This window comes from Lytechinus pictus, chromosome 2, assembly GCF_037042905.1.
Source record: "Lytechinus pictus isolate F3 Inbred chromosome 2, Lp3.0, whole genome shotgun sequence".
Taxonomy (NCBI): domain Eukaryota; kingdom Metazoa; phylum Echinodermata; class Echinoidea; order Temnopleuroida; family Toxopneustidae; genus Lytechinus; species Lytechinus pictus.
In genome coordinates, this window is record NC_087246.1 from 26,292,310 (window position 1) to 26,347,350 (window position 55,041).

At 35.6% G+C, this 55,041-nt stretch overlaps 1 protein-coding gene across 1 annotated transcript; it reads left to right on the forward strand.

The window, feature by feature from the left end:
* Positions 1 to 13,551: 13,551 nt before the first annotated feature.
* Positions 13,552 to 46,630, forward strand: LOC129282217 (pleckstrin homology domain-containing family G member 4B-like). Its single transcript, XM_064095583.1, has 8 exons — positions 13,552 to 13,596; positions 24,387 to 24,843; positions 29,500 to 29,655; positions 30,075 to 30,198; positions 36,135 to 36,234; positions 39,225 to 39,341; positions 43,927 to 44,043; positions 44,599 to 46,630. Exons 1-8 carry the CDS (start codon positions 13,552 to 13,554, stop codon positions 44,914 to 44,916), a joined length of 1,434 nt encoding a protein of 477 aa, XP_063951653.1. The 3' UTR covers positions 44,917 to 46,630.
* The last annotated feature ends 8,411 nt before the right edge of the window (positions 46,631 to 55,041 follow it).

The following is a 55,041-nucleotide window of genomic DNA, read 5'->3' on the forward strand; positions in this document are numbered from 1 at the left end:
CCTTACAGATGTGTGATTGGTCTCAACTGACAATTGCACCTCTGGTTGACTTGAAATTGATGCAACTAATTGTATGCAACAAGTATATATACTTTCTTGCATTTGGTATAATCACTAATTTAAGAATTGATGTCTTCCCTCTGTTTTCTCTAGGAGTCCCCACCATCCTACGATGAGAAGAACATGCCATCCATTGAAGATGTCCTCACAGAGTTGTACTACCCGTTTGAAGACATAGCACCTTACATGACAGCGCAGATCTGTGACATCATCAATCGAAGGTTCAAAGGTGATGGGTCAAGGTTCATGCTGGACTTCCTGTTACCATGCAGAGAACTTTTGTTGCATCTCAAGGAAGAAAGCTGGGTAAGATTGCTGATCAATCTAACTTGAACAAGATTTAATATCCCTTGGTTTAAAAATAATAATGCTGTGTCAGCTGTGAGGTACTCAATCATTTCAGTGGATCTGCATTTTTATTCATCATTTTTGTCTGACAAGTTGTCAGATCTGACATCTCTCTGTTTTGATTGGCTGAGAAGCACTGTCTGATGAAACAAGACTTGTCGGATAAATTGTCCGACTAGTCAGTCCTTTCATGAATCACTCCCGTGGATTTGTTGTCTTAAATGTTTCGGCCAATAATTTGTGGACTCTATTGCCATAGAAGGCCTAGATGTTGTCACTAATTAATTTTCAAGTATAACTTCCTATAAGAGCATGTTTCATTGCAAAGACCTACTGAATTTTGGCAAAGCCTTATATAATCCTTGGATAATGGATTAAATAAAGTAAGGTTTAATGATGACATCATTCTACTTCGTTTGCAATGCAAGTTTTACTAACAAGGTCTCTAGAAATAGACAAATTTTCTCCTACCAACAAACCCCACCCAATGGTGGGCCGTGAAATTGCTAACTTTTCAGTTGCATCATCATTGCAGTAGGTGTAAGAACAGATTGGTGACCTGTTAAATTGCACTTATTTGGTGTTTTCATGGATGGTGATGGGTGAATGTATAAAGCATTTATATAACTTTCTTTAAAAGTGCAGAAAATAATTACACATCAGTTACTGTGACACATAATGAGGCGCTGGTTTACTCCTTTTTAAAAGAAGTTTCATTCTCAAATATTTAGAATATCTTTTCTCAGACGTCTCTCTTCTGATTAGTCTTGGTTCAATGCTTCAGATGGACCCTAATCAATAGATACCCCATCTAATTATTAGGTTCTTGGGAATCGGTGAGAATGACATCCATTGAGTGTTCTTTATGGATTCTATGATGGGTGATCGGAGGATACTTAAAATCAACCATCCTTGACTTTAAAAGCTGGCCGCTGGCTTTTTTTGTGGTTTTCATTTGAGAAGCGAAACAGACATCAGACCTACATCACTTCTTTATCAATTTAGTTAGAAAAAAAGTCTTTTCATTACATGAGAAACTTAATGGTCGCGCTTAAAACAAGTTTATAGGACTTTTCATCGATTTGAGCAATAGTTAGCTGAAAGATTTTACATCAATGAATTTTTATTCATATTATTTTCAACCCATTCTATGCCTGAGAAGTGGTTTTATATGAAAGAGAAAAAACTCAGATATTCTAAATTTAATTTAGCACATGTGTGACTCGAATGAAGTGTATTCACATAAAATGTACAAAATCATTATATAAGACACACTTCATTTCATATATCCTCAATATATCTCTCTCTAAGGGCATACACATTCATATAATCTTGTAATTAATTGAAATAGTGGCAGGCACTTCTGGGGGATTTACCAAAAGTTAAAGTAGGGTTCAAAGTATGGAGTGCACTCCTAATTCTCTTTTAATGATGGATGCAGGAAATTTCTCTCAATTTCAAGGTCCAGTTGATCTTGTGATTAAAGATTATAAAGAAATTTTCTCACTGATGATGATAATCATAAATTGTTACGCTCTTTAAGCATCTACATATTTTTTTCAATCATAAGTGACTTTATTCTGAAGCTCTTTAAGAACTTGACAAGTTTGTCATCCTTCTCAATTGTTTGATGAGAACTGTCAATCTGACTTAAACGCAATCATGCATTTAGTGGTTTTATTTCAACATATTTTAATAATGATTTTTTTTAGGATGTATAGTATCCGGTCATTACCCCTTTTCCCTCCCTCTGCAATCAAGCCCTCAACTCATTTCAGGCTTTCTCATATGTTTCCCAGGGTAGTTGTTATTCCGAGAAGTTCATGCATTGGTCAAGTGGAGCAGCAGAGTCAAATACTAGGAATATGAGTTTGTCAGGGAATAATTATTGTAAAAACAGTTTTCCGTACTTTATTGGTTTCTGGCATTAATCCTAAGGAAAAGGAAAAGACCCATTATTTATAAAACAGTTTGGTTTACTAAATAAGTGCTCTTTTTTATAGTGCATATCACTATACATTATGTGCTCTTTGAAGGAACAGTAGAGTGATGAAAAAAAGTCTTTTTAATGTTTTTGAGTTACAGAGATAAATATCTCTGGAGTATGTATCGGTCTCCTCCATTGGTTATATCAAGGTGTAGTAACTCTTTGATCCTATGATGAGCAAAAAGATAGGAAAGAGAAAGATATGGGGAGAAAAGAGTGTATTGTGGTATACTGAGCCATCGGCAAGGACGGGAGAAAATAGAATTCAAACGGCTTCTCTTGAACAATTGCAATTTATCAGTTTTCTTTTGCCTAACAGTTACATTCAGTTTCTAGGTGGAAGAAACCTTTTAAAAACACTCTGATTCTTACTTTTGAATAGGTTTTTGTTTGATCTTGTTTTAGAAGGAGGGATGATAATGGGATGTATAAATACAGGTTTCTTTTCAACTTTACAATCAGTCAAGGATTGTGGAGTTTGTATACCGTGTCCCCTTGGCAGTGTTGATCCATATTACTGATTGAAATCTAAAGGGTGTTAACTCCTGTGAAGTGCTATTATCAAACACCTTCCTGGTTCTTTACAAATGTCCCTTTACTATGTTTATTCTTATCACCTACTGCTTCCTATTAAGGGTGTTAACCTAGTGTTAGTTAAGTGCTCATTTGATAACATTTTGGCATATTGTTGCCTTTATTGTTAGTTTTATATTTTACCAGACTGAAATGAAACTTATACCTTATCAGACCAGCAGCAAATGGCGCAAAGGACGCAAGCTCATATATATGTTCCATAATATATTAATGTCAAATTATTTCAATTTTCAGGAAACTAGCCACAATTTGTTTTTATACTATAATTTAGACTATCATTGGGGTTGAAATAGAATATAAGCCAGCTCAGTGATGTAGATTTATCCTGCATGAATTTTTAGGTGGTGCCTGCCAATCAATATCCAAAATATATGAAGAATTGAACTGGTAAAGTGTTCTTTGGAGTTGTTCGGCATTTCAATCATTATCATAAGTTGTTTTCTAACAATTCTCTTGATTTCTTTGCAATTTTGTGTTGAATAATTATGTTATATTCTTAATAAATACTTGATTATAAAAAAAGTATTAAAGAAAGGTGAATAATGCATCCCAATTTATTTGATGACCCAGTCTAAAGAAGGTTCACTCTGTCATGCTACAATCCCTAATATAAGAAGTTAATTCAGTGATAAACCATTTAGTTCCATACTGCAAATGGTGCATTACTAATGCTAAGTACTTAAGTCAACATCTAATTCAACTTATTCAAGATTTTCCCTCATTAGGTGGTTTCAAACCGCCTCGATCACAAGAATCCCCGTTAAATTACGAGAACTTTTTTAGGCTGAAAAATACCCATTAATTATTCCTGCATTCACACCGCCCTGAAACATACCCTTCGGAATAAGTTCCTGAAGTTACGAGCATGCGCAGTATGGTCTGATAAGCAGCAAGGCGCGAAATTCAAAATCACTAGCCCAGCAGCAACCCATGCACGGCGCCGCACCCAACGACACGCTGGGCTAAAAGTTCCCGTAATTTGCTTTCAGACCGCCAAAATACCCACGACCCTGGAAAAATCCCCGCGAAAGTTCTCGTAATTTCGCCAAGTACCTACTATTTATCGGGTATTTTCTTTCGGGGATATTACGCGTAGTTTGCTTTCAGACCGCCAAAATACCTGGTATTTTCTGATCGGGGTAAATTTCCCGATCAGAGAATACCTGGAAGTGGCGAACTTCGAGGCGGTCTGAAACCACCTATTGATACCTCCCTTTTTCCAGTTTGTAAAACAGATTGAATTGAAAGTTGGCAGAAAAGAGGAATTTCCATTGAAGAGAGGCTAAGGCGAAAAAAAAAATTTACCGGTATCTAGCTGTCATTGCCAGATGCCCCTCCCCCACCCCTAATCTTTTCCTCTTAAAGATCTTGGATCAGATTGGCCCGGAATCTTGGGGCCACACTCCATTCCAGGTTAAAAACAAAATTACCTAGAATAATCTGACGTGACACAGTGATGGCCAGATCTGACCCAGAATTGGTTACATCGGACCATCGTCATTTCTGGCCATTTTTAACAAGGGGGAAAAATGGAATGTGGCTACAACGATAGATTTCTGAACAAAGTGCTGATGATTCTGAAACAAGACTTGTTTTTATTTCAAGTATCCCTATTAAATGATCCAGTAAATGTATATTACAGAGTGCCTCTCCATTTATCTTGAATTAGAATAGATTTAATTCTGTCTTCTTAGTTTCATAGAAAATCAAATAATTAAGCAATGATGATGGTCTTTCCCCGTTGAATGTTTAATGTGAAATACTATGGGCTTGCATTTAAATAGCACACATTGCCTTTATCTCTGATTATCCAGTTGAAAGAGGGAAAACATCACGTCATTTCCATGGTCCTAGTAAACATTTTCTTAGATTAATATGAACTAGCTTTACAATAATACAGCTGAAATGATAATTAATGACCTGAGCACAATCCATACAATATGCAGAATTAATTAAATCTACTATTGGGTTCCATTTTTGTGCTATATTTAGGAAAGAAATTATTAAATGACTTTCAGGTCAGTGAATGTACCGTACTTTATTCCTTAGTTCATCTTTCATGCAAGAAAAATCTCTAGGTTCGTATAATTTCATCAGTGAGTGTATGCAATTAGGAGATGTATTGGACATGGAATCTAATTAGTGCTGTCTATCTAATAATTTAAATTGATTTCTGTCCACATCGTGGTTCTTATATATATTGGTCAAGGTCACGTAAACATCTGTTCCAAAAGTCATGAAAAATGTGGAGATGAGTAGAATTAGAAAGAACGGAGGTGGGGTTTATGGTCATAGGGTTGATTGTAAAACAGAGGAATATACACGACTGCGGAAGCTTTTGAAATACAATAATAAAACATATATTATCTTTTTGTATAGAGTATTGATCAAATTTCTTCTATACATATATTGTCTGAATATTCATAAAATGTAGATTGTTATTTCAAGGAAACACTGTCTATCTACATTGAGTCATCATGCTCACGGCCTTGTTAAGGGGATTGTAGTCACACATCTCATCTTTTTAAATTGATCCAGATCAGGCAATAAATTCTTACCTTAAAGGGGAATCCAGCCTTGGCCATAAAATGTTGCGTTGGGAAGGAGAAAAATAAATTAAACAGAATGGTGAAAGTTTGAAAGAAATCGGTCAAGCAATAAGAAAGTTATAGCTGCTTTAAAATTGAGATCACTAATACTATGTAGATTTCAAATTGGCAACTGGGTAAGTAAATTATGACAAGGGGCAAGGACAACTTTTCCATAGGCCATGTACTTTATTATCAGGGATTTGTGGTTTTCTCCTAAGTACCCATTCCCCTGGGGCAGTAATCTAAATATAACCCAGGAAGTATATTGTTTTATGTCCTCATGAAAGAAAAATATAATTTGAAATAAAGCTTTTGGGAAAAATGACATATTAGCCATAATATGTATTGGAGTACATGGAAGAGTAGTCCTTGCTTTACATCACTATGACATCCCATATGCGGCCAATTTGAAGTCTCCATGGGTATAGAGATTACCAATATTTACAACTTTTAAAAATTCATAACTTTCTTGTTGTTTGTCCAATATTGTTGAAACTTTCACCTATTAACTTGTCTGAATTTTCTTTTCCTTATAAAAACAAGTTTTTATTTGGGTTGGATTCCCCTTTAAGAAAGAACAAAATGAACATTAAATTGAAATATAAAATAGTACATGAAACTTAATCTCCCATTCAAATGGTGGAAGTGCAGCTAAAACTGCAATTCATTGGTAAGGATACGTAGATGCACTTTTAGCCCCCAAATTAATAGTACCATGTTAAAAGAAACACTGTTCAACTATTATCAAAAGATGAATATTTGATAAAGAAGTTAAATATGCATGAATGGTGAAACCACCACAGGCTATGTTGACATCATATGGTCAGTTGGTCATCGTTTTTGTTGATTTCAGTTACAAAGATGACCATGACAGAAATACCGCTTATTTATTGTCTGACCTGCAGCCCATATTGAAGCGGGATCAAAGAAATATTTATCGACATATAATTTCCCATCGCTGATGATAAACAAACTCATCATTTCTTTTATCTTACCGATATCTGTGTACCAGTATTTGTTACTCCTTAACCTTGTTTATGCTCTCTAAGCTGTTTTTCGACCTCTGATTTAAAGTATCCCAATAATTATTGTGATTTTAAAATGCAGTTTATTATCAAATTTAGCAAAATCAATGTTGATTAACTTCACAATTGACAGTGTGCACTTTCAGTCCAACTCAATCACCAAAATACCAGTAAATTTACGAGATCTTGTGTAGGACTCAGAATCCCTGATGATTGTTTTCCCTGAGAAAGTTCTTGTAATTTGAAGAAATACTTACCAATATGCTATGCATGAATTAGTGTGTATTTTTAATTTATTTTTCTGAGGGGGGGGGGTGGTAAACAATTGATTTGCTCCTACACAGGCAAAACTACTTGATGTTTTCAGATGCGGGGTAGATCAGATAGATTTCCTTGATCAGAAAATGAGAGGTTGTGTGTTTTTTTTTTTTGGTGGGTCCAAAAGCATGGACAGCATAAAATTTGTCGGGTCTGAGTCCTCATCGATAGTTATGTCATTCTATGTTACCTTTTGTATACAACGCCATGTTTTTTCAATGCGTGCATATTTTAATTGTTTTATTTTGAGCCTCTTTTCAACAGCATTCCTTAACTTTTTGAAGATGTCCTCTGACTCTGAAGATTTTATTCGCTGAATTATCAATTAGCCTCAAGGAAGTGTCCGCCGTTTGAGGTCGTCATTAACTTCATTATAAAGCTCCACAGCATGAGATCAATGGCCCCCAGTTTGATACATGATTCATATTGTACCTGCCAATTAACTTCTACTGATTTATTTAAACACCGAAGTATTGAAAGAATACCGTTATTGTATATCTACTGGATGTGTCGAATAGCCTTGCCTCTCTGTCATGTATTATGATAGCGTGAACTTGTCAGTGTTTGTTTATGATATTGGCTTGTATTCCCAAGGCTCGAGACTAAAATAGATTAATGCTATAGAACCAGGAAGGATGATCCAGAGCAGAAAACACAGTTTGCTGTTTACTTTCTAAATCGCTCCATGCTGATTTATTGATGAGAGCCTACCTATCTTTAGTGAATGAAAAATAAATACTTGTGATTGGAACTTGACTTTTGCTATCGGATCATACCTGGTATTGTCTGCTGACATCAAAGTAAGTATTTTTACATATGATTTTTTTTGATAGTTTAACTGATATCGAACAAATGTTACTATACTTTTTGCATTTTGCAAGTTTGATAATTTTGTCACAATTTTACCATTCATTTGGTAGATTGATTGTAGTTTCATGTAAAACCAAAAAGGTATTTCTGGTGCTTTGAATTCACCAAAAACCAAGTTAGGCATTAAGAAACTCTTGTGGAGGTGCCGCGGCTGAGTGGTGCCTCACTAGACACTTGAAAGTTTGGGGTTCGATCCCCGGCCACAGCACTTATGCCCGCGAGCAAGGCATTTAATAAACAGTGCTCTTTTACCTTACATTCAAGTAAATGGAAATGCTTTATGTATTTTAAACTGTGCATGCACTTGTGTTTTTTTTTATTAAAGAGAAATAATTTACAGAATTGAAATATGAATTTCATCTCTTTGTATGTGGGAGTTGTGACATTTTAAATTTTCCATGTCAAAGTCTTTTTAAAGCTCTATGTCAGTTGGAGCTGGGTTAGTGACAAAAAAAGAGAAGAAAAAAAATCCATTTTTTATCTGTAAGTTTGAAAATTGGAATTATGAATCATGATATGTGTTGATATTTAATAGTGCAGTGTACTCATTCAGAGTGACTAATTGCTGTTGTGCTGACTGTGTTTGAGCTGTCACTGACAATCCTTTATAATGTAAGGTGATTTGAGCCTGGGTGAAAGAACGGTCTGCCAAAGCAAAGATTTGTCATTCTTAAACTTCTCAATGAACCTTTGAATCATTAGAAAAAAGCAATTTCATTCGATTTAGAGGAAATATGTAGAGTACCTTTAATCAGCATCATTTTCACAACCGAAGTAATCTGTATTCAAAGAGGACAAGAGATATTAATTGGACTATTGTTATAATAAAATGGGTTTTAGCTTGATTCGATTGCCTAGATGATTTATCTGAAGTAAAATTATTTTCAACATTATCATGAAAGCTAAAATCTTCTGGGTAAGTGCTTATGTCAGGTAGGAGTCTGTTCTCATCCATCAAAATAAGAAAGGCTTCGGGCACTGGGCGGAAATGGCTCCTCAGCATGAGAGTGTTCAATACGAGAAATTATGTTCTACAATGTGATTTGATTCAATTTGTCTAGATTTACACCACCCATCACATTCATTTTAGCAGGATGGGTGCTGTTATTACAAAACTAATTTGTTTGATTCGATCAATTGTTAAAGTATAAAATAGATGCACAACTGGAATTTGGTGGTCTCTGTGTGTTGACCAACAAAAGTCTGGTTAGAAAAAAAAAATTAAGGATAAAATTAGGAACTTTAAAACTGATTTGATCACCAAAAATACTTGTAAATTTATTAGAATTAGTTCAGGCATCAAATTACCTGATATTTTTTTTCAGCATTCATAGTTTCCTATCCGAACCAGACTCTTTTGGGGTATGTTCTCAAACATGTAAGCTTGAGCAATATGAGCTGAGAAGCAGATGAGGTGTGTGATTAAAAATTCTTAGCTCCGCAAAATAGCTGAAGCCTCAAGCTTGAGCTACGACTCCTCCGATTCTGCTCCTAGCGTACCCGCTGGATGGGAAAATTCTTGTAATTTACTTGCACACTGCCAGAATACACACGTCATGACCTTGGAAAATCCCATTGAAAGTTCTTGTAATTTTGACAAATACCTACGATTTAGCAGGTATTTTCTTTTGGGGATATCTCAAGTAATTTGCGTTCACAGACTAGCAAAAGATACCTAGTATTTTGGGATCACGGTAGATCTGAGTAAATTTTCCAATCAGAGAATATTTGTATTCTCAGTTTTTTAGTTAGTGTGAAAGCACCAAGTGTAACAAATTTGAAATTCTGGGTAGTTTTGACTCCCAACTCCCTGGTTTTATTTTAGTGAGGCCTGGATTGAAGACTAGTAAGATTACACATGGAGATGGAGGATAGGATGAGGAAGGTGAGATGAAGAAGGAATAATTGATGATGAGCATACACTCCTAGAGTTGCTCTCATGAATGCTAAATGAGAAAACACCTTACCTTAAAGCCACATCACCTAGATGATACTGAAGCTATCTCAAGGATCACACTTTCAGGTTTAACTCGGTCATCAAGAAAGTGCATCTAAGTTCAAGAAGGGGATGAGTATTCTCAGTAAATACAATAAATGCATTTGGTAATTATCATATTTATGAAGATTGGATGCATGAGTAATGATGACCTTGAAATTAATTCATGCTTATCACTTGCTTGCTCAGAACATTTGTAGTTTAATGAAAAAACTTACTCCAAATTTAGGCTACTTTTGGGCCTATATTATTTGGTACTTGTAATGCCCTGCACTATTAAAGTGGAATTCACACCCGTCCAACCATGAAAAATACCTGGTATTTTCTGATTAGTAATTCAACCCAGATCAGAAAATACCAGGTATCTTGTAATGATGAATGCAAAGTGCTGGTAATATCCCCGAAAGAACATACCTGCACATTTGTAGAAAATTACCTTAATTTTCTTTGAGATTTTCCGAGGTGACAGGATCTTACAGAGTGAAAACAAAGTAGGACTTATTTTATGATGTGATCCAAGGAGAAATGCACATCCTTACAATATGAATTCATTCGCATTGCTGGATTAGAACTGCAAGAACTTTTTCTGCTCAGACAGGTGTGAATGCACAAAATAAGTCATTGGATTTGTTGATGTGTAAACAGGTTCTCATAATTCATGGATATTTTTATGACTGGATAGGGTGTGAAGGCTCCTATTGATAAATAATGAAAAGAAAAGAAAAGAATAAAAAACAGTGAAAAGGTGGATATTTTTATCAGCCAGGTAACTTTGGTTCTTACCTGGTCAGCTGTAGTTGAGTCATGTCTGTGTGTTCATGCCAGTCATGTACTAGCTCTCAGCTGTTACCCGAAGCACACCAGGCCATAGCGCTGAACGTTCAGTCAGAGAGCATGACTTTACAAGATACCCTATCGCTACCGTACATGCCTCATTGATTCATATGATATCGATCTCTCTTATAATGCATTCTCATTTACCATGATGCATAAGATTCTCGACTCTGAAAACATGAATGTCTCCTTAGGCGGTGCTGCACCATCCCGAGTTTGCTCAATCTCGAGATTTTAGCCCGATCAGCCCTCTTCGCGATTAATCTCGAGATTCAAGAAACCCCGTCTGCACCATCCCACGAGGAGCTATATCTGCTCGAGCGAGGCAACAAGCCCGATATTCCGGGCATGCGCACTTTCGGATCTTGGAGTTTCAACGGCCCGCGCTTTTGAATAACTTCCCGCGATATGCAAGCAATGAACTCCTTTCACTAGTACTTTCGCGGAATTCAACCGGTGTTATGCAACAATCCTTTCAGCTCAGCGAGTGAAGAAGTGATGTATTCTTCGTGAAATATGATGGCGGAGTAGGAGGCAACGACAGAGAGAGAGAGAGGGAGAAGGAGGAAAGAAATGCTATTTGCTCACATTTTGAGAAGGAATAAGACAACACTGCTGTCAGTGTTGTTATTTAATATGACCATCGTCGATGCGATGAGCGCCTCCCCCTTCGGTCTGGTCTCTCCCGGGGTCTCTCCCAAAATCCATTCACTGGTACTTGGTGGGGACACCATCGTTGCTTATGAACGCTATTCGCATGTATAAAGTTGACTTTCGCACGTGTTTATGTTTTGACCAAGGCGGAAGTGGAACAACGCGAATTGCATTATGGACTGACGTCATGAATAAATTACCCCGAGTCCAATCTCGAGTGCGTCTGCACCGACGAATTAGCGGGATAATTCGTAAAATAGCGCGCTATTTTGCAAATAAACCCGAGTTGACTTGGGATTGCAATCTCGAGATTAATCCTACGAACTAGCGCGATAATTGCGTCTGCACCGCCAACTATCTCGAGATTTTTCAGATCGGGATAATTTGCCGGATCAGAAATAGCGCGCTAATTTGAAACTTCGGGATGGTGCAGACGGCCCTCTTGTGGTAACAAGCTTGTTGAAAAAAATGGAATGGCTTACAGGTTTAAATCCAATTCAGTCCGATTCAGTTTAATTAATTCAATCACTCATTTTAAATCAGATCAATACGCAGATCATACATGAAAAAAAATCATATGTAAGGTTTATATGATAAGGAAGCTCCTAAAAGTAGATAGGCCTTCTTGATAAATGAACCACCAAATATTTATGGCCTAATACATGAATCACATAAAATTAATAGCATAGGCCCATATTCCTAGAATACAACAATAAGAAGAACAAAATTTGCTAAGCACATTTTTTCTAAGAAATTCAAGCTTGTTAGACTGATGGATCATGTGAATGATTTTTTTGAAAAACATTAGATAATATAAATTAAGCAACTTCACCTATCCAATTCAATTTACTTGTTATCTTTACATTGCATAATAATGCCTTAGGGGAACAACCCTTGGGGGGGCATCCCTAGGATGACCCCCTGGGTCACTCGTCCCTTCCGTTACCTTCCAGCCTCCAGATCTCTCCACTATCTAGTCCATGACTCAACGTAAAATATCACTGTGACGGACAGCGCCATCGGTTGGTGGCCGATTAAGTCATCACCTGTCACTAAAGGGCTGTCTTTGCCAAAATATCAACTGAAGAGTAATTTTGTTTATGATGGTGGTTTTGCTGGGGCGGGGTAACCATTACAACCCCTTCACGGCTTTCACTTTCTATAAAATTGTCATGTTATATTGACATTTGCAATCATGCAATCCCAGTAAATTTGAAGTAAATTTTGAATTTAGGAAAAACTACATGATCCAGATTATTTGTCTCCATATAAGTGAGGTATAATTAATCTCCAAAACATTTTTATTTTTCTTAGATCATTAATACATAAGACTAAGAGGGACATTTGAAAATTGAAATCAATAATCAAGAAGCTAAATTGTGGATTTTAAGTTTATCAACAGATGAACGTTGATGCCTCATTGCTGTCAAAAGATGATACTTTGTTCCCTATCATTCAATACAGAAAGAAATACACAATACAAGGATAAGAGATAATGATAACCTTAAATAGGTACATTGACCATGTGACCAATAAAATATGATTAATATTTATAAGGAAATATTTACAGTGAATAGTTTAAAAATTTCTTACAGCTGTTACAGTCAATTGCAAATAAACAATGATATTCTTGGCATTAAAATACTTTTGTTAGATTATTATATAGGTGTCATATTAATAGGCCTTTATCAGTACCCAATAAAGTAGTGGTTGTGAGGGGGGTGGGAGAAAACTGAAGGGCTGAAAGAGTACAGTTGAGAATATTGTGTGTGTTTTTTTAAAGAGAATGATATTGAGCTCTCGGTTTAGAAGACAAGTGTGATCTTTTGACGAGTAGGCCCCCTTTATTGAGAAGAGACTACCCCTTCTCATTACTGGGTTGATATATTACCTGTCGTTATTCTGCCAAAGCCACCAAGGTGGGCTTGAGACAATGGCGTCATTGACTTCAAACAATCATGGAAGTTATGACGAAACCTTTGATAGAACAGATCTTCATCAAAGTCAAGGTCGTCCATCTAACAGCTGCAGGATGTAAACGCTTAGAATCCTATCTTTACTCCTATCAGGGGAGCATTCATGAAACACATAGTCAGTGATTTTCACTGATGATTGTTAAAAGCTACTGAAATCCTTGCATCTGATTGGCTCAGAGCAAATTTGTCAGTGAAAATCACCAACAAGATGTTTCATGAAAGACTTCCCTGATCAGTCTTCAGAACATAAAAACAATCATTCTAATTGAGACTTCAATGTGAACTTAAGGGACGAATCATGACAACTGGCAAATTACAATCTGGTAAATCAGAATCAGATATGGTGATTAGTAACTGATTACCATGGTATCCATAGTGTAATTTTCTTCGAAATGGGGTGAAACATTGACTTTTCTTTGAACAATTACAAATTAGAAGCATTTCATTTGATGAATTTGTCATTTGTTTAGAAGGGGTGGCCTGTATAATGAGTAACGATGTCTGCTGCAGGCAAGGAGTGCCTGTACTCTTGAGTACTCTCATGAACTTTTAATACAGTGACTAAGGGATACCAAATACTATTCATCATTTTTGCTGACAACATGTGCGGCTATGGATTTTAGAATTTGTTGAGGCGTTGCTATGCAGCATTGAACCTTGGGAATGGCCGAGTGTTCGGTCTCTAACTTTTGGATATGCTGCCATTCTGGATATTATTACTTGGAATACCTGTTGCTTTTCAAAAATTCTATATGTTAGGCAAGCCTTATAATCGTGTCTGAATGCTGGCTGAAGATGATTTTGTTGTGACAGAGGTTTGTTTTGAAACTGTGATTTTAGAGACTGTATTTGTTTGAAGTCATTGATTACTCTGCATTTGAAGGACCCTTGTGAGACTGAAGACAAGATGACAACAATATACCTTGTATTTACTTTCAAGAAGCTTTCCACAAGGAAACGTTTATTCTCATGAGTGTTCGGAACGGTCACTGATCAGTAGGACAATGAATGGTTAGTATGACAATCGGCTTGACTCTGCTGGTCAAGATGGATACCTATTAGTAACAGTGAAACATTCTGAAATAAGGTTTCCATTGTTTGTGAGTTTTCTTCTTATTTCACACATCAATGTAGGGAGGATAATGGAAGCTTCTTTAACAGTAGTAGCATTCTGACGAAAGTTTACAATTGAATAATGTTTCAAAGCACTTGAGATGTGTTATTTACACAGCGGTCGAATGGCATAGATAGTTTGTAGGTTACATTTTCAAATTAAAAATATTGACAGAAAGTGTTTGTGTATGTAGGAAAACATGTATGAAATAACATTGTACAAGTGCATGTATTGAACAATTGTCATTTTCACCATTGTTCCTCCCCCCCTTTCACAGTGAACCATGCACTTTTAACAAAACCAAAAATTAAAGGGCAAAATATGAATGAAAAAATGTACAAGTGCATGTATTGATCAATAGTCATTTTCACCAATGTTGCCGCCCCCCCCATTCATAGTGGACCATGCACTTTTAACAAAACCAAAAATTAAAGGGCAAAACATGAATGAAAAAAATTGTACAAGTGCATGTATTGATCAGTAGTCATTTTCACCAATGTTGCCCCCCCCCCCATTCACAGTGGACCATGCACTTTTAACAAAACCAAAAATTAAAGGGCAAAACATGAATGAAAAAACATTGTGCATGTATTGAACAATAGTCATTTTCACCAATGTTGCCGCCCCCCCCCCATTCACAGTGGACCATGCACTTTCAACAAAAACAAAAATTAAAGGGCAAGATGTAAACAAACATGCTCATAAATCTCATGTTATAGTTCAGTCTGGAATCTGTCAAGCGATATATCAAGAAGCAATGCAAATAGGAAGTCCTTTTCAAAACATGCCCAGTTCCATTTATTCATGTCAATGCAGTCATCCAACTCGATTGTACATGGATTCGGTTCATCCATCTTGATTTAGAGATTGCCCGTAGCCATATTCACTCCCGACTTAGCTCGTCAATTCAACTCAAATCTCAAAATATTTTTCCAACCTCCTGACGTGGTAAGATGGATGCTAATTTGCACCTAACAGGAAAGTACAACTGGTTCCAAAGGTTATCGGCAAAGACAGATAGTCTTACATCCCCACTTTAACATTCACACTCAAAATGTTTATCAAATGTGGGTTAGTGTAAATTTGGAGGTGGACCTTACCTAGAAGAAGGTCAGCATTCATATTTGAAGACCTGGACAGATGCTAAACTTGATCGTTTGCAATGCTGTATTAAAAATCCCTTTCCTATGCTCATTGTGCTATAAAGCAGAATTACACCTATTCTTGACTTCACGTTCAAGGGGTTTTAAACAGGTATCGGGTCCTCTAATGCAGTGTCTACAATAGTAAGATTTTTTGGGGAAAATGCCACAGTTTGAAGTGTAGGCATAGAGAAATGAAATTTCCTTGCTGTCTCTGTATGAAGTTTTCTACATGTATTTGCATGGCTGAAATAAAGTACATATTAAGAATAAAGGCAAATAAGTTCTGTATTCTATGTAAAGAGAGGTCCACTTAGAAAATTACCAATACTGCCCTGTAATTATTATTTTTCTACATTTAGTTCTATCACCTGAGGGCTGAAGGAATTATTCAACCTTATTCTGTTACCCTAATCTTTCTGATATAATCCATTATCCTAATATTACAGAGGATTATAAATTTGGTGTTGTGACTCAGGATCCTAACCTTCGATGCAGACCAAGGATTAGATTGTTAATCTATCCTCACTTCTTGGTCAAGTGCATTGTCGGAGGTGATTGGCCGTATGCCCTATTGTCCACCAATCACCTCTCACCGCCTCGTCGTCGTCATGGTGAATGCATGACAATGACGGAGTAGGCGCCATCTTAAATCAACCCAATTTCATCCCAAAAGTCTCAAATTTTCTGTCATTCCTTCAGGCATGTTGGTTTTAATAATGCATTTTTAGTTGGATTGAGCTAGTTTATAATCCAGACTCATATGTTGCTGTTAAGCATTAAAATTTTTTTTTTTTTGAATTTGCAAAACATTAATTAATCTTTGGCAAGTTATGTAAATACATGTATATATTCTGTTAATGAACAGTGATTGTTGTATGTCCATTGTAGTGTAATAAAAAAAATGGGTCCAAATGGTAAAGACTACTTTGTTTGCCTGAGGTTATGTTTGTTCATGTCAGGTAATTATGTTTTCATGTTCTCCTTGTAGTCCTAGCTATGTGACATTCTACCGCGTTCACACGGAGGAAAAATAAAAAGGTTTACCAATATGGGATATTATGTTTATATTAACAGGAGGAGGCAGGGGTACTATCATGTTTCATTTCCTTGATAATTTATATTCCTATGTCACCAGTTATGTCATATATTTTGAAATATAATATGCTTTTGATGAAATCGCAATATAAACATTGAATAGTAAATCTTTATCTTAAAATCCCATGCAGGGATGTTTTGGAAGAAATAGACCAAAGTACCAAGAATTATAAAACAGAGTTAATTAATTGCTGTCAAAAAAGATTAATATGTTTATCATCATTTTGAAATTAATGAAAGGTATCTTTTACTTTTACTTCGGGGGGGGGGGGGGGATTGATTATCCTAGGGCAGTCCATGGTTCTCCTTTTACCCTTGGTCTTCTCTGAGATGATGGATTAAGACATGCTATCATTTTACAATGCAGTCATGTCTCAAGAATGTTTGATCTCAACAGGGAATGTTCTTATTCCAAGTGAATGTTATCATGGAGTGAAGTTCTCCATCAATGACCTAGTCTGGATTCACAGAACCATTTCAAATTTCACGACGTTTTCCTTTTCATAAAAGACATAGTTTGTTTTTAATTGATTTCAATTATGATCTACTATCATTTAGATTTCATATGTCATCGATAAGGTTCAAGGGATCAACTCAAATTTTTTTATTATCATTGGAAGCAGGAGGAAGATTTGGGTTATTTTTCAACATTTCATGAATGAATTAAGGGAAATATGTTTTTTAAATATAAAAATATTGCCAAACAGCTGATGAATTTCAGCCTGTTCATATTCAAAGTTTTGTAGATGATTACTTACAGAGTATCGCCTTCCAGTGACTGAAAAAAGAGAATGTAGATGCAACCTCATTTCAATTGAGCACAGTTTCATAAATAGGTCATGTCTTGTTTTTATGTTGGTGTGTTAGCCACTCCCAGTCTCCTTGCATTCAGACATGTTTAGATTGATGTGTTCTGGTGTCATGTTTTTTATTTGGGGGGTTGGTCCTTTCTACACCCTCTACCCTGAATGCAACCTTGTATAATTTCTTGAATAGACTAGTAAGCCTCATCTCATCAGGTAATGTTTTTAGACTCCAAGATTCTCATCCTCACCCCCCCCCCTTCAACCGGTGGAGGGTGTACAAATATTACCCCTCTCATAGCAATGCTCCCTCCATCCTCGATGTGTATCCACAAACAGAGAAACTGTTTTCATTTCTCGAGCAAATTTACCTTGCACTTTCACGTGAAGCCAATGTTGCCACAAATATAGTGTCAGGAATTAATGTACATTTTTATCCAAATTCATATTTTTTCTTCAGATTTTGATTACCTTATGCCTACTTCTCGTAGGTGTGGAGAGCAATATGCCTGTGCCCTGACCTGCATTTTTTATCCATATAGGCCCTATAGGCCTATATTGAAAGATTTGACAGATGTCTTGCTTGATTCCTGATAGAAACCTCATAGCATGGAGTGATGAACCTCTCAACCTTGATTGTGGATTGTTGTTTTCATTACATTGAAACCTATTAAGGGCAAGTTTTGATGAAATCATCACATCACACAAACTCATCATTAATAGATAAAGATATAAACCACCTGCTCTGATAGGTATGGAGTGCCTCTGTTCTCTCAACACATATGCATGTACTGCCCTCTATAGGGGCAAGATTTATATTGTACCAAGGACTTTTTAGAGAGAGATACTGCCGAAGTTTGATTTGTGTACAAATATATCCTAGTGTATGGCTGATTAATCTGACTGCAGTGGTGAAGTATGTCGCTTTCTGTAACCATTTCAAAATTTCTGTAAACTGAAGCTTCCTTCATCACTTAATATTTTACTTTATTTCAGAACATTGTTCACATTGATGGCGTGTTCCAATTTAACAGAATATAGAAATATGGTATAACTGGTTTTTGGTGGAGGCCTTAAGTTAGTCTACATTTTCAGAATTATGAGATCTTTTATTGGGATTTCTTGATGTCACAGAGATTTACAGGATGAAAGCAATTAGCAAACTTTTGAGGTGAGGAAAAAGAAGGGGGGGGGCATCCTTTTTTCTGTAGGATTGAGAAAGCTCTGTTGCAGGCACATAATGACTTCGGTTTTGATAGGTGTAAATGCGTGAATTGAAATATTGGGTAGAAATTAGCACTTTGAGGCCTTTGAGGTTTTGTTGTTTGGAATATTTTTCTGTTTAGGTAGGTTTGAATATACCTATATAGAAGTAAAAGTAGACAAAAGGTCAGTGCATTCAAGAACACAGCTGTTATGAAGCCAGATAAACGTGAAAGAGAATCGTGAAAGGGAAACATGGAAGAAAATCCAGTATAAACAGTGCAACTATCCAGGGAGGTATGTAATGCCCATCTGTGTGTATTTATTTGGTCTACATCTTTGGTATTAGGAAGTCCATTAGACAAGATCTCAGTCATTCAGGAAGATTACATCCAGTGACACTAGAGCAACTCTCACTGCTACCCAACTTTTCCCCTTCTTATTTAGACAACTTCTGCCAACTTCAGAGTTCTTCATATCCTATTTTTATTGTATCCAATTATGCCACTACTACTTATAATTCTTCTTTTATTAAAAAAAATGGCTTCTACTTTAACTGTTACTTCTATGTCTAATTTTACTATTATTACTTCTTCTACATCTACTGCTACTTTTTTCCAGTTTACTTCCTCTATTTCTACTTAAACTTCTACTTCTACTTTTACTTCTACTTCGACTTTGTACATTCTATTGTCTATTTTCTACTTTTTATTTTCTACTTGATCTACTTCTTTCAATATTTCTTCTAATTCCTCCTCTACTTAAAAGATGCTACTTTGTCTTCTACTTTTACATTTAATTATACATATTTACTTTTATGACTACTTATACATCTACCACTCTCCAGTATACTTGTACTACTTCTACTGCTACCCATTCTACTTCTACCTTTACTTCTATTCTTCTAGTTCTACTTCCAGTTAGTTCTATGTAGTTCTTGTTCTAGTTCTAATTCTACTCCTTCTAATTCTGCTACTATTACCTATTCTTCTACATCTACTACTACTTTCCTGTATTCTTTTACTTTTACGCCTACTTTTACTCCCTTTCCACTCACAGTCCCACTCCCATTTCTACTCCCACTCCTCTCATCCCTACTTCCATCCCCACTTCCACACACTCTCGCTCTCATTATTGTTTATGCTCCCACATCCACACCCACTCTCACTCTCGCTCTCATTCTTGTTTCCGCACCCACTTCCACTCTCACTCTCGCTCTCATTCTTGTTTCCTCCCCCACACCCACTTCCACTCTCACTCTCGCTCTCATTCTTGTTTCCGCCCCTAAACCCACTTCCACTCTCGCTCTCATTCTTGTTTCCGCCCCACACCCACTTCCACTCTCACTCTCGCTCATTCTTGTTTCCACCCCCAAACCCACTTCCACTCTCACTCTCTTTCTTGTTTCTGCCCCCACACCCACTTCCACTCTCACTCTCGCTCTCATTGTTTCCGCACCCACTCTCACTCTCATTCTTGTTTCCGCCCCCACACCCACTTCCACTCTCACTCTCGTTTCTATTCCCACACCCACTCTCACTCTCGCTCTCATTCTTGTTTCTGCTCCTCCCACACCCACTTCCAATTTCCACTCCTACTTCCACTTTTGATATTTTTCTCGCACTCCTTTTCCCTTACACTCTTGCTTTTGTTCCCACTCCCACACCCATTTCCACTCTCACTCCCACTCTCTCGGGTCCATGTTTTTACTCACACTTCTTCTACTGTCCGTTTCTACCTCTACTACTTCTACGCATGCCCCTTATCTCTAACAACTTATCTTTATTTGTTGTTTTTCCAAGTTGTATCTACTAAATATTTCTTCTTATATTTCTGCATTTGATCTTTACATTTCATGACTGCTCTCGGTTTGGAGTCTATTGTGCTCTTGGTTGTGAATGACTGATCCTGCCTGCTGATGTTTCTTTTCCTAATATTTGTTTTTGCTATCAAGCCATTCAGTTTGTGCTGTGAATAAAAGGCAGTCACTTTTAGTGTTTATCTTTAAAACATTCTTATGATTCTCTGATTGGGTTGAATGTATTTTGATTTATTCAGAAGCACATACTGAGAGTCTAACTAGGCATGTCATTCATCTCACGTCTCAAGGACCTCTGGAGAATGGGTTTTTATTTCGGGGAGAATGAAATTGAATAGGAGATTTCTCAGGCATGGAAATATAGGCTAAAGCTCAACTCAGAAGAATGGCACCATTACGCCATAATTTCTCACCAAAATCTCTCTCTTTCTTTCTTTTTTATCCTCCATGTTTTGTTAAGGTTGTCATCCTGGGAAAGATAGTGCATATGCACGCCTGACTATCCCACTATCCCATAAATGTGCATGCGCCACATTATATTTATATGTGGCTTTCAAAGTGTATGAAAACAGTTGTCAAAATATTGATGTTTCAATGTGAAAGGTGCCTTTTCTCCTGAATTGTGAAAGTAATGTTTCATTTAGATACCTTATTTGCAGACAAAATATATTGACAGAATACATTGATGGTTCCAGTGACAGGTCCAAGGCATCAAGGGGGGGGGGGCAATTTCTCCTTTCCATATTTAATTTATGAATCATCAAGTGGGCCTGGGCCCCACCCCAGGATTTGTGACCAGTTAATTCTTAAAAAATATGAATTTTCAGAATAGTTGATTACTAACTCAGTCTCAAAGAATACAAAAGACCTCCAGGATATTAAGTGATGATATACCAGCCATTGGCCTCACGGATGCCATATGTTTCAATATGACAGAGGATTAGAGTGAGAGAAAGACATTATGGAAGAAGTCGCAGAAGTAACCTGCTTGCATAGTATGATTTTCCAATCTTCTGACTCTGCCTCATTTATCTTATAGCTGGAGCAAGTAGGTCCATAGTTGGAGAGAGGCAAAATTCAAGAAGCTGTATGAAAGAATATATTTTTGTCTCAACTGCTTTACTTGCTTTTTGTTCAGGTCCAATAGGACTCAGGAACATTGCCAATAATGACAATTATTCAACTAAGTGTCAGGAGAAACAGGTCAAAAGAACTTTTTGTCCCATATCCTTCATTTGATGGGTAAAATAAAGACACCCCACAAGGTTTTGTTTTGATGAATATTGACACTCTGGCTTTCTTCCAATGTCTCTGTAGGCAGCATGACATGACAATAGTTACCCCATTCAAGAATAAACTATCTATTCCAATATTGTTAAATGCAGTATGAGCCAGAAGGATATTGTAATGATTCATTAAATAATATGATAACAATTCCAATATTATCATTCAGTAATATGAGCCAAAAGGATATATTTGAAATGGTTACACAAATTGAATGAGGTCATAATGTTTTAGAGGAATAAGACTTTATGTTGACTCTAATGGCTTTTTATTTGTTTTGGGAGTGATATATCATACATGTGATACAAGTGCTATGTCCTTTATCCTTGATCTTTTGTAACCTATATGTTTTTTTTTCAAATTGAAGAAATTAGAAAATATAAGTCAGTGGTATTAGAAAGTAATAAATCAGTGGTAGCCTCCATATTTTAGTTTCAAAGAAAAACTTAACCCAAAATTGCAAGTTGTTTTGAAGGGGAAAAAAATCAGCAAAGTGATTTAGATACATGTAGGTGAAGTTTATATAAGACTGGACAAAAATACAAAAATTAAGAATTATGTAAAGCTGTTAGCTGTTAAGAAAGTTGAAATCACTCGTGGGAATTCAAATTGGCCTCATGTCATTTAATTGTGATGCAGGAACTTCTTTGTTTGTTCAAATACACAGAAGTACTGAAATGTAATAATTTTTTTTATGTTATGAGAATAATATTTTTTCTCCCTTATTTAAAATTTGACTGATGAATAACTTGAATAATTCTCTCCTGGAGATCTACTGTATAATATATTCGTAGTAGTGTCACTTTTAATGTGATTACCCTGCCAATAGGGCAAATTTTCTGCTTGTGAGACAATGGCGAATTTCTGATAATTAGTTATTTAAATTCATGAAATGTTTAGCTGTCCCTATCCCTACCCATTTGTTACAATGTACTCACCAAATTAGTGATCAGATATGTTTTTCTTCAAATAGAAAGTCCTTGTCCAATTTCCATCAATCTTTTAATCTTTCACCATTTTTGTTTTCCTATATTTTGTTGTCAAATTCATGCAAATAATTTTATTACCAAGTTTGTGAATTCTCTTGCAGTCATGAAATACATATTGCTTTCCATGGATACTTCACTTTATATCTTACTTGTAATCAATCCTGTACATTGAGGTATGGTAAGATACCGGATGTTCCATCTATGTTACATATATCGTTTAGATTGTACCAGACACGGTTATTAGTCACGACAGTCTATACCCCCTTCCCCATCACATGAAGTTGTGTCATTTTTAAACACCTCTTTCCCTCTAAGGGGAAACTTTTCCAAGGTCATGCATGCACTAGTCATAAAATACATTTTTTGCACAGTGTAGGGGCACTTTGAAAGAGCCCCTGATTAGATGCGTTGCACCATAGAGCTATTTCTGTAATAGCTCTATGGTTGCACCATACAACCCCCCCCCTCCTTTGTCACTTTCTTTACTTACAGAGCTTACTTCCTTCTTGCACAAAAGTATTTCTTTGGTGCCTGTAACATTAATAACACTCTATCATAAGTATCATGTTTTCAATTAAAACTCCCAAAGTAGAAATTGACTGCTAATTTAAGGATATAAGTTCCATGTTTCAATTTACAAAGTACTTAATGAAATAATATAGTAGTCCCTTGGAAATTTCAAAAGCTTTTGATGACAGTGACATGTAAGGATGTATGTTCGCCTTGTTCAGGTTTACTTTTAAAGTTTTTTTCACTGTTACAGTTCTTTTGGAACTCAATTGTCATTTTAAGACTACACTCCATCATAGCAGCTGATACTACCAAGTGTGAAATTTGGAACAGGTTACGACAAAAGGGGAGACAAAGAAGAGACACATGAAACTAGTGATTCACCATAAATTAATGTTTAAGAAATGCACATTAATGTGTTCCTGCCTCCATACGATTAGAAAGTTGTTGAATCATATTAGAATGTGACGATAGTGTTGTCTTCATCGTATTCTTCCAGGACCTAATTGAGGGATTCGTCGCTTCCTGTCGTCTTTATGTTAAGACTATAGATTCCCCTGGATCTTGTATAGCCTCGTGGATAATCTTCAATATGTGGGATGCATCTCTGATTGGAGATATTAAACTGCTTTCTTTTCTTCATCAAACCTAAGACTCTGAATGACCCTCAGTATAGATGCTAGATTTCTTTCAAAGGAAATCATTCTAGGATGTAGGAAGGAACTGAAGATGTTGTTCAACGATTAGGAATCATTCTTTCACAATTCTGTGGAATCATGTTCTCAATAGTTTGCTGAAGATGTTGTGAATTGGAGTTTATGATTGTCTTGTGAACTCATGAGCATACTTGTTTGTTTTTGGATAGATTCATGTTTACTATCTACTTTTAAAGTGAGTTTGCATTGGTTTCATTGTATCGTAATAAATGATTGTAATACAAGAGATCAATTTGAGCAACTTACTGCTTTGTTTTTGTTCAATAACTATTTTGCACTTATGTATATATTTTACTCTTTTTTTAAATACTTTTTTTATTATAGTACTTGTTCAAGGAAGCAAAGGATGCATTGCAATATTCCAAATTATAAAGAATCTGCATGCATTCATATGCATAGAAATGTATCTTCTCTAAAACTGAAGGGTTTTTTTCTTTCTATTTATTATTTTCCAGCTGCAGCTGAAGCACAAACCAAGGGAACCAAGCTGGCCTATTACCCATTCTAATCAGATCCTAGTCCACCTATCACAGCTGGACTGGGACCAGTTCCACGTTGGGGACTTCTACGTCTATGTCCGCTACCTTGGTCCTAAAAAAGTAACTCTAGTCCTAGTAGCATGCCCTGAGACAGAAGGGACGCTGACAGAGGTTCCGATCCCGATGGAGATGTTCAGGGAATTCTTCTCCTACCACGCTCCACAGAGGTTGCTTCTAGGAGAACTTAAGACCAAAGACACAGAGGATGTTACGGGATTAAAGACTATTGTTGTTGCCACGGATACAGGTATCATGAGGCATCTTTGGCCGGATGTTTTGAAGCCACAGTTTGAGCTGAAAAGACGGTCATCATGGAGGAAGAAGAAAAGGAAAGGAGAGGGCGGTGTGACATCAGGGGCAATAACAGATACAGGTAAATGTTGCTATGGATACGAATGATTTATGTATCTCAGTCAAGAAGGGATTACTATGTTAAGATGAGTAATGTTTGGATCACAGAAGCAAATGATTCAGGTCATGTCTTGAGACCTTAGGAAAGAGATTTTATACACGTAATAGATAGTATTTCATGAAATTTTGTCTTTCAATCACTTTGGAGTGTGGATTTGTGTAGGGTTTGTAATGCTGAGAAACTGAGCTTTTGAGGTCAGTTTTCTTCTATATTACTTGTGACTGAATACTTATTAATACATTGATGTGAAAAGTTTCTTTGAGTATGTGTGTCTTGGCATACATTGTAGGAAGGTACTCTTCAGGGGAGTGTTTCATGAAAGGATTTTTTTTCTGACAAGTCCTGTTTTATCTGGCAATTACCATAGTAACAGTAGCTCACAGCCAATCAGAATCAGGGAAATTTGTCGGATCTGACAACTTGTCAGACAAAAATGTTGATGAAACGCTCCCCGGATATGATAAAATGCCAGGTTTCATTGATTAAAGTTTCAAAATGAAATACTTCAAAGAATGTACTTTCTCGGTTTCATGTGCGATGATTACACAATGATAGCCTATATCATTCATTTACAAAAAAGTGCTCCCTATAATTCCAACCAAAAGTATTTTGAGAATTGAGATCCTTATTTTTTGTAAATACATTTACTTTTGATATTACTATATCATGCATTTATTACGTAGTTTCATTAGTAACACCAAAGCCCTGTATCATAAATGATACAAATGATATGATACTTGTAAATAATTGGAATAATCAATAAGTCTATGGTAAGCCATGCATGCTTAGCCATGCTTGGGTGGTTGTAAAAATCATGTCTTATGTGAAGTCACATGAGTATTCAAAGTTTGACGTCAATTTGTCAATCAAGAGTTCGAGTTGTACACCTTTGTAGATAGCATGTGACATGAAAAAAAAATGTTTGAACTTTCAATCATTGAACATTGATATTATGTAAAAGTAGTAAAGTTGATCATGGGATTGGGATAGTAGTAAATGTGATTAATTATGTTTCCCCCTAAAAACAGTGGGACATGATGGTTAATCTAATTAGGAACATTGTAGATGACCAAATTTAATTTAGGATATCATCCAGATTTGTTAATATTGACCTTTTCAAACCTTTATTAATCTTGAGTTTGCTGCGTGCAATCATTATGAATGAAGAACTTGTTGGATTATGGGTCAATCTTATTCTCTTCACACCCAAACCTCAAAACACGCATCCTGGACTCGAGATGGAAACCTCAGAAGCTAGAAAGGAAAGAAGAAATCCTCATGGCTTTAGATCGAGTCCGAATCCGTTCTCCTATTTCATTCCGGATTCACCAAGATGTCCCCCTTTGATCAGAACTCGGCGTGATACTTTCCTCGGTCAAGTTGACTTCTTGACTCCCGGTTGCTGATCTTAGCCATGGGTAACCGACCAGGACGGCCGCTCGGTATAACCTTGTTGCTTTCTTTTTCAATTTCTCTCCTGATGTCTGCTTGGAGCCATCCTAATGAATAAAGACTACCTCCTAGTAAGAACAAATTTTGTGGAGGGAGGAGGGGAAAAAAGTGAGGGTTTTCTGGTTCCCATGGATCGAAGGTGACTTACGTGGCATTAGATCTCGTTGTATATGCCCTCAGGGTTGCAATGACTCGGGTAAACTGGAATCGTATTCAACGCATTGTGGTGGATATTATGGATTTTAAACGAGGAAGGAGACATCGGAGCTGGGATGGCAGTAAGTTTAATCTAGCAGTGATGTTGTTATTGATTCCATTCATAAGTGTGGCTTGATCTGTAATGAATTTAAAACCTAATCATGTCATTATGGTGTTTTGTTTTTATTTCAAGAATGACTATTGTATTGATGAAATTGTGGAGTTAACTAAATTTTTAGATGTGAAATTCGAAAGTTGATTTAATACAGTAGCCATCGTTGGAGAGGTCATGCGTAAGTGTAAGGTGTCATAAAAATAGGTCAGTAGGAACATTGAAAATGATACTAGTGAAATGGAAATTGTCGACAGCTTGCAGCACCATGATTTATCAGTGCCATTTATTTCATTTGGTCTACACCCACTACTAGATAACAAACACTCCGTCAAAAGTGATGTTCTTGTCAATAATGTTTGATTCATGGGTGTGTGATTAAGAAAAATAAAAGACATTATTCGTCTTGATCCAATGTCTTCACCATATAGGCCTCGACCTGTGTGGATCAGGCAATCATTGACATGAATGTTTATCAAGTTTCAGGTTGTAAAGATTATAATCATTGTCTTGATATATGCTTTAACTATATTTTAATTGTGAAAAATCATTTAATTGGAGATCAGTGAATAGATATTCTTTGATTTACAATTAAATTATTTTTCACAATTAGTGGAGAGAATAATGAAATGATTTAACATTTTAAATGATTGGCCACAAGCAGTGCATCCCCTAACCCGAAGTACAAGTACACGTATCAAGCACCAACAACAATCTCTATGGTTACTACAGTAAACAATATCAATTTGTCTGTCAAAGCTAATAGAAAGTAGGAGCTAGGAACATACCTACATGAGTTAATGATCTTTATTTGCATCATTCTAAAATTGTATAGAATTCACGTTAAACAAGATTTATTATTCCACCTCAGCATGTGGGTAGGAGTCATGAGAGTGACCCTTACTCACTCAACAAATTATATTTCTACAAATGTATTCTGAAAGTTATCTAGACACATGGATTAAGGTGATAAAATATTCATGATGAAAATAGGCCTACTTTAAAAAATATAAACCCTGCAAGAAACGGTTGTAATGATATGCAGGATCACAAGCATTGCTTTTGGGGGAAGTTCTTTGTAGATTTTAAGGACTACTTCCCATTCATAAACCAACAATGTGACTTTTAATTTTGGACAATTGAGATGATGACATAAGATGATATTCTTCAGTAAAGGGACTTCAAAAGTTGCAATTGCCATTTGTTATTGTTTTGTTGTAACAAAATAGTGAGCCATGAAACAGGATTTACTGATGGTTATTTTTCTAGATTATTGAATGAACGTGATAGGTCTTGAGTAGTTGATTAAATATTCTATTTTCTTTTTATGTACAATTAGTTTTAAGTAGCCTTACATTTATCTGTCAATATTGTGGAAAATAATGCTTCTTGTTCTGTAGAAATTACATGAAACTAATAGATTTCATCAGGATAACCTATGGTGTGAGGGAGGCATTCTGAGGCTAATTTGGCTAAAACCAGTTGACCTGTTTAGAGTGGCCATGTTATTCTACCTCCTTGGAGGATTACTACCAACAAACCTAGTTACCATGGCGATATAGGGTCAAGACAGGTGCGAGAGGGAGCGTACGTGTGGGGCTTCACAGCATTCTAGTTTGACTAACATGACATGAGGTTAAAATGACGTCAACTTGGTATTCGCAACTCGACATTCTATGCCTAATATCCAATGGTGAATTCCTTGTTAAAGATGTTAAAAAATAAGAGGATCATTCTGTGACATTGAACTTTTAAAGATACCTCAAAGCTGTTTGTACTCTACTCCACCCAAGGCATACCCTCCAGGGGGGCAAATATAAATTATGAACGATTTCATCCCTGTAGTCCTACTGTGATGGGATTGGTGTTTCAGTAGTTCTAATCTTTTCTGAAGGAGCAAATATCAGAGTGAAACTGTTTTGTTTTGGAAATCATTGATGAGAATTGCAAAGAGAACGTAGATCTTGGTCATTGTGATGGCTTAAAGGAATTGTGAATTATCTACAGGTACAAGTAAAACTAGAATATTGTTCACATTTTGTATAGACCATCTTTACTCAGTGGTTGAAACTTGGTCTGTTTTCTGCCAATTGGATTGAATTTCTTGTTTTTTTGCGAAATGATTTAGATGTTGAGGGATTGGATGTTGCATAGCATAAAGGAATAATACTTTTATATTCTATTTTCCTACATGTTGTCTTCTATTCGTTGTTCAGGGATGCAACTTTTGAGGTTGAATATGGGACTTGGGCCCATTGCATAAAAGTTACTATTATCGTTACTTTGCTCAACAACCAATCAAAATTGAGGATTTCTTGGAAGTTACCATTGAATGGAATAGTTCATGATCATGATATATGTAGCTTGGAGGTTTCTTCCTAACTCCATTATTATAGGAATTTTTCATACAACAGGTTCCCTGGTTGTTATTTCGGGGGCTATAAGTATGAGAAGGATTTTTTTGAAGCAAAAATGTCTCATTCTAGTTGAATTACAGGTACCGTGGTCTATTCTTACCAGCATCCCTGGACATTGCCTTTTCTTTTTACATAAGGTTAAATTGAATTCCTCAAGAATGGCTGATTCTTGTTTTCTTCATCAGGTACAGATAAAGAGATCAAGATGCCTTTCAGAATGGCATGCTACTCAAGAACCATCAGTACATCTAAGAAGAAACCTCTCCATTATTTATCTCCTTCCCCTTCTCCTCCTATCCTCCTCTTCTCCCTCTCCTAGCCTCTTCTCCATCTCTTCATCCCCTCCTCCCTCTTCCTTCTCCTTTTCCATATTCCATGCTCATGAGAGTATTTTGGTAGATTCATTAGGAATACTTCAATTCTTTTTATCTTCATCAGGTACAGATCAAGAGACCAAGATGCCTACCAGAATGGCGTCTTTCTCAAGAACCAGCAGTGAATCCAAGAAGAAACCTCTTCCACCATTCCGTGCTCCTCAGAGTACCCTAGAAGTCAATTTTGAAGTCCTCCATTCCGAAGCTATCAACCTCACAGGTAAGATGTACTTCCATCATCTTACTCTTGTTTACTAACACTGAACATTGAATCTTGGAAAGCTTATCTGCCAGCTTGAACATCATTATGAAAATACGAGATTGGGAGACATTTTCTGGTGCTTTCCAGTATAAGAAAATTACAAGAAATGTTAGTCAATATATATAGAGAGATATTGGAAATTGTACTTTCAAATTACTCACTTGCTTGATAGAAATTTGTTCTTTGAGTCATCTGGATCTATATTTTTGAAAATGTTTAAAATACAAGGCATGTTCGAGCGCTCACTCTTTACTTGTAGATGAAATATGGAATCTTCAATTATTAAAATCTTTAAAAGATTAGCTAGAATTAGAATGTAGGGAATACCTAGTTACTTTCTTTGATAAGTCTTTTCTTGATAACCGTGATGTTTGTAGGTTCAAGAGACCAAGGTGGTAGGGCAGTCCTGGAGATAAAAGCCAACAATCATGTCTGGTGTAATCCTGATGTCACTCTAGATGACATTGTCAAACTCCTCGCCTATGTCTACTCAATACCGAGGTAAGGACTATGGTCAAACCGTATATTCTCTGGTCTTAACTCAGGGCTTGTCTAACTCCATACCCTAGTTTAATTCTAGTCTAACTCTGGTCTAACTCTGGTCTAACTAACATATTCTAGTCTAAATCAGATCTAATCTCAATGTTGGTCTGAACGATACTGTTACCTGTATCCATTCAAGTCCACTGTTTATAAGGACTGCTAGTCATTATGTCCATTATTCGTCATGGTGTAATATTTTTTGGAGTGGATTTTATCTAATAAAAGATTATCTGACTGATTATTGAAGGTAATGAAATGGAGTCTTCAAGGTCTTATTAGACCTTAATGAAGATGAGTGCATCTTGTGTTGTTTCAGAATCTCTGTGAGAATGTACTTCAAAATTACCATGACGGTGCATTGATCATTGGTCTCTACCATATTGTCCTTTGATGTTGATAGTAGACCTTACTTCAAACCTTACTTCATTCTAGCCACTTGTGGACAGTTATCCGCAATAGTCCACACCACTGGCGCTGTTCTTGGATGATGAAGACTGCTTCGTTCTGTGTGATGTCTCCTTCAGAAATGTCCTTATTGACTGTTCTTAACCATGTTAGAAGTGGTCTCCCTCCCTTCCTTTTTTTTCTTTCTTGGGTTTCTAAGTGAGGGCCAATAGTTCCTAGAATTGGCAGTATTTATTTGTTAAAATTCTTGATGGCATTATACTTGGATTCCTTCTACAAAAACCTGGTCAGAATTTGAGAAATCCGTATTTTATTATTCAATTTCATTACTATGTTGTTAGCTTTGTAAGATGCATATGAAATTGATTTTGTTTGTTTTGTCCAACAAATTATTTGAAAAAGCTTCAGATATCTTGTATCCAAATTATTTTTTACAGTCTTTACAAGAGAACAGAGCAGAAAGGAAAAAGTATTTATAAAGTAGAAAAAAATAGAGTAGAATAACAATATGAAGATTAAATCCCCTAAATTGAATAACAAATTTTTGGAGTACTTCCAGGTCAAAGGCTTCTTTTCTTGTTCATGAATAAGAGAATTTAAATGACCAGCAGAAAACTGTTCTGGATTACTTTGGCATATTGTTTGTTGAATGGTCAAGATCTAGGCTGAAGGCGGACAATGGTTTTTGTCAAAATTGATACTACATGTACATGTATCCTGTCAATTATTAGGTTAATAATCATGATTAAGACAAGGGGGTCATGATCCAGTACTGCAAAACACAGTAAACAACTGTGTAATGGTGTGTGTGTGGTTCAACTGACTAAGGATTCTGTGTAGGTCCCAGTAAATAAATAAATGTAAGGGAATATGAATGACATGTGTTAGAATTGAAGTTTTAAGATGAATAAATAGAATTGCCCCTCCCACTTTAAAGAAGAAACAGAAGAGATCGTCACATCAATACTGAGCCAGTGTAAAAGTAAATTAAAGCTTTTGAAATAAATTTAACATTTCGGACATGAAATGGACTTTTATTTCCATTGTGTCATAGTATCCTCTTTACCAATTCTATGTGATATAGCATTATTCGATGGGGGAGTATGTTTGTTGAGCACGAGCTCCCAATTCTTTTTCCCCCCCTCTAAACCCCTAGAAAATGAGGACAAAATCAGAGCAATCTAGAACAAGATTGAGATGATCCTTCCTGTTTATTACATCCTTTCCCCTTAGATCGCCATCTTATGTCTCTCAGCTCTTGATCATCATTTACTGGGTGCTAGCCAAAACCTCTCTACAACCACAATCATATGTATTATGGTAATTTCCTTTACAATTTGGTAACGTTGATCCCCGAAATAAGGGTAAAAATGATGGATTGGATTATAATGTGAATTTATCCATAATTTTCTTTAGATTGCAATTGCAAGTTTTAATTGTTGGTGATCACATAAAAACTTGTGTTTCTTAACATTTGTGATTTGGCCGAGTATTGTTTAAGTGTCATAAGCTAAGACAGGCATTTGCTTAGTGTAATTAGTGTTATGCAATTTTATATTTTGAATTTGATTGACCATCTATAGGGTCAAAACTAGATTCAGGATTCCTTATACAAGGTTTATTCATTCCATTCAATCCAATATTCCTAGTTGATGAGTAATTAGAGCAGGATGACATATAATAACTTGAATTTTTTTTTCTTCTCAATTTTGTACAAAAGCATGCAGCTTTGCAATATAGTGGTTACATTTCAATAAAAAATAGTATAATATCATAATCCATGTTAGTTCATGCCACAAATTTTTATCTTTATTTTGATGAATAGTAGGGGGTTGCTATGGCAGGTCTTTGACCCTTTCGATTATGATTATGAAATGATACACTATCTGCTATCACAGTGTGATTTATTAGATATAAGATCATATTTAAGATGTTGGTTTACACATGACCCCAAGAGACAGCAGGTGCAAGACTTGGGCTCCATTACAATGGAAATAATGAACGTCTGTACAGGGAAAATGTTTGTTTCTACTGGCCCTCTTGCTCCCATCTAGAAGGATGTTTTATCAGAAGATACCTAAGTTAAATCATGGTGTAGGTATAGTCACAAAACTGATTACAGTTCGACCTATGGTACGTCATTTGGAATAAATTGATAGCTCGGATCAGTCAGTCGGTTTCATTTTAGGACTACAGCTTAAGAGTTAACAGAGTGAATCCTGCATTCTTTCTTAGCAAGAAGGATATAACTTAAATGAACAATGGCCACTGAAACATTGTCAATCGTTATTCTGTGACGTATTGTACCCTGAAGATTATAAGGTTATAGCTTATCCGTGTCACTTCATAGAAAAGAAGGGTTGATCCTTTGAGGTTACTTTGAGAAATTCCTTTCCTTTTTATCAAAGTTTCCGCTTCAACACTTTTTTAACATATTTATAAAGATTTATTTATGTTGGAAGACTTTTTCCAAAATATAGTTGATTTGATTCACCATTTTTCAGTATTTCATGCTTCAGTACCTCAATAAGAGAAGATAAGTGCCCATGATTATTCTTAGGTGGCTCTTAAAGACATACTTTCATTTCCTGTCATGGACATTGATCTTTGTAACTATTTGAAGGCTTGGAAACATTGGTCACATTGACTTTATGCTTCCATAGAAGTAGATGATGAAGAAAAAACAAAAAGTTTGAAAAGGACAAGGGTTAATATTGATCCAAGTCATGGTGATGCACTCATCTGCTCATTTGGAGCGAATAAACAGACAATTAGATTATACCTGTCCATTTTTCATATCCCGTACGGCATGGGGCCTCCCCTCTGCATTGAAACAAAGCATGACTGCATGATTACAAACTGTGTGTTGAACTAATCGGCTAATTGACCAGTGATTATTGCCAATTTGGTGGGCAAGGCGGTCTTCTGTCATTCGATGTCGGCAACCTGTTAAAACTGACGAAGTAATCCTAGGGGGTTGGGACCGATTTAGGTTTGGATTAACACACCAAGGGGGTCTAACTTGGACGGTAGAAATACTAAGGACCAAAAACCTTCTTGTTTGACTAGACTCCCATCACACACCTTCATAGTTTAAAACTCACTGGACATTTAATAATGAAATACATTTTGATATCAGTTCATAGCCATTACTTTTCAGATCTCCCCCCCTCTCTTTGTACGAATTTTATATTTATCATTGTTCTCTCAGCCTCTCAGGTCTCAACCCCCTATTTTGTCATAGACTGTTTTTTTTTGGTTATTGTTGTTTTACACCCACTCTCCCAATTTCTTAGCATTTCCTTCCCATATTATCCCACCCTTGCTAACCACTGACTCCATATCACCACCTGTCGATATTCCATCAAATAAGTGCGCCCTCACACTCTACTTTCCCTGAAGTGCGAGTCATGTGACTTCTTCATCATTTAGAAATCTGTGCTAATTTGGGAGATAGCGGCGGTCTTTCTAGCTACGAGTCGAATTCAGACTGTCGGTGTGTCAGCAGGGAGCACTGAGGGTTCAATGTGAGGATGGTTGAAGTCATGGAAGAGAGGAAGTTTGGTGACATTCTGATCATGACATCTCCATGAATTTGTATATCTACAAGATAATCATTCCTTTCTCATCAGATAGCATATTTGAGTTACTTAATTTATTGGCATTCAAAAAAGGAAGAGAACATCTTTTTCTGCGTAGGATCATAATTTGGATGTCCAGCCTGCTAACATTGACCACCTGTTTTTAAAGACCTTCTTTGTTTCTGTCTATTTTCAACCTATGCTGTTGTATTTAACGCCTTGTCTGTAAGATTTCCACTCCGGTTTTCTTTGACGAATCTTGTGGCAGACCGAATGTTGATAGGCCAATCTCGTCTGTGACTTCACCTAGGATCTGTTCAGCGATTTCATCTCGGCTTTGTTTGGCTTGCAGAGGAAATGGTTAATTGAAGACTTACTCGTGATTAAGATAGGATTATACCATGTTGTCTTGTATTCCGTATGTTCCAAGTTTTGTGGAGGTATTAGGATGGGAGAAGTATCTTCATCTAATTGGTGTCAGAACAGACAGAAACAGGTGAATGAGATTGCCTTTTTATCTAAAGTTTCGTGCTGTTTACATTTTTTCCTTGTCAAGGATACTTGCAAAAAGATATACTCCAAAAAAAATATATTTTTGTTGTTTCATTGATGCATATGTTGATATGAAAAAGCAATGAACATGATAGACCAGTGTAGTATTATGTTGATTTCTCGCATAATTTGGAAGCAAAGTTTACTCTTCACAACGTAAAAGTATTCGAGAGGTTTTTTTTTTAAGAATAGCCACAAGTAATTTTTTTACTAGAGTCCAAAGTATAGATGTCTATTCATTTATTATAACCTTTCCTTCAGCAGATCTGTCTCCTAATTTTATTTGCAAAGTCAAATGTGTTTTACAGTAATCAATAATGTTTCATCAACGATTCGTTTTGTATTTGTTTAGGATTATATCTTTGCATGGTGATTCAATAAACATTACCTGGGTGTGTTTATGACTTGTCAAGAATCCACACAAATATAATCTTGGCATCTTGAATGTCATCAATCATCATATAAAGCTGTTTACAAGTGGACAATACAATTCTTATTTTCGCATATATCCGGCAATATCTCTCAAGAGCATCATTGTTGCATCTGATTTTCTCTAAAGTGATTGGTTAACATTGGTTTGACTTTTAAAAAATCTGAGCTAGAAGGTCACACTTGTCACCTGTGTGTGTGATATGTTACAAAAATGAAGCCCAGAAAAAATTGCGTTCGAAAATAATTATTTAGTGCTTCAAAAAGTGAAATATAAAGTGACCGAAAACACCATCTTAATTTCATCCCATTCACTTATGTGTCCTATTTAGGCGTCTATAAGACGCCTATTTACAAAATCGGGGTTTGCCTTGTAGTTTTAGCTTTTCATTCTCAATAATGGTTGTTTTCAGGGTTTATTAGTTCTAATACATGCACTTGTACACATGTTTCATCTTGGTTTGAGAATTTTTTAAATCGGCTGCTCACAAAGTTAAACAATACCTTTAAGAGAAAGACAATTCAACTTTTAAAAAGAAAAATACAATTACAAACATCAGGCCAAGGATAGTAAATGCACAACAGGTACTAAATTAAATTTTGCAAATTGATTTTACATCGATGTATTTACATTGAAGGAAATATTTTAGAAACTTATTTTCATATTCATAAATGTAATTAATCCATCTGCACTAATAAAATTGTTGTGGTGAAGATACAAGTTATAATTGATCCCATTTAACTTGAAACATGATGAGGAATCCTTGGTATCATTTCTTGTAGTAATTTGTCACAAAATAACATTGACTTACCTCAATTCCCCGAGGGACAATCAAACTGTTAACACATTTCCCATAGCTACTCCTCCCTTAGTCCCACCCCTAACATCCTGTGTTGTTTCTTCTCTCCTCTCTTGCCATACCCTAGGGAGGAAGTGCGTTGGAGAGGTTTGAGTATTGCAGTGGATGCCAGAACAGCTCCCAAATCAGACGTAGAGAGAGTCACAGAAGCGCTTCAGCTCCTTCATGTAAGTCTTCCTGCCTTTCAATCATTTTTCTGACTTTAATGAGTGATCTTACTTAATATTTTGCAAAAGATGTAATTTGCACAGGTGATTCAATCATAAGCTTGAGGATATTTGCAGTTTGTGTATGACTGAAAGTTTATCATGATATTTTATGTGATTTCTTCACTTTATAATTGATTATGTAATATATGTTTGCCCGGTAGATAAGGATATGATTCATACAATTATATGATCAGAGCAGTCGTAAGGGAAGCTATGAAAGAAGAAAACTTACATATCAAAGATTTTTTTTCCATATTCGGGTGCATTGCACCACACAAGGGTTATTTATTACTTGATTATATATATTTGTATGTATATGTAGGTTTACATACTATAAATAGCAGTCTCATGTACTGCTTTAACAACTTTCTGATGATTCCTTATGTTTAATAGAATGCAGCTATATCCATGATGATCATATGAAGATTAACATTAGTCTTCAACAATCCGTCAACACTAGGTCCTAATGATGTGTCATACTGTCATGGTATACCCAGTAGTGATCTAGACCGGTAGTTAACAGGTTGGGGTCTGATCCGCTTTAATACAGTATTCAGGAGGGTGATTAGATTGAGATTAGAAGGGGGTAGTAGTAGAAAGGTTGTGGATCTAATCCGAAACCTTGTCCATCATTTCATAGCTTAAGCTTCTGAATCTTGTTTTGAGTGCTCATTTTGATAAGGCTTGCTTAAAATACAAATTGCATAAAATCTTTCATCTCGAGGATAAATTATGCAAAGCTATGGCCTACTTAATTATCATATATTGTGGGTAAGCAAGTTATAGAAAAAATAGATAATTTATTTCTTCTTCGTAATCATGATGATATAGTGTGGTCTAATCAGATACAAACTCTTTATCAATATCATATTGAATATTATTTTGATAATTATTAAACTTATTTGTTTGAGTGATTTGTCGTTTGTCTTGTAAGAACTTAAGTTTTCTCTCTACAAATAAATGATTCACACGAATCTGTGCACTTTAAATAAAAGAAAGAAATGTAGTCCCAAATAGTACATTTCTTATATACTTTGAGCTGGTTATAGACGAATGTGACTTGCAGAGCACTTTGTCGCATGGTTGACGGAACTGGGTGCTTATAAAGAAGAGCAAAACTACTTTCAATGGATTGTGCCATGAGAGAGGTGTGTTGCTATGCTAGTACATAAATGATATTTTGTTAGGCATACTTGAAGGCCCCATCCGACCATGAAATCATACCCAAACCAAAGGCCTTGTGAACCTTCATTCTAACCAAATGCCTTGTGAACATTCATTCTATTTTCGGATCGAGACTTTAAGTGCTCATGTGACTTTTAATGTGAAGTTCAGGTTCAGTGACTGAGAACACGGCAATGATCGATATCTGACAGTATGACGTAAATTAGTACTCTCTCAATTGTGTTCTCATTACTATTGGGAATATTGATCTACAGCATGTATCTGTGCTATTCTCATCTATGGTCTCTCGAGAAGTGAGAACCTTTTGTGTCTATTTTGAATTGTCTTAAAGTGAATATCTCAGTCGTCATTGATGATGTTGCTGCATCAAAAGATCAAGTTTATTTGCCATAGGGAGAACTTGCAAACAGTAAAATCAGATTAAACAATGAACCACAGTGGTTGAAAAACATTAGGTTATTCATTTTTTGTGTTAGTTTTTAAGGACACCATGCTGAATTCCTGTTATAGCAGTATGAGAGAGGTATGAAAAAGAGACCAACCTAAAGACATCTCAGCTTGAAGTCCTTTACAAATTATTCTTCTCTCTTCTATCTTTATTGAAGCTAACTGATACTCTGGAGCCAGCGCTGCAGTTACTTTCATTTTTGTCATTTAAGCCAAGGGCATGATCATTTTGACCTCTTTAGACGATTCATACATTCTTTACAAAGATATAATTTCTTTCTGTTTGTTACATCTTGTGGTTATAAAATTTGCCTATTTGAAATGTGTTAGAAGATAAGAAGAATCAGCCCAAGTTTGAGTTTATTAGAATTGTCAGAATCGCGAGGGTCAATATTGTATATATTTATGAAATAGTTTAAAATGAGCACTATTGAAAATTATGTTCTGGGTTCCTGTTTTTTTCTCAGGAGCTAATCAAAATCAAGGTTTTGTAAATACTTACCATATTGGTAAGTTTTATGAAACTGGGTCCATAAAGGAATTTTATTATTGGTATTTTTCCTGTGATATACATTCCCCCTTCCCCCTCTAAATTGCAAGAACTGGAAATAAATCCAGATGGACTGTAGTTATTAGGGACAATCAAATTTTGGATTTAGTTTGAATCCTACAGATTCATTTTTAATCTGAAAGGATGTAATAGCAAAATCCCTTGAGATTTAAATCTAAATTTTTAGGATTCACTAGATACAGAATGTGAGTGGTCCCTATTGAACTGCAGTCCATCCAGATTTATTTTCAGTCATTGCAATTTGAATTTAAACCCCTTTTCTAAATGAAGGCAGGGTGCTACATAACTTTTAAAAACCACTTACCCGGTCGGGCAAGTAAGTTTTTAAATAGTTGGAATATACTTCCCAAAAATTTATTTCACTTGCCCCAAAAAATCATTGAAAAAAAAAGTTTTACCTCTTCAAAAGAATGTTTTGTGGTTTCATAAACCATTGACCTTTTTCTCTCTTTTGACATGAACTGATCTACTTTATTGCATTTCTTTTTCCAAAGTGATTTTATCTTGCCTGCCATGTCCCAAATTAAGGTCAATATATCATATCGACCCTGATTTTGGTCATCCTGTGAGAATTTTTGCTTGCCCGATTCGGGCCAGTAGTTTTGGTCTTTACTTAAAAAAAACTTGCCTGACTCTCACTTTTACTTACTTGCCCCGGGCAAGTGCTTATATGTAGCACCCTGATGAAGGTATTATCTTGACTATATTTTCCAATGATGAAATTTTAAATAATTGATCTTTACAGGAGCATCATCCAGGAGCTATAGATCATGTTTATCTCTTGATTGGACACAACTCAGTCTTAGCCAGAGTCACCAGGGCAACTAATACTCAACTCCTCAAGACAAGACTAGATTATAAGGTTTGTATACATGGCTAAAAACTAATATATTACTTCAGGATTTAGTTATATAAAAAATGCTTTCACTTTGTTGGTTGAAAAAACATTATTTTCATAGATTTTTAAAATATTTTCAAGATAGATTTATTTAAAGGTAACGTGTGTTGTGAAAGAAGTCCACAACAAACTAGCCTGTAAACCAACTTCAGATTGATATGTTCTAGGTGTTCTGCAGCATAACTACCTGAAATGATTGCCACAAATTCAACATGATAGTTACGTTCATCTTGCAGGAAATAAAAAGCCGTTTGCGCCTTTTTGTAAGTATCTATGTTAAAGTACATTTGTAACTTGCTGCCTAGTTAACACATTTGAGATGGGTAATTAGACATATAGTGAGTGGTTGATGATTCATTATTAGCTATTTGGTGTGGCCGGTCAAGTCGTAATTTGAACTCAAATATTGAATTCAGTTTGACTTCCGCAGTTAAAACTTTATCATTTTTATTGTGAAGCTGTTGGTCCATCTCAGCTGTTTATTATTTGTGTATTGATATTACATGAAGTTCCTATATATGATTTTAGTTCATGCAAGTTTCTTTGCATAGGAAATATAAAAGTAATAGTAAGAAATTGAGAATCCATTTGGGCAATGCCATAAAATGATCAACTTTTTTGTACGTCCGATCCCTATTTTTCTCAACTTTGGCTTCACTCCATAAACTGACCAAGTCCTTCGAGAATTTTACAGATTTTCAAAAGAACAAGAAATCAGAGACAGAATATTTCATGAAGGTCCACCATATAGGCGGTTTGACATGTACATAAAAATGGAACTGCCCATTTAGATCATTTGATCATTTACATTATTGCATTACAATCATTGACATAGGCCAATAAATATCATGCATTAATTTTCAGGGTAAGAAGTTTTAAGGAATGCACTTGTTAATTTAATGATTTTAGCTTCTTCATGTGGGTTTTAATGTTTGAGAATTTTTTTCTATATACCTGCATTGAACTTATCAATTGCGAGATACAATAGAAATACAAAACATAAGACACTCTTAATAAGTATAGAAAACAGGACTTGTTCAGATGTGTACTTCTGTGGTAATCTTGAATACTGTGGTGGTGGCTCAGACACAAAAAATGTCATGGTTAAAAAACATGTTAGTTGAGTAGAAGTGATAATTTGAAAAATAGATTTGAAACATGTAAACAACAGCTTTGGCATGATGAGAGTTGAGAAATCAGTAAAAAATCATCTTCATATGAAGCCTCTATTTAGAAAGATAACATGTTATTGGATGCATAAAACATAACATGGAATTAATATGAAAACTTGAGGAGTGGTACAATATTTCAAAGTTTGTGAGAGATGTCCATGTAGTGAGGTGAAGCCTAGTAGAACTTAAGTTAGTCTTTCATCTCATGGAATATATTGTAATGTCACATTCATATTTTTTGTTATTTTATACTTATACTCATAACTTTTTCATTTTCATTCAGAATCAGTGCTTGAAAATGGAACACTTATTGACATTTTTATTGTATATTAAGAATAAAACCTGTGTAACAGAAAAATATTAAGATGTACAAGAACAGTAAGATAAGAAAATTTATTTTGTTTTCTCTTTGGTTTTTGCATTTTTGTTCATGAGAAAGCAGACTGATTTGAAAAAAAAAAAAATACATGATTTTAATAAGAGAATATTGATTCCTTTGTGAGACCGGATTCTAAGCTGAACTCTTATGCAGCAAATTGAAAAGAATTATTTATGATGCATCACAGCATATTCTATCACATTTATCTTTGTGGTTTAAGGTTCCTTTGATGTTTGATGATAAAGATTTCTTTAAAGTGAGAAAATGGATTTCAGATTTTATTGCATAAGAAGATCTTGTGATCTTGGCAATTGATTTAATTCTCCGGCAGTGATAATACATATTGATTTAGCTACCACCTGCAGTATTTGTTTTCATAATTTTGAGGCAACAAAGATGCAATCTGTGAACAATGGGATCAGGCTTAAATGTTTGGATTACATGTACCATTAACTTTTAGGATAAGTTTGATATGAATCATCTTTTCAAAAAATTAGATGAGCCATGTAATGAAAGTCAGTCCATTCATTTTCCTTGGATTCCTTAACCTCTTGTGGCAAAGCCTTTCATTTTGGGAGGTGTGTTTTATAACACATTCCCATCACATGACTGGGCTATCCCTCTCCAAAATCAACGAGGATCTGTATATTTTTGCTTGGCTTAAAAAAAAATATCTCAAAACACCCAGGAAATTTGGACTTGGTGGAGAACATGTATTTCTGTTGTTACATGACTATTTACTGTTTTTGAAATTATCAAAAATGCTAGTGCTTGTCACAGCTATAATTAAATGTTCTTCATCTTTATTTCATTTTTTTCAAATGTGTTGTGCCAAAATTTGGAGTATTTACTGAAACCAGGGGCCTGTAACATAAAGCTTAGCAATCATCGTAGAAATTTATTTTTGAGATTGATTGCATTGACCACAATGTACTATTATTCATGAAAATCAAGGGTATGATTAATCCCCAACCTTTGAGTTACGGGAGTCTGGTATGAGAGAGCAGCAACAAGAGCGAGGAAGGTATTGATTAAGCCTCACCCGAGGTGTGTTTTCAACGAAATTAACACGTTGATCTTGACTTCAGCTCAACCTCAAAACTTGTTTTCCCCTCAAGGCCACCATGTTTTCATGAAAACTAAAACTACTCTGCTAGGATTGCATGTTTGTGGTAGGCAACAGGTGATCTCTTATAATGTGTCTTGTCTGATGGGGTGCGTGAAGGTATCAACTAATATTGTTTAGTGTTCCTGTATCTAAACACTTTAGTTTAACAGGCAAGAAATCAATTTTTAATTTGGGGGGCTTCTTTTTACAACTACCTGCCTTAATGTGCATCATTGCAATGAATGGGGATTTCCCAGAGCTCTTTTTACAGTTTCCAGTGCTCATTTGAGCATTTTGAGCCCCTGTGTAATTTTTTCCCTGTTTTGTTCATTTATAAACCTGATATGAATTGAATCAGAGTAGAAATGAGCAGCTTCCCATGGGAGGGTATCATCTTTATCCCGGTTGTCTGAATCTAACTAGCATGTTTATTAAATAATATCAATTAATAGTTGAAATGTTGAATAAAAAGGTTGATGTAAGTTGTGTTAGTAACTAAAGTTATTTTAAGAAAACAGTGACTGCTATAAAATAGATTGATATTCCTGTGCTTATGCATTTTTACATTTGAGTGAAGAGTATTAGTACAGGAAAAATATATTCTATTTGTAATGCTGCCTCAAATTGTTTTTTTTTGTGTGTGTATTATTGGTTTTTTTTATTTGTATAGATTTGTTTTTTTAAATTAATAAAGATATTATACAATTGAAATATACATGTAACTAGAACTGAACCATTTTTCCTTGTCAATTTGCCAATAGAGCATAAAGAGCATAATCCCACCGCTGCCACAATTAATGTAATCCACTTCACATATTGACCTTGATTGTTTAAAACCATGTAAATCATCAATAAATAAACATCGTCAAAGGACTGAGTAAGAGGCAATCGAAGAAATAATTTAAGAGTACATTTAATTTTTTTTTTTGCTTCTTGGGTATCATGTTCTAAGTTTATTTATTTACATTCAGAGTTTGACTTTATAAATTCTATTTGGTGGACGTCACTGGCATCCTAAGGATTGTGTTTATGGTTCAAGTTTTTACGTAGCAAGAATTTCTCCTTTTTCACACCCAGCCTCAAAAGACCTTTTTTCTTTGAAAGACACGTATGTTGTGGGTTTATGTTTCACCTGGGAATCCTAATTACATGTGAAGTATGACAAGCCTTCATCCACTGAGTCACGATCTACCTGTCATATGGTAGCAACTTAGGCTTGTTTTTCAGTGTAAGTTGAGGTGCCTATTTTAAGGTGCCTATCTTCTTCGATCTCTAAGATAAGTAAATGCTTTCCTGTGTTTTGTTTCTTCTGAGGCTCCATTGAAACACTCGCAGAACCATTTGGCATTGTACTCTTTCTGTGCTCTTCGAGAGGATTCCACCCTGCCTAGAACATTCATAGTATGATATTTGTTTTTGAAGTTCCCTGTAATTATGATAGAATAGATTCGAGTTCTGGAAAAAATTATATTGTTTTCTTCCTGCATATTGATTTGTGCAAATCTCTTGGGTTAGCAATGTCTAGAGGATTTGATAGAGTGCCAGATGACCTACTTTCTATACAGGATATTCAGATGACCAGAGATGACCATGGAAGTGATCAAGAGCCGGAACGGTCAAGAGCAATCGTGCTATTCCAACATACTTTGCTGAATCCTGACAGACAGGCTGTGCATGTCCATGTGTAGCAGTAACTTTTGTACTCGCCAGATTCACCTCACACTTGGCACAATTGCCAACCATATCAAATTGATGATGAAATGATCAGTTAGTCTCTCTTGAATAATTACTCCTAGACCGATTTTTTTAACATACCTGCTAAAGGGTTTGAAGATTGTATCGACTGATATTTAAGTACACCTGCACATATTTTGTATTTGTTTTGTACAGATGGACTTGGTACGTTCTGTGGATAAACTCTACCAACACATCCCCAAGGAACAACTGACCAGTACTTTCAGTGGGACCTTCAAGTACACCCATGAAGATTGGATCAGGTTTCGAATGGTAAGAGTTTCCTTTTTGAGAAAAGTATTTAGTTAGAGTACTAATCTTGTTATGCTTACCATCTTGATTGTCAGTACACAATCTAGTTCTGTTGGACCCAGTGCAGGAATTTAAAAAAGGGAAGAAGGAAAGCATCATGCATTGATACTGTCAGAGCTTTCTAACCTGACAACTCATCTGATCTTTCATCTGACCGCCCAAGAGAAATGTAGGATAGGGTGACATTGAGAACAGTCATTCATGGTTATTGAATTGCATAAATTTATGCCGTGGCACTAGAAATATTGTCAGCATTAGCAGTATATGTATTTTTCCTGAACCTTTTCCCATGTAACAACATTGAACAACATGCTGATCTAATAATATTTTTTAATAATATATAGATGGTCAGCTGAAATATAAAGGAAATATATGGTTCTAATCTGAACATCTTTAGGATCCAGATTGTCTAGTGTATTGGTTCTGGTAAGCAGGTGACCGTTTGGGTAGTATTAGGTTTAGTAATGCTTTTTACAAGCTTTAGCGACTATACATGTATGTACCTTTGAATTGCAGAGGTTAGAGCCATTCATCTGTGGATGCAAGAGTGCTGCCAAGTTCCTCCTGACGTCAGTAGATGAGCTTAGTCGAGGATCTACCAAGGCACCGTCAGAAGAACTCAGAGACACCATCGATAGGTTAAAGGTCAAACACGAAGAGGTGTACAAGGATTCTAGGATGGCCAGTCTTCACAAGGAGGGTGATTTCATCTTGGAAACACTCAAGAAAGAAGAGGGTGCACTCAGACAGACTGAGGATTTCAGGTTAGTAGAGTTATCACTGTCATCATCTTTCTTGCTCACTTTCTCTAAAACTGGAAGATCTTTGGAATGATATGGCTAAAGAGTTTGTAAATCAGACGTAAGTGAACCAAAGTTGTCTGTACTTAGCCAGGATATGTCTATCAATGTTTTTCACTAATTTTATTTTTGATGAATATATGTGTATATGACCTGATTGAATTGATTATCAATAATTGTCCTTGGATGCTGATATATTGTGTATATCTGGCATGTAATAGTTCAGACCATTTTAGGTTGTTTCCCGCAAATGCTGTTTAGGGGCCTTTATGAATTGCTTGATCTGCTATCAGATGGGTGCTTTTTGTCCCTTTAAAGAGAAGTTCTTTCATCAGGATACTGAACTTGGAACCACTGAACTTGGAGAGGTGTGTATCGATGATGCTTGGAAGGTACAATGTATCAATTACATCAAGGAGAATGACATATAACTGTAGCATCACTTCCTCGTTTCCCCCGTGAGATGATAAATCAGATTGAATCAAATATTAAGTGTGAAGTAGATCTTATCACCGAGATTGCCCGTGGTAAAGATGCCTTGCGGAATCACGGTACACGATGTTAACATCTCTGTGATTAAAAGAAAAAGAGAGAAAAGGGGGATCTATACAAAAGTTTGGTTTGACCTGAAATGAATAGAGTTCAAACCATTATTAATCCTGACTTGAAGGCTTTTTAAGTGAAGAGCCCGTAGTCTACCACCACAATGAACTTGTAATTGGGTGATTTATGCACCCCTGTGGTCAATAGATAGGGGTCTTTTGTTACCCCTCCATATCTTTACCAACCTCTTCAATGTCGGGTACTCCTGCAAAGGATCCGCACAAAAGAGGGAGTTATGGATTTGAATAAAAGTTTCTACCCAATATGACCCGAGTGATATGTCATCTGATTTGATGTATTAAATCAATTCAACCATGTAGGTTTTTAGCCTCCTTCTTCCCGTCGAGCTTGTATTTAACACTCCATTTCTGGAATCTTCCCAGTGATGAATGCTTCTATTATAAAATTCCTTTAAGCTTAATGTCTATAAAAACCTAGTCTTCTTGGTTGAGTATAAATCATGATTTATCTCTGATGGTAGTGTATATTCCTGAATTCTTAATCTCATGTTTTAGAAACCTTTAATTAAGAGCTTAGTCATTCTACTTCTCTCCGTTGGAGTCAATGGTATGCCATTATGTCTCTCTTTTATGTTGCACTTTTTACAAGTTTTATTACCATCCACCTATATAAGATGTGATTAAAATCGGTAAATGTAGGAATACACAGGCACGGTCATAATGGATTAGATTTATTTCTGCTGAAGAATGGTACTTTTTCAAGTTTTAATTTTGACCCCTTGCAATATAATATATGGTAGACTGCTGGTTTCTTGTACAATGTATCTTATTTTTCTTTTTTTACCAGGTTCCCTTTATTTAAGGACCCTGGAAGCCTGATCTATTTTTCTTCCTTTTTTCACATTTCGTGTGGATCATTGGCTGTGTTTTGCATCCTTTAGTTTGTAATGCTGGATAATCTTGTCCAAGCAAAATTGTGGTATTAATCTGTAGTTCCAGGACTTTATAGAAGAGAAAGCGTGTCTCTTTAGTTCACTTGACAATGTTTTTATTTTTTGTTTTGTTTGTTGGAGAGGAAGTAATCTACAACCCCCCCTACAAGCTTACAATCAATACTCCCTTATAAGGTTGGTTAATAGACCCTTCACATTCCCTTAAATATCCAAAGAAGCAAAGCACAAAGAGAACAAAAGAACAATGAAAATAACAAAAAAATCACACACAATGACCAGAGAGCGACCAGATAATGCTTTATTGCTAATAATAACGATTCACTTTGTATTAAACATAGTCGGCTACACTGAATACTTGATTGCTTCATGTGTGTGTCACATAATCTTTAAGCTTACGGGGTGAAAATAAATGTCCCCCACCACCACCCTTTCAATTCCAGCCTTTCCTTCCATGTGTCTGGAAAGCAGACAAGGATGACCAAAGAAGCCCTTCTTAATTGACCATTGATTGGAGATTTCCTATGTTACTTCTTTATCTAAATATAATCAAGCCTTTGATAAATGCAGGTTCAGACTTTGAACTAAAGTAAATGTGTAGTCTCCATTCTCACAGTATAGTTTAGTTGCCTTTGTTCCAGAATAAAAGTGGAGCTGAACAGTTTATTACTTTTTGGAAATGATAGTAGGATTTTTTGTGGTTAGCGGAATTGCTAGATGAATTTCGTGGCAATGAATGAAACTCAACGTGGGAAGTACAAACTCGGACTCCTTCGCGTTCAATAACCTCGTCTCAATCTGGACCCCTATTAACAAACCGGCTTAAAATATATGTCACTGCCATTGGCTGCACAGCTGTATGGATAATAATAGCTCGGTCATTATCCAGAGACAGGGTTAGAATCAATAAGACACTTGTCTCTGTATTGTTAGGTGAGATTTAAGCGGCTAGGTAGGTTGTTGAGAGCCAAGGGGACTAGCTCTTAGTCCATAGATACCCCCCTCGGTTCATTGGTGACTGTGGAGAAGTTTGTGGTGAGATCGTATTCAGCAGACCTACTCAACTGGAAGGTCTTGTGGACGACACAAAGACTCACACACTCACCGTGTAAAGGTATGTCCACTGGACTCTACTAGCTTCTACTGGTATATTTTTTATGCGTGTAAGACAACGTGGATGTTTTTATTCTTAACTGGTGACATTAAATCAGGTTTTAGACTTCTGCTGGCTGGATTGAATTACTTCAGAAGTTTGCAGAACATTGCGTTAAGATACTCTTTCTTCCTGAAACATCTATGTTGAACAGTGGTGCCTGGACTTCCTGTAATACCATTACTCTGTGTATGTAGTAGGAGTCTACAGGACCTTAGTTGAAGTGTGTCTGAGGATATTAACGTTGATTGAAGACATCAAGCCCTGGAATACTTAAAATATACTAGTGAATGGTGAGTATTCTGACAGTTCTCCCCCCACTTATTCCAGACTAGTTTCCTTGTATCAGTCATAGGAGTTGATTTCAGGTGCATTCATAAACTTAACAAGGTATTGAGGTTATAATCTTTAAAAAAATGTATTGTTTGTATATAATGATTCATTATGAGCAACTCTTATAACAAATGGAAAATGCAAATTAATGCTCATATGGGCATTTTCACGGTAACTGACATTACACAGCACAATGTTTTCACACCTTTCATTGTGTGTATCTCTAAAACAACAAATGATGGGAGTTTGCTTTTGATAGAGTTAATAAAGTGAACCTTGCTGTATACTCTGATACTAAGTTTTCCTATGTAACCACATTTTTTTACGCATCAGCAAGCAAAAATGTGTCGGTAACTGACATTACGCAAAAGGACATGCAATTTCAGGGTGTTCATCAAAATTGAAATATCTCATGTCCCTGAGTAGATAGAGTAATAATTTGAATATGTAAATATACCTCAGTTACTAGGTTAAGATGTGTCAAAATATCAAACAATTCGTTTTTGTATTTTGGGGGCTATGATAATTTTTCCACAACCATGCTGGTAACTGACATTACGGTAACTGACATTACACTTAATTTGCCATAGAGATAACACATGGAAGTCAAATGTGTGGAATCATTGCATTGTATCTTCTGTGCAGGGCTTCACATGAAAGTGAGCTTGATGTGGAAGTATACCCGAGTTTCTAGGAACATTTCTATGAAAAAAAAATTATTTTTCTTAATTCCTTTCTTTGATTTGAACATTTTTATCATAACTTGTCGGTAACTGACAATACACATTAACATTTACCAGTGCTATATGATTTTCAAAGGCATAATTTTCTTGGTACTTAAATATATGTAAGGCTTTTTAAAATCATAAAAGTTTCATGATACATAACATTTTTAATTATCAAAATATAAGAAATGTATGTTTTACTTACTCGGGGGGGGGGGGGGGGTGGGTCATAGCAGCTACATGTTTTCCTATAGTAATTTAATATTGCATTGACTGTACACATGGATTTTTCTGACTATACACCCATAATATATTCATCAGTTTTATAATGACTTTTTAAACCTTATCCTTCTCCAAACTCCCCCTCCCCTCAAAAAAGGCAAAATGAATAAGGGTCTCCTCCCCTATGCTACACGTACCCCTCCCCCGAATCTCATGCAGCCATGTAGTTTTATTGATTTCTATTCTGGTCAGTGCAAGCAACGCTTGTTCATATCTGTCGGATTTCAATTCTCTTCATAATTTTTTAAATCATTTTCTTTGCTAATTTCTTTTTTAAGCTGTCAACAAAAAATAAACTCCAGCTTCTAAACTGAAACTGAACTATTTGTAAATTAGAAAAAAAAAACCGTTTTAGTAGATCCATGCAACATTGATCAGAACTGTCAAATTTCACTTTTCATCTATACTTGTAAACCAAAAACAAAATTGTATTACACATCCATCTTCTAACAGGTATAAAAACCAGGAATTTACTTTTAGCGAGGCAATGCTCAAAATAATCCTAGAAACTAAAAAAGGGACCCTGGAAATCCCCTTCATCACAATGTTAAGCTTAAAAAATGTTGCAGATTTAGGCAATAGGTTGGGAAAATTACCCCCTACCCCCCCCCCCCCCTCGAAAACCAAACAAAAAATTGTCTGATACAAAATTACAAACAATTACTGTAGGTACTTGGTAAGTGCATGTACAAAACAATTTCATAGTAATTTTTTTTTGCACGATGGGAATGCAACTTCCTTCATAATTTCTATTCCTTGTGAACTATACCTTTTAAAAGTCAATAGCAAGCTCCTTCTGGTGTGACTTATAAAGTGAAAGAAGTATACAATATTTCTTCACCATAAAATTGACCACATATTTGCATTTCAATATTGGTAACCAACGTTTTATCTCGGTAACTGACATTACATTTTCCACTTGGTAACTGACATTACATATATTTAATGGTACCCTATGGCTTCATTGTTAATTGGTTATCTTTAATTTTGGTGTAGAAGAGAGGGGTGTTACCTAGAGAGGAAATCTACCAAGTTTCATATAATATATCCTCTTTTCCAGGAAATGAGAAAAAAAAGTTCATGTTTTCGGTAACTGACATTACATACCATATCACATACTTCATCAATGTTTTTTTATCAGATGAATGAATTACTGGTGTTTCTTTCTGTGGGATTTCAAAAAGTGTTATAATAGCAAGCTTAATCACAGGCGAAAACAACATGATCAAACCTGTTCTTTAAAAATCTGTCAAAACAAAATATGTATCAACATACTATTTTCAACACTAATTTGTATCCATACTTTGGCAGCCATTTTGAAATAAAAAATGGCTGCCAGAGTCGGAAAAAAATTTTGTCTTAGAAACTTCAGGTCGTGTTTTATTAAAAAACATAAAGCATTTGACATGAATATCAACTTGATTTTTTTGCCTCTGTGTCCATCTGTGGTGAAAATGCCCCTATGACTAATTAAAATAAAAGAAAATCCCTCTTGATGCTCACAGATAGTAAAGAATATCAAGAACATGATTAACATTAATTTGAAAATGTGTGTTAGGTCGCCGAAAGGATGGATAAGGGTCCTAATACATGTAGAACAAAATCATTCTTTCAAACAACCATATTTCACTCATGTCAGTCGTACTGATCACCTATAGCAGTTTATTTGTATTTTTTTCCCTTCTAAATCAGACTTAGAGAATGAAATACTATGAATAGATGAACAAGAAAGAGGTGCATGCTCTGGTTGATGGCCAAGTGTATGGAGATTTAGCACATAATACTCTCCTAAATTGAATATTAATCTATATGATAATGAACTATTGAACTCAGTTTCCAGTTCGGGGGCCCGTTTCATTAAGACTTACAACTATTGTAACTTTGTCATTATTGTAACCATCATGTAAACCTTGATTATGATTGGCTGCTGAGCCCTGTTACCATGGTAGTTGCCATAATGTTGAACTTACCATAGTTGTGACTATTTTTGAAACGGGCTCCAGAGTATGGACTCCACAGTACTGTCTCCTTCACATGAATGTAAAGGTCATATTCCCAGGTCAGCCTGACAGATCATTTGAATTTAATTGAGCAATAAGATTGATTTATGTCACAAGACAGCATGATCTCTCAATTCTGTCATTTCCAGCCGTTTCAATTTTGTAATGAAGGTGAATGTTGTCTGTCTGTTGTATTCTATTATTCTTATTTCAAAAGCAGTATTAAACTTTAACCCCTGATGATTTCTCAATGATGGATGCATTCTGAGAAAAAAATCTCAATTGGATCAAACAACATTTGATCTTTTGAAAAAAAGAGCTTCATGCTTTATCTGATATAATATTTTCAATAAAAATTTTGGGATTCTTTGTTGTTGTGTTACATGAAGATTATTTTTTTTTTTTTTTTTTCTTTCATAGCATTTCTTTTTTTCAGTTAGCTAAAGTTAGAATTTTAAGTTTGTGTCAATAGAATTCTAAACAAAAACTTTGTCTTGAAATGAGGGTTAGTGTTACTTGCTGTTAGAGTTGATTATAACAAATCCGATAAAATTTTACATATTCATATTTTTCAATTTTGTTCAAATTTCCATTCCCCATCTGTTTGGTTAACAAAGCATTGTTTAAGGATATTCTTTTTTAATAATCAATTCAATTGAGGAAACAGAAACCATGAACTTAGCCCATTACCTTTTTAGATCCATTTTGAAGCTATAGATAGACAAGGCTTTCATTGTTTTGGTGTGATTTGTTTTCTTATATTTCTACCATAGATACATGTACTTGATTTTGTATTGATATTGTTTGCTCTCTCCTTCTATGACTAAAGTTTGCTCTTTTTTATTTGAAGAACCCACTTCTACCATAGACAAAGGTCAGCCTCGTTATACATACCACTTAAAATTAAACATCAATATTATGAAAGACATTTCAAGCAGGCTGTTTGAATGTCATGAACATATGCAATCGTTGGTTTGTTCTGTCATGGTAAGGTAAAAATCAATATGTGTATGACCTACATTCTGTGTGCCAATGAATTAGTGGGAAAGTCATGCTGAAAACCATGTGCAGACCCAACAATATCTCGTTAAATCTACAGGTAGGTTTGAGGCATGAGAAATGATCTAAAAGATGAAAGAGGATTAATAGATTATAAACAAGCCAGTGGACCTGCTTGATACAAAGAATCAGACAAGATAAGAATTGTTATCTTAAAGTTCAGAACCTTTCATTGATCCCTGTAGAGAACGTGTGAAAATTGTATTCACCGAGGGGAAATGAATGTGTCCCTTCACACGCTTCATTTCTATTTTTATCTTTGTAAATACCATCATTGATTACTATAGTTCCCTTTTATGTTTTAATGTTCAGTGAGATAAGTTTGCACATGACCTGTCTGTTGCTAAAGAAAGCATTAAGGAAGATCACCTTTGTAAATCTCAGAGGTGTTGTATGAACAAGATATTTAATGGGATTTAAGAAAAGTAGACAGAAATTCTGAATTAAGTAGCCATTGGACGTGGAGCTGATTTCTGATTAATTGTGATTATTGTTCATCTTTAAATGAAAGTGACCAGATCATGTTAATCTAGAGGTCAGAATGTTGGACCTTATAAAGCCAAAGTTTGAGGATAACAGGAACATTGTTGTGACGGTGCATTTTTTTAATTATTCAACACATTTTATCTGGACTTTGTGATTGAAATAAGAAGAGGTCGGTCAATAACGATCAATCCATGCATCTGTCTGTCAGACACGTCAAATCAATTCAACATTTACCAAGTTCCACTGGTCCCGGAGGACACCCCGCACCCTCTGTACAACAGTCCGTCCACCTTACCAAGACAAATATTGTGAGTCCTACTTATTGTATTGAACCTTATATAGATAAGCTCTTCTTGTGCTTGTATTGTGGGTGTCCATTCAGTGGTACCAAGATTTGGTGGAAGATAATCTTTTGTAGGATAATGGCTGAGTAGAGTGAGTTTGGCTAGGACCAACATTACTTGTATACTCTATCTCATATTGACGTCATGTGTAACAGTTTGTGGTTGCTGCAAGAAAAGATTCGAAGAGAAATTGAGATATTTTGGGACGTTTCTTGGTGAAAATTGAAGTGTACTTCTTGGAAGGGTTTATTTAGGCAACTGGAGGAAGTATCCAAGAGATGAGAATAGCATCAAAACATTTCCAGAACTTGTCAAGGTTGATATATCTAAAAGTATATCTGATAAAATAAGAATCCATTTTACCATTGTTCATCAAAGCAAATTTTCAAAATGCTTCACAGATGGTAGGCTGTATTACTCTGGTGATTGGATTCTGGTACACATGCACACGATATGTGCACAATCTCCACTCCCTGAAGGACACTCTTGCCAAAGAGCTGCAAAGGATCTCCAAGAACTTGGATAGTTCTAATCCTTCCAGGGAGAAATTAATCAGATAGGAAAAAGTTTAATAGCAAAATTTTTTGTCAAGGGATATTTTGCATTCAGAATTATGGAATTGGTACGGTAGTGCTTCATTTCCTTGGTGTTTTGGGGGAGTCATTTCAGGGCCTTGTCTTACAAAGTGTTGTTAACATGATCAATCACAACTATTGAAAGCCACCAATGCTCAGTTGTGTCAGTTCAGATTGGTTTCTCAACATGATGTATGTATACTGCTATTGCTTCAAGCACCTCTGTGCTTATAATAGCTGGCCCCTGTATTTTACCGAACTATATCACATGCTTAGGTATGATTTAACTATCAGTCTGTTCTGTATTATTTACAATGTATCTCTTTAATTGTCACATTTAAATTGTATTCATTCAATTATGTGAACATGTTAATTTATCATTGATTTATGAATAAAATGCAGAAACTCCTGCAAAAAAATAAATACTCATACGTGGCAAATCAGTTAGCTCCTCTTTGTTTCCAAGGGCATAATGTTTTCATTTCCTGTATGAAAATTACGACATTGATGGATTTCCTTGTAGTTGAGATTGATCTGATCAATCGCAACTCATTTTCAGACAGGAATTGCCCTGGTCAGTCCCTCTATTGTCTGTAAAAGATATTCACAGTAGTCTTGGTTCTTCAGGAGACCTTACAGAATGAGGCAGAATAGAATGAATAGACAGAGAGCGAGAGATAGAGAAAGAGAGAGAGAATAATAAAGACCATTATACAGACAGTAGGTGTATTACTGATGTGTCTGATATATTTGCTCCAATGATCTTGCTGTAAAGGTAAGGTACTTCATCAGGCTGAAAATTAAAAGAAAATGATTTAGTCTGTGGCAGTTTGAAAGTGATTCCTGCTGTGTAATGTTGCAGAGCTTAAAAATTGACTACCATCAAAATAAGACTATTTGATACAGGGGTCCTGACCATTGCTACCAGTGCTTTATGGAAACTATTAATAGATATAGGAAAAGTCCCTTGCATAAGTAATTGTGTATGGCTTTATCCCTCGATCTAGAGGCAAAGAAGAGCATATGAAGCCAGGTTGTGATGGCAATTACAGTCTTAAGGTGAATGATACAGTTTATCTTTGAATCCTTACAAACACAAGTTTGTTATTTATTCCTCTGTAACCAACCAATGACACTGTTTATGAATTAAAACTGTGTACTGGCCTGGGAACTAAAATGGAAGAGTACTTATGAAGAAAGCAATGAAATTTAGTGATTGTTTCTTCAGTTCCTTGAAACTAGCCATTGCTGAGCAAGATAGTGCTTTGAAAGTTTCTACCTCTTCCCAAAAGTCAACAGATCTCCAATGTGGTAGAGTCCCCCTTTGTATTCTAATGCACTCGATCTCATGAGTAAATAAATGAAGAAAGCCCTGCAAAAGCTACTTGTCCTTTATTCAAGATCTATTCTTCCAATTGTTATTTCCTTTAATCCCATCCTATCCGAGTTGCATGCAAAGACCACCTCTGTCCCAGGTAGCCTACTTTGGCTTCTTTTCAAACTTTGCTTGGTTGCACAACAGGGAAAATGTTGCTTCAATCATCTCTTGTTAATATGTATGATGTTGATATTTTAATGTTATGACAGGTTCTCTTGTCGAGCATTATCAGACTTAAGTGGCTACCCTGTGTAAGACTCTCCGCAGTCTTTGATCACAATGAGTACATGTTAACAATATTTGGCAATATT

Excerpts from the sequence above, each read along its gene's own strand:
- LOC129282217 (XM_064095583.1), top strand. The coding sequence starts at position 13,552 with ATGACAACTGGCAAATTACAATCTGGTAAATCAGAATCAGATATG. Across the intron at positions 36,235-39,224 it reads AAGCGCTTCAGCTCCTTCAT|GAGCATCATCCAGGAGCTAT; the intron begins GTAAGTCTTCCT and ends TGATCTTTACAG. Across the intron at positions 39,342-43,926 it reads AGACAAGACTAGATTATAAG|ATGGACTTGGTACGTTCTGT; the intron begins GTTTGTATACAT and ends TGTTTTGTACAG.